The following is a 72089-nucleotide window of genomic DNA, read 5'->3' as shown; positions in this document are numbered from 1 at the left end:
AGTTCACGTGGCTTTGACGTGATACACGTGGGCCTGAAAAAGAGAGAGAGGTTCATGTAAAATTATTGAAAACATTTTATTTTGTGAATGTTTATTGTAATATAAGGAAATTACTTACCTGAGTGATATTGAACACAGATAAATATATATATTGTGTTGCGATCTCTGGCTTTTTAATAGGTCAGGTTTTTTGAATTCATCGGAAAGTTCCGTTGATGGCGAGCTACCCAATCGAACACTAGAAGAAGAGGAGAAGGAAGTTATCAAGAGGACACCAGAGACTGAAATCGGGTTGTTTTCATTCATTTCCTCGGGAAGGATGTTTTTTTTCTCTTTTTGAATGGAACTGTGAATTGACAGATGCATCGTTGGATTTGAGATAAGTGACTGAACGAAATCTGATATCAGTGACTGATTGAACTGAACTGTGATTAGCTTTCAAAGTGTCTTCTTTGAGAGAAGGGGTTTATCTTTTAAACAGTGAATCTGGTGTTATCTAGTGTATTAATTAATACACTGTGACAGTAACAGGTGACTGTAAATTTATTTTACATTGGAGAAATGTAATTTGTTTGTTTTTTATTTTCCTATTGTTGATTTAATTGTTTTTTCTTTCAAGAAGGTCTTCTTTTCATTGGGGAATATTATTCAAAGTAAAGTACTTACTCTATTATTGGCTCCTGTGTTCTTCAGTGAATATACACTATCTCCAGTAGCCGTTCCTGTGATTTTCTGATGTGCAATTGGTCCGTATATAAAATTTATGTCAGCCGCTACACCTGCACGTACTTGAATTTGCACCTGCTATGGTGATAGTATTTCTTCACCCCAGGTCGGGTTGTATTTCTAGGTCCCTACTAAATGTGCGGGTCATTTGTGCAGCAGGCCTTCTGTCCTCCACCTTTAATACCCCAGATCAGGAAAAACTTAATCAGTTACGCCCTGTCCGGGCTTTGGATGCGTATGTCCACAGAGCTGCTCAGTGGCGTATATCAGAACAATTATTTGTCTGCTTTGGGTCACCTAAGATAGATTGCCTGGCATCTAAACAGATGATGAGCAAGTGGTTAGTTGAGGCTATCTCACTTGCTTATGAAGCGGCCGGACAGCCTTCACCTATGGCTGTTCAGGCCCATTCTACAGGAGTATTGTCACAGGCCGGGGCGGGCCAATCGGGCTGCGCCCACCCCTCGAGACCCGTACCACCCTTGGGGAGTCGGACAGAGGCCAGGCAAGGAGGACAGACAGCGAGACTTCAAGGAAGACAGTATTTTATTGGATTTAAAATTAAATAAAATAACTAAAAGGTGAGTCTTCTGTGCAAGGTCATTCCGTTTAGCGGGAGGGCTTCAAGCTGGGGGGCTTCACTGTAAAGCAGACAGGTGAATTTTCAGGCACGTAATCCTCTTCTTCACAGGTGACAGAAAGAGCACTTACGGCTAGAGGGTTTCACTGCAAAGCAGACAGGTGAGTATTCAGGCACGTAATCCTCTTCTTCTCAGGTGACAGAGACCTTACGGCTGGAGGGTTTCACTGCAAAGCAGTCAGGTGAGCATACAGGCACGTAATCCTCTTCTTCTCAGGTGACAGAGACCTTACGGCTGGAGGGTTTCACTGCAAAGCAGTCAGGTGAGCATACAGGCACGTAATCCTCTTCTTCTCAGGTGACAGAGACCTTATGGCTGGAGGGTTTCACTGCAAAGCAGTCAGGTGAGCATACAGGCACGTAGTCCTCTTCTCCTCAGGTGACAGAGACCTTACGGCTGGAGGGTTCCACTGCAAAGCAGTCAGGTGAGGATCCAGACACATAATACTCTTGAGGGGCCGGCAGACACAGGGCTTACGGTGGGAGAGTTTCACTGCAACACAGACAGGTGAATATACAGACACGTAATCCTCTTCTTCAGCGAAGACAGACAGAGAACTTACGGCTGGAGGAGTTTCACTGCAAAGCAGTCAGTTAAGCAGTCACCTACGTGTCCCTCTTCCCAATGGGCTGTCAGATAATACACTCAAAGGTCTGGGGAGTACAACAGTGTTAGCCTCTTCTTATGTCTTTAGAACGTGATAGAAACTCAGGTAAGTAATGGACATCCAGCGGGTTTAAGTTCACACTTCACACATCAAAACAGTGCATCACATCACTCCATCTCAGCACTCAGTGGGAAGTACACATATAGAGGGCCGTCGCCCATTTTCTGACCTGGCATTCACATCAATGGGGCCATAGACACGAGAGAGGAGAATGGGAATTGATTGGACTGCTCACAATCTCTCACAAACGATCTTACTGTCCCGCGATTCCCTCCTTCTGGTTGAGTCAACACGCTCCATCTCCCAAACTCACAGTGCCGCGCCCGTTTGCCGGCCCCACTTCCTCTTCTCCAACGCTCACGCTTTCTCCAGGCTCACAGTCCCCACAAAGACAACCCTGCTCTCTGGTCTGTACTCTCTCCTTTTATCCTCCCCTAATGGCAACGTGTCCCAATCGCAGGGCTTCAATCCCCTCATGCACAGCTGCCGGCGATTTTAGTTAATCGCCCCATTTGCGGGGATTTTTGCGCTAACCCGGAACTAGCCCGGTGTTCCGTTGTTATGGGTCCGGTGGGAGGCAAATCTCGGCGAACATTAGTTCCGCCTTGCAAAAAATTAGAATTTCGTCACCTCGTGACAGTATGGCTGCCTCTAGGATTTAATTTCGGGTGTTCCCCTTCAGGACATTTGTAATGTGGCAGGCTGGTCCTCACCACATACATTGTCAGATTTTATGACTTACAGCTCTCCACTCCTGGGGCTAGGTTGCTTGCTTCTTAGTGTGCGCAAGGACTTCACACAGAACGGGCATTTGTCTTTATGGTGTAGTGGGTATGGGGTTCCCACCGCGTCTCAACGCAGTTCGAGTTCCCTTGAAAGGGAACGTCTCAGGTTACGTATGTAACCCTGGTTCCCTGAGAGGGAACGCGACGCTCCGTTCTCCTGCCATACTTCCTGCATGCCCTGATCGACTTGCTTCAGGCTTTTTCAGAAGCTGTCGCGGTCTGTTTTCAGGTGTGCTTTATAGCTTCCTGGTCTATGACGTCACCCGCCTATGACGTCTCGCTCTTCCATTGGACTGATTATACACGTGCTTCATGACGCAATCACGCAGAGCGTTCCCACCGCGTCTCAACGCAGCGTCTCGTTCCCTCTCAGGGAACCAGGGTTACATACGTAACCTGAGACGTTCCCTTTCAAGGGAACTCGAACTGCGTTGAGACGCGGTGGGAACCCCATACCCACTACACCATAAAGACAAATGCCATAAAGACAAATGCCCTGGTGTTTTTCTTGACAAGAAAAACACCAGTGCATCCTCGCTCCTCGCTCCTCATTCCTCAGTCTGGCTTTTAGCAATGATTATATATAATAATAATTTTGTAAGATTTAGATATTAAGTATCAGTCTGGTGGCATAGTGAAAATACTGTTACCAAGATTATAAAATCACCAAATTTTGCATGGTGTTTTCTTAGGGTCTATAGTGTAATTTTGGCCTGGAAGCCCTCAGAAAAAAAAACTTTGTAACATGTCATATTCATTATCAATGAAATATGCTTAAAATAACAGTGATTTTCAAGTTCCTGCACAAGATAAAGTGTTCAAATGAATCCCAAAGTGATGTTTCATGTTTATTTATGTTTATTAACTTTTACATATCTAAAGCTTCAATGCATGTCAAAGTATTAGCAATATGATCTTTATTGGCCCTGTAATTGATAATTATGAGTCGTTACAGTTGCATTTGCAAAGAGGTGAGCAGTCTAGACATGCTTGGCCACATTTGCAGGTGGAACAATCCTCCTTACAGCAACATTTGATAAGCTCTCTGCAAGTAGAAATGTCATCCAAACTGGTTCCCAAGGCCATGATTCCTTGGTCCATCCATAGTCCCTTGGAGAAGGAATACCTTGCTGTGAGAGTGTGGTAATGTCTTGCATCGAGTTTGCTTGAAGATTTGCAACAAATTCCTCTTGATTGGATCAGGGATGGATTGGCTGTGCTCAGTAAGCACCTTTGTGATAAACTGTTGATATTGTTTCTTGCCTGTGTTTTCTAAGATGAACACTGTTTTAGCCACCGATTTATCTGCACAGTTACAGCTGTCAAGAGTGACTAGATCTTTAAAATCATCCAAGAAAGGGTTGCCCATTCTTTTAATAGTTTCAGACAGGTTGGCTACATGTCTTTGAAATGTCTTCTGTGTGGAAAGACACTGTTCATGATGCAGGAAGTTCTTAGGATTATCTATGTCAGTGGTTTTCAAACTTTTTCAAGAGGGGCCCTTTTTTTTCCTTTTTTCTTTTTTACGCGACCCATAGGCTTGTGCGCAGAAAAAAAATCAGCTCAGCACTTTTTTTAACCACTTTTGATGATGCACGTGCACTTGCTGATCCTTGACGCGACTGCAACGCAAAGTCGATTCTGAAATAATTTGATCAATCTATCGGCCTACAAACAGGAATTTTATTAAATTAATATTAATTAATAGCCTATCGTTTGCTGCATGCTTAAAAAAATACACAAAACATATTCAACAACAAACTCTTTAAATGTAATATTCAGAACAGAACAAGAATTTTAAAAAATAATAACTAAACAAGCCAAAATGAAATAATTTAAAGCGAAAGTAAAAGTAAGGGGCATTATGTTCACGTAACTCTCTCATTAGAATCAAAATGTTTCAACATTCGCGATGTATTTGATGGTAAACTATTCTTTATTATAGGCTTTGTTGCAACTTCACTCACGTTGCAATATCGACAGGAAAAAATCATCCTTTTCACATACACAAAAATGTGCTTGGCAAGATCACAGTCGATTGCCGCTTAAGGTGAATTGTACGAATTGTATTACTGCTATTTAAACAGAGCATTGTGATTTTATATTAGGTTGACTATTTTATTATCATATTTTATTTCGGCAGCCTGGAATGGTGTATTTGTGTGTGTGTCAGGCACGGCACTGGAAACAAAAGCATACTCCGTCACTTTGTTCATACATAACATCATTCAAACTGCAAAGTGTTTATTTATATATGTGTACACTCGCAATAAAACACAACATTGTGCTTTTGTCAAACTGTAAACTCTTGTCAAACTTAACCTACAACTGTCACCCAACCAAAATCACACACAGTTTAAAAGCAAACATATTTATAATTCAAATGAGAATAAAGTTAGTGTTAATTACAATTTTAAGGAAAACAAATACATTGATCTGAAATGTGTGTGTTGCTGCCAATGGAGCGAACGAGAGTGTGTTGCGGAAGGAACGACGAGTGTTTGTGTGTTGCTGCCGATGGAGGGAATGTGTTTGTTGCGGATGGAGCGAACGAGTGCGTGCTTTGTGTATATATATATATATATATATATATATTAATGAGAAGGGTGGGCCTGCTTATTCTGCATAATCTGGTCCCAAGCCGTTTCGCAGGACGAGAGGGCAACACACATGTCAGGAGAAGCATTCCGTTCCGTTTGTGCTGCCTAGGGCTACGAGTAGGTCGGTCCGCCGGTCAGGTGACATGTGGATTATTTATTTTGCATGAATTTGAATGGGTTTTTAGTGTAATTGTAATCAAAGCTATTATTATTAATATTAATATTATTAGAAAACGGAATTTAATTTTTTTTATAAATCACTGGCGACCCATTTTTTAATTCTCGCGACCCAGGGTTTGAAAAACACTGATCTATGTCATTTTCAGGAAGAAAGTCCTCTTCAAATTTTTTTAGCAATCTTCCCAACTCTGGTCCAGAGATCATCCATCGTCTGAAAGCATTTGGGTTCCCTTTCGTTGTCACTCCGAGTTACGTCGGATGACGACGAATGGGGTTTCGCTTAGAAAGCCTATCAACTTCGAGTATTACAAAACGAGCCAATGGCAAAGAAATGCCATGGGTCTGCGGAATTTGCATGGCGTAACTCCGCCCCACCTCGTGGGTATAAAAGGAGGAAGCCGGCAGCAAGCAGATATGTTTTCGCTTCGGAGCCAAGTGTATTCTTCTCTCCACAAGCCATCTCTGAATTGTCAGCTTTACAAACGAGTACCTCGAGTGTTGGTGTGACGGCGATCTACGGCGAGAGCGTGCTTCCTGCTGATCTGTTGCAGTGGTCTGCCAGTCGGTGCGTTTCTCCCCGGGTGCTTCAACACTTGAGTTTTCTCTCACTAAAAGAGCTTACACGTGGCACGTCTTTTTAAAGATGTCTCGCCCGTGTACTTCTGGTTGCGGCAGATTGGTATCGGACTCTGATGGGCACGAGCGTTGCATAGTATGTTTGGGCATTGATCATGCTAGAGCAGCGCTCGTGGATGACTCATGTTCTCTCTGTGGGAACATGACCATCGCGTCATTACGGTCGAGACTCCGTGAACTCGCAAGAGTGAGAGTCCCCTCATCCACCCCCCGTCCTGCGGCTGGTGGCCAGGGTGATCTGAGGGTTACGGTCTGGAACAAGGCGCCGACTATGTGTCCGCGACCCCAGCCCCCCTCTTCAATGACGGTGCCCGCTAGTGAACTGCTGATTCCCGCGGGTCTACCTTCTGGTGGCCCGCGGGCTTCAGTTGAAGCTACAGAGGAAGATGCCATGTCTGTTGCAGCATCACTAGGCGGGTTTGACTCTTCTGGAAGTGAGGGCTCGTCACAGCTGCCACCTTCCGGTGTGCATACGGCTGTGCTCGAGTCTGATCCGGAGATGACGGCCATGCTTTCCCGGGCAGCCGCGAGCATCGGACTTGAGTGGAGGCCTCCACCCTGTCCTGAGCGCTCGCGGCTGGACGATTGGTTTTTGGGTAAGGCCGCCGACCCTCGTCCTCGGCAAACCCCAATACCTTTCTTCCCGGATGTGCATGATGAGATCTCGAAGTCCTGGAAGACCCCCCTGTCTTCTCGGGACCGCTCGCTGGTCTCATCCGCCTTTCCTCCCCTCGATGAGGCAGCTGCCCGTGGGTACACTGGGCTTCCCCCGGTTGAACGCTCTGTTGCCATGCAACTATGTCCTCAGAGTGCTTCTTCTCGGGGCGAGCCTAAGCACCCATCCAAAGCCTGTAGATTTTCGTCGACCCTGGTGGCGAAGTCTTACAGAGCGGCGGGACAGGCGGCTGCTTCACTGCATGCTATGGCCACTCTGCAGGTCTACCAGGCCCAGATGCTCAGAGACATGCACGAGGGTAGGACAAACCCAGGGCTCTTTGATGAGCTGCGCGCCGCGACCGACCTTGCTCTCCGGGCGACGAAGGTTACCGCGCGCTCCCTGGGTTTGGTGATGTCCACAGCTGTGGTCCAGGAGCGACATCTGTGGCTGAACCTGGCTGACATGCGGGACGCTGAGCGGACCCGTCTGCTTAACGCCCCCTTGTCCCAGGCCGGCCTCTTCGGCGGTGCAGTTGAAGACTTTGCCCAACAGTTTTCAACTGCCCAGAAACAGACCGAGGCCATCAAACACATTCTGCCCCGCCGGCCCGCTGCTGCCTCCACCTTGCCGGCCGGGCAGACGCCTCGACCTGTTTCCCGCCGAGGGCGCCCTCCTGCGGCTCCCGCCCCTCCCGCCCGGACCACGCAGCAGCCTCCACCCAGGGCCGGTCGCGGAGGAAGCCGTAAGAAGGCGCCACAGCCCTCTCCTGCCCCGCCCCCCGCTAAACGCCGGGCCAAGCGGCGCTCCTGAGACGGGCTGCTCAGGGATGATGATTGTTTCTCAGGAGGTGGTAGCAGGACCACTCCTTCCCCCGGTGGAGGGCCGGGGGAGAATCTTTTGTTCTCCACTCCCCGCTGCTCACCCACGGGTGGGCAGCACCCTAATGTGGTTAAAGACAGAAACAATCCCCTCTTCCCTGAGCTCACAGAGTTCTCGGGCGACACAGAGCGCCGCCCACAAGCCGTGCTCTCCTCGCCCCCCTCTGTCCCAGAGGCGGTTGACACGGCGTGCCGTCCACGGACCGCTTCGCCCCTGTCCCCCTCTGTCGCCAGACCCCTGGCAGAGCAGGCCCCCGCGGGACGACCAGCCTGGTCCTCCCCTGGCCCCCTCTGCCAGGGTGCGGTTGCTAACTGTGCCCCCTCTCCGGGCCGCTATGCCGTCCACTTCTGGGCCAGTTACTCCGCCTCGCTGCCCCTCCGGGGGGACGCCTGTGGCTCGCATGATCCCGTTGGTTCAGTTCCTGGGAGCCTGGCTAGAGCTTCCCCGTCTGTCCCACTGGATCGCGCGTACCGTCAGGCTCGGCTATGCGATTCAGTTCGCACGGTCTCCTCCCCGCTTCAGGGGAGTCCGCTCCACTTTGGTCGGTGGCAATGCCCCTATCATGAGAGCAGAGATTGCCACCCTGCTGGCGAAGGGTGCTATCGAGACTGTCCCTCCAGCCGAGATGAGGTCCGGCTTCTACAGCCCCTACTTCATTGTCCCCAAGAAAACCGGTGGGTTACGGCCAATCCTGGACTTGCGCGTGCTGAACCGCTCCCTTCACCGGATGCCGTTCAAGATGCTCACCGCCAAACGCGTTTTCGAATGCATACGGCCCCAGGATTGGTTTGCAGCGATCGACCTGAAGGACGCCTACTTTCATGTCTCCATTCTTCCTCGACACAGACCGTTCCTCCGGTTTGCTTTCGAGGGGCAGGCATACCAGTACGCGGTTCTCCCTTTCGGGCTAGCCCTGTCTCCTCGCATCTTCACGAAGGTCGTCGAGGCGGCCCTTGTTCCCCTTCGAGAGCAAGGGGTTCGCATCCTGAGTTATATCGACGACTGGCTGATCCTAGCTCACTCTCGAGATCAGGTTTGCGAACACAGGGACCTAGTGCTCCGGCACCTAGCCCGTCTGGGCCTTCGGGTCAACTGGGAGAAGACCCCAGCGGCTGTGGCATGTCAATTGCCTCGAGTTGTTGGCAGTACGCCTTGCCCTGCACCGCTTCCGGGCGTTGCTCAGGGGTCAACACGTACTAGTCCGCTCAGACAATACCGCCACTGTAGCGTACATCAACCATCAAGGTGGTCTACGCTCCCGCCGTATGTCACAACTCGCTCGCCACCTCCTCCTATGGAGTCAGAAGCATCTGAGGTCGCTTCGAGCCATCTTCATTCCCGGAGCGCTGAACTGTGCAGCCGACGAGCTCTCACGGCTTCAGCCCCTCCCTGGAGAATGGCGACTCCATCCCCAGTCGGTTCAGCTGATTTGGGACCAGTTCGGGGACGCGCAGATAGATCTGTTTGCCTCTCACGACTCGACCCATTGCGCCCAGTTCTATTCCCTGACCGAGGGCACGCTCGGCACGGATGCTCTGGCGCACAGCTGGCCGCAGGGCCGCAAGTATGCGTTTCCCCCAGTGAGCCTTCTTGCGCACACTTTGCGCAAGGTCAGGGAGGACGAGGAGCAGGTCATTCTGGTTGCCCCTTACTGGCCCAACCGGACCTGGTTCCCCGAACTAGTACTCCTCGCGACAGCACCTCCCTGGCCGATCCCTCTGAGGAAGAACCTTCTTTCTCAGGGACGGGGCACCCTATGGCACCCTCGTCCCGATCTTTGGAACCTCCACGTGTGGCTCCTGGATGGGACGAGGCAGGTTTGAGTACCCTACCACCAGCGGTGGTGGCTACCATCACTTCCGCTAGAGCGTCGTCCACGAGACACGTCTATGCGTTGAAGTGGAACCTCTTCGTCAACTGGTGCTCTTCTCTCCGAGAAGACCCCCGGAGATGCTCGATCAGTGTTTTGCTTTCCTTCCTTCAACAGGGGCTGGAGCGAAGGCTGTCTCCCTCCACCCTGAAGGTCTATGTTGCCGCCATTGCCGCACATCATGACCTCATCGAAGGTAAGTCGGTGGGGAAGCACGACCTGATCATCAGGTTCCTGAGAGGAGCGAGGAGACTGAATCCTCCTCGTCCTCCTCTCGTTCCCTCTTGGGACCTCTCAGTGGTTCTAACTGCCCTGAAGAGTGCTCCCTTTGAGCCCCTACAATCAGTTGAGCTTAAGTTCCTGTCTATGAAGACAGCGCTCCTGGTTGCACTGGCCTCCATCAAGAGGGTTGGGGACCTGCACGCATTCTCCGTTGACGAAGCGTGCCTGGAATTTGGGCCGGCTTACTCTCACGTGATCCTGAGACCCCGGCCTGGATATGTGCCCAAGGTTCCTACCACTCCCTTCCGGGACCAGGTGGTGAACCTGCAAGCGCTGCCCTCGGAGGAGGCAGACCCAGCCTTGGCACTGCTCTGTCCAGTACGCGCTCTCCGCGCCTATGTAGACAGAACGCAGTGTTTCAGGACCTCAGACCAGCTCTTTGTCTGTTATGGTGGGAAGCTGAAGGGAAAGGCTCTCTCCAAGCTAAGGTTGTCTCACTGGATAGTGGACACCATTGCCTTGGCTTACCAGCAGCAAGGTCGACCGTGCCCCCTTGGTGTGACTGCCCACTCCACCCGGAGTGTGGCGTCCTCTTGGGCTCTAGCGCATGGCGCCTCGCTAACAGACATCTGCAGAGCTGCAGGCTGGGCGACACCTAACACATTCGCCAGATTCTATAATCTCCGAGTGGAGCCTGTGTCCTCTCGTGTACTCGCTTCAACCAGCTAGTACCGGACCCGCTCAGGTGTCTTCGCTTGCTCGCCATTCCACTCCACGGACTGGATACGTGCGATATTTTTCTCAGGTGAGCTTCTCCGAAAGCCCTGAGCTCCTCCAGCACTCCTGACGTCGGCGCCAGTGTCTATTGCCTGTGCGTCGGCTAGGTGCCTCCCGTGTGCATGGTCCCTCCTCTGAGCGACCCCCACATGTGTATTTCCACTGTAAGCCTCTCTGAGCGTGTGTCTTTCCCTTGGCAAGCCACCTTGCCACCCCTGGGGTTGAAATATTCCACCTGCGGCTGGACACCCCAGTGTTTCCCATATGCTTCCTTCGGGTCATATGTGTATTCTCTAAGTCCCCCCCCTCCGGGCTGGCATTAATTGCATACTTCCCCTAGCTTGGGATATGCTTCCCAGTGTACCTTGGTATTCCTGTGTTTTATGGAGTCCTTTGTCCAGGCTGACAGGGATCTCGATTTACGCAGGGCACTGGAAGACAGCTGAGAAGGTGGCGTGATTAGACTGGTAACCCCATTCGTCGTCATCCGACGTAACTCGGAGTGACAACGAAAGGGAACGTCTACGGTTACGTATGTAACCCTCGTTCCCTGAGTAGGGAACGGAGACGTTACGTCTGCCTGCCACTTTCCGCTGTACCGCGGGGATCGCCTGAGCTCAGTCTTGGCTCCTCAGCGAAGAAACATATCTGCTTGCTGCCGGCTTCCTCCTTTTATACCCACGAGGTGGGGCGGAGTTACGCCATGCAAATTCCGCAGACCCATGGCATTTCTTTGCCATTGGCTCGTTTTGTAATACTCGAAGTTGATAGGCTTTCTAAGCGAAACCCCATTCGTCGTCATCCGACGTAACGTCTCCGTTCCCTACTCAGGGAACGAGGGTTACATACGTAACCGTAGACGTTTTCTGTGAGACCAACTGCACCACTGCAACCTTTCACAATCTTATTCTCTTGTTCATGAGCTTGGTCGAAAGGTATCGCAGATAACTTGTTGTATGTCTTTGAGAGAACCCAGTGTGAATACTTTTCAAACTCATCCTTGATGATGCTGGGCAAATACTTCATGTCCCTGATGTGGACAGACACCCATTCGTATGGTCCAAGGCAAAAAATAGAGGGATGAGTTCATGTCATTTCTCCAAATGATAAAAGTATTTTCATCTTTGGGCCAAAAACCCTAAAAGCTTCCTGCTGTAGATTGTGAAGTGACAGTAGAGTGACTTGGTGGGCATGCCTGGTGCGAGTTAGGTGTGCTGATTTCAGAAATGAGTCAGCCTTTCCTTAAGATGCTACTTCTGATTCAGTGAGTGCCAGAGCACTTTAAGAGGTCTCCAAGTGTATTCCAGAGGGCCATTTCTGTGTGTAATCCACCTAGCATAACTAGACTAACTCTTTCACCATGTGTGTCTGGCCATTTCCATTGCACTAACTTTGCCAGAGAGAAAAGAGACTGATCAAATGTAGTGACTGAGATTTATCCAGGATTAAGAAATTGACTAGCTTGTCTAAGAACATTCATACCATGTTTAATCATGGCTGGAGTGGCAGATTTCTCATAAAACAGCGGAAGGAGTGCACAGTTTGCACAGGTCTTCCACCAATGGTTGCATAGAAGCATGATATTGCAGTTGCATTGCATCATCACTGGCCAGTTCTGCCTTCTCTAGAAGTGGCAGTGCATGATTTACCCAGTTTCCTCTTCTCTTGCAAAATCCAAATAGCCCATAGCTGTAACTACATTACACTCTGGCCCTGAAACAGAAGTATTTTTCAGAGCTAAAGTGGGGACAGTGGCAAAAGTGTCAGGAAGAGCTTTATTTTTATTTACAGAAGATGGTATCATAATGGGTGGTCTCTGTACATCACAGTCATTCTTACTGTAACTGAAACATCCCTGATTCCAGTACCATAAAAGGAGCCTACAGAAGTGGTTGAACTTGGGTCATAGTCAAGGTTAAGGTTCTACTGTGAAGAGCACTTTCCGGAGACAAGCTGAAACCACAACACCATCAACTTCAAAAGCGTTCACATGTGGCTTTAGCAAGCCAGTCTTCAATTTGAATAACCCTGGAAAGCATCCAAGCATATGATTTTTCAATCTGGTTTTGTTGACTTGCTTCCTGATACCCAGTTGCTGAAGTTGATTTACATACAAAGAGTGGAGCTCAGATGGCATAAAGAGAAGGACTCCAGAATCAACACATTTTTCAACATAGTCCTTAAGTTCAATGAAAGTGCGAGACTCATTCATTTTTTTCATCCGTTTTCTGGACATTGGTCGCTCTTACTAGCGAGTCCACGGTAGCTATTTCTCAGCTTTACATGGTAAATTATATTTTGCCTCAATTGCAATTAAATCTCCTCCAATTATCCTTGTCATAAGCCTTGTGTCCTTAAGTTCAATGACGATGGTTCGGATATTCCTGTCCAGTATCAAATGTTGATACTTCATGGAGAGCACCTTGATCTATGTCACCCTCACAGAAGAAGCTCTTTCAAACATCCAGTCGTTGGGGTTTCATTGGCTTTCCCCCTACAGATTGAACAGCATTCCGCACGTTCTTCTTTGTCACTTTTATAAGCTTTGAATTGTTAAACTTTAGGTAGCAGGATGTGAAGCAAAATTGCTAGCAGTTTCATCATTCCCAAAATAGTATAGTTGGAAGATTGTCAATCGCCCTGAAATGCTCGACATTAGCAAGAAATGATCTATAGGCATCAGATTTATCACCACTTGTCCCAGGTGTCTGCAAGGGACATCTCAGGGGTTCAGAGGGGTTTTTCTGGCAAATAATACAAAGAGCTCAGTTCAGCTCCATGTTGAAGTTTCAGAAACCAATGTTATATAAGCATAAACGAACAAATGAATCTAATATAAAACTATTGACCAAACTATGAACTCAGGAGATAGCTATATGAATGACCTAGTTGAATTGAAAAATAAAAGAGAAAACCAAGATCTCTTAACATTTAAGCATTTTTTGCTGCCTTTTTTAATAATTCCGCCTATATTATGCAGGGCTTTTTGAGTTTTTTGAGGTATAAGGTGTCTTGGCACTCTATTTTACACTTATAATTTGGAAGATCTACTGGCCTGAGCACAAATTAACAAAAGGAAGCTTATTCAGTGGCCTTAAAAGGTCATTACCCTGAAAGTTTTACTTGAGAGAAAAAAAAAAAAACTTTTTCATGAATATTGTTTATTAAGATATTTGACATTAAATGTCAATATTTCAGCTGGGCTCCTAGGCTGAAATTATTCAGGAGGCCCTAAAGAAGGTGCTTTTATCACTTCGGTAATGGTATTATTTAATATGTGCACTACCCAACTGGACTAATACCCTTAATCACACCTGCTAGTTTAGCAATTGTTATTAAGAGCTTAGTTCAAATGAATATAAATGTATAAAAGGTAATTGTTGAGGAAATTATTTATTTAATAGTGAGACTGTAACTAAGCAAATCACTCAGGAAATGCCTTTAAGTATTTTATTCTTGCACAAATGGTCGTTCACATACAGACAGAGTTATTCTGCAGAGAACGACAGCCTCGCTTTATATACAGCACTCCCTCCTCACCCTGCTGTCTCTGTTACCGTTAATTACCTGAAGATCTTTACCATATAAGCACATTTCATTGTCTTATTCTCTTGGCCCAAAGTAAGAGGTACTGTTTCTAAGGTTGCAAAGACATCTTTAGCACATGTGAGCTGACATTTGGACATTCATTTTCCACTAAGCTATTCTGTTGTCATGCAAGCTCATATACAGTATTACATGAAGTAAAATGAACTGGCATCAAAGTAATATAAATATGCTTTAGAATCAATAGATAAAGCTATAGAAATGACTAAATGTGATCTTAAATGTTCAATTATCTCTACCTACATCAATTATATAAACTAACTTCATAACTTTTACTTGCACTGATATAGCAATTTTTATTTTATTTTAGTTGTCCTCTTTCACAGACAATTCTTCTTGCTGAGTAAATTTGTTTCAATTCTTAATATTTTTAAATCTCCTAATATTCTGCAGAAGAGAGAAGTAAATCAAGCTGCTTTTCTCATGAGAACTCAATCGCAGTTTCACTCTTTCTCAACACGTGATTGGCTGTTCGCTAAACTCAGGATAAAGCCTGAGTTGACAGATAAAGTTGATGATCAGCATCATTGTACCAACAAAGCCTGGTTGGATTGGTTTGGTTCTGACTCTAAACTAATCCTGTAACCCTGAGTTTGTTCATCCACCATGATGTACAGGCCCCTGGTGTGATCGACACTACACAGTCTAAGGAAAGCAGTTTTTGTTTCCACTCTGCAAGACCACATGGTTAATGAATGTGGCCACGATCTCATTTGATAAACCACTGTCTGCAACAGATGTGACTGGCACAGTACACTGAGAGAGAGCAGTCCAGGTAATCGCTGATAATAACTGTGTGTGTGTGTGTGTGTGTGTGTGTGTGTGTGTGTGTGTGTGTGTGTGTGTGTGTGTGTGTGTGTGTGTGTGTGTGTGTGTGTGTGTGTGTGTGTGTGTGTGTGTGTGTGTGTGTGTGTGTGTGTGTGTGTGTGTGTGTGCGCGCGTATTTGGTTCTCAACAAATTATGCTTACTATCTATTATGGACTCTGAGCTGATTTAGTTCTGTTTACTGAAGTTTTGCCTGTTGAAAAAGTGAACTGGCCTTTCACAATCTGTGACATACAAGGCTTTATTAATTTTATGGACTAAAGTGCTTTTTAGAGAATTTTAAACTGATTCTGAAAACGACTGAACAACTACACTGCCAACAAATACGATTTTTTCTGACTATGCTGCCCTTAATAGGACAATTGCTATAAATGGTAACATGTAAGTAGGTCTACTGAAGCTTGTGGTTATAGGTATGAATAATGGACTCTCTGCACACTTGCTTCTGCATTTAGCCTCATTACCATTCTCCGGTGAAGAGCAGTGCACGGAAGTTAAGAAAACGAAGCTCAGAATTAAATGTTGAGGAAGTATCACACAACTGGACACCACAATATTGATGTTATACACCTTCATGCTAAAGGTAATTAAAGCTTTCATATACTTGATTACTAAAATGTCATGTTTTAATGCAACATAGGGTAAAACGGGGGTAAAGGCACATCTTGTGCTTTTCACTCCTCCCATAGTGTATGACTGCAGAAAAACTATATGTCTGTACTGAACATTGATAGAGCAACGTATTTTTTTGTGTGTGAAAATAAATCATAAATGTCGTTTGTTCGTTTGTTTAAAAATATATCATATTAACCATCTGAATCTTACCATGTCTTGTCAACAATTGAAAAAGTCATCCAGATATTTATTATAAATTATTGTCTTTTGTCCCAATAGCAGGTGCGCCCCCCCCCCCCCCCCCCAAAAAAAAATACCACACTTTTACATATTCTTCCATTATTGAAAATCTTTAACAAAATCATTAACAAGGCCTTTGTCTCAAAATAAAATCAATTTTAAAACAACTTTAAACATTATATCAAATTAGAGCAGAACCAAGCTTGCGTTGCTGTCTATGATCAGACACATTTCCCTGATCATCATCAAAAGCGCTTATTTAGAAAAGTGCTGAGTTTGTGCCATCTAGTGGTCTAAAAGAGAATAAACTCAATAGCGCCTTTAGCCCTGTTGTACACTACTAAAATGTTAGGATCTATTTGCAGCTTTTAATCAAGGCAGAAAGGAAATTAAGGAAAACCAGAAGAATACAATCCAAGGGGAATAACAATCCTACCAGCTGCTTGTGAAAATCACGCTTAAACATCTGCAATAGTACTGCATTACAATAATGGCAAATCACTCAATAATGGAATTGACAAAAACAACAACACTAAGATGCCCAGATGCAGTGTGACCAACCAGAACCGGCTCTTGTCCAGAACCGTTCGTGTTTTTGAAAAATACCGGAACGAAGTGTGGGCGAATTGCTGGAAGCTTATCCTTTAATAGAATATGAATATTAAAATAGTAATGAATGCAGTTGTCGATATGAGAGAGAGAGAGAGAGCGTGTCGTCAATATGAAACAGATTTACTTTCAGTCTTTTCAACCACACAGTCTGGATATTTCTGTGTTACAAATATTCAAATGATCACAGAAGTACATGTATTCTGCAGAGATAAGTTCATAGTTCGAGTATAAACACTGATGTCTACGGTAGCAACCAAAATAGAGTAAATCACCTTTTGAAAGTTACTTCAAATAACAAGTGTATCAATTACATAGATGCGTCAAAACATTCATACAGACGACAGTCCGTAACTTTTTTATGTTCAGAATTCACTCCCGCACACTATCGTAACTTGCAATTTAAAATGAATGTTTATTAACACACAACGTTTCGGTCACACGACCTTCATCAGGAGTATACAAATGTTCAAAATCATCTCTTTTCAGATAAAAAACATGACCAATTACCAGAACTCCATCTGTAAACAATTAAGCTCATTGGAAGTACATAATTAGCACCACATCACAAACAATTACAAATTGTAATAGTTACAACAATCAATAAAGATCACCCTGTAGGTTAACAAGATCATCCAAAACACATAATCAACACGTCATCATCAAACAGCATCAAATTGTAATTCTAAACAGTTGCAACAGTCAGGCTCCTTAGCCACTCAAACTCATTGTAAATACCTAGTAGAAACAACATAAGAGACTTATTGACCCTCCAGGTCGTCCGATTGTGGCACAGACTAATTCCCTCTTATCTCCTTTATCTCAGTATGTTGATTATTTTATAAAACCTTTTGTTTATTCGTTACCATCTTACATTCGAGATTCTACTGATTTCATCAATAAGATCTCTGAGTTACATGATTTACCGGACATTTCTGTATTATTAACTTTGGACATAACAAGTTTATATACTAACATTTCACATGAAAAAGGACTTATTGCCCTCAGACATTATCTTTCGTTACGCGAGGACTTTAGTCCACCTTCAGACCTTATCATCGAGATGGCTTCCTACCTTTTGAAATATAATTATTTTAGTTTTGATAATGAATTTTTTCTTCAGATAAGTGGGACAGCAATGGGCTCGAACTTTGCCCCCAACTATGCCAATCTATTCATGGTTTTTTTTTTAAGAGAGTTATGTATTGAATAAGAGAATAACCCTTTCTATTCACAGATCATCAAATGGTACAGATACATTGACGATATATTTTGTATTTTTTTGGGTGATCACGATGATGCTCGAGAATTTGTTACATTTTTGAATAACTTGGTTGATGATTTACCTCTGAAATTAATTCGGTTAAAGTACATTTCCTCGATATGTGGGTACAGAAAAACGAAGGTAGTTTAACTACAACTTTGTTTACAAAAGAGACTAATCGTAACACACTTTTACTCGCTACCAGTTTTCATCCTATTTTTTAAAAAAGGACTGCCTAAGAGTCAGTTCTACAGATTGAGGAGGATTTGTCATTCTGATTCCGACTTTTTTGAGAAATCTAAAATCATGAAAAATAAATTTTTGAACAGAGGTTACCCTTTAGATTGGGTTGATGAAGCATTTAATACAGCTTTTAAAAAGACACGGTCTGATCTGTTAAAAAAGAAGACAAAAAAATCAAGAAAGTATTCTTTTTCTTGTATTACAACACATTCACCTAAGTCTTACATGATAAAATCAATTTTTAAAAAACACTGGCATTTGTTGTCTTCTGATCCGGAGTTGAGCGATATTTTTAGACATCCTCCTTTGATTGTATACAAACGCGCTAGAAATTTAAAAGACAGCTTGGTACATGCGCGTTTTCAGAGTGCTAGTCCTCGTACATCTCAGAGCTTACTTAGTCCTACACAGAAGGGCAACTATCGTTGTGGGAATTGCGCTCAGTGTAATAATACTTTTAAAACAAAATTTTTCTGTCACCCTAGAACTGGCAAAAAATATTGTATTAAATCTGTGATTACTTGTGTTTCCACTCATGTGGTTTATTTGATTCGTTGTCCTTGTGGTATTGGCTACGTGGGAAAAACGTCACGTCAATTAAAACAAAGAATTAGTGAACATAAGAGTTCGATCAGAAGAAAAGATATGAATTATCCAGTTGCGGACCATTTTGTAACTTTGAATCACGATGTTACCTCTTTACGGTTATGTGGGATTGAGAAAGTGACTTTGCCACCTAGAGGTGGCGACATTGAATTACTCCTACAGAGACGTGAATTGTTTTGGATTTACACTCTTCAAACTTTATCACCTAGGGGTATGAATGACGAAGCATTATTTAATGTAATGTTATAGTGATTTTGTAGTGTTTTGAATGACATGTTGTTTCTACTAGGTATTTACAATGAGTTTGAGTGGCTAAGGAGCCTGACTGTTTCAACTGTTTAGAATTACAATTTGATGCTGTTTGATGATGACGTGTTGATTATGTGTTTTGGATGATCTTGTTAACCTACAGGGTGATCTTTATTGATTGTTGTAACTATTACAATTTGTAATTGTTTGTGATGTGGTGCTAATTATTTACTTCCAATGAGCTTAATTGTTTACAGATGGAGTTCTGGTAATTGGTCATGTTTTTTATCTGAAAAGAGATGATTTTGAACATTTGTATACTCCTGATGAAGGTCGTGTGACCGAAACGTTGTGTGTTAATAAACATTCATTTTAAATTGCAAGTTACGATAGTGTGCGGGAGTAAATTATTCTGCTAAAACGACTAACTTGCACCTATCACCTGCATGTGTGCGATGGAGTTTGTTCACTAAATGTTCATAATTTACAAAATTGATATAATAAGCGAGTACATCTTTATGAAACGTCTTTATGAATCAATCATTCAAACCGATTTTAAAAGCTAGGAGAGGTCTCAAAGTATCCTAGAGCATCGGTTCCCAACAGGGGGGTCTCGGGCCACAAGGGGGCGTCAGAGAGATCTTTGGGGGGGTCGCGTCATATTTTGAAAAGTGTTGAACAGTTAGCATTAAAGCAGCAGTCCGTAACTTTTTTGTGTTCAAAATTTACTAAATTTATATAATGAGCGAGTAAATCATGAATCCATTTTTCAAACCGTGTTTTTGTCTTATCCTGAGTCACTATGGTACACCTTTAATAAGTGTTTATATTGGGACTATTTTACACTGGTTCGGGTCGCACCGCTGCGGTGTAGCCCAGTGCCCGCGTGACTCCTCATAGACATTAACAGAGAGAAGTAGCTCCGGCTACAATGTTCTTCCGCAAGACGCATTATTCTGTTAATAAACGCCTGTTTATTAAATCGCTAGAGCGCCACACAATCATATCACATTAGCTAATTTTATAGGATTACGTTTTTAAATTACAAATGGCCAACTGATGTCTTTGTTATAGTATTTTTTTTACTATACGCTATTATTTGTGCATAAACATATCTGGTTACAGTAATAAACACTATTTATTTGAAAACAAAACATTTTGTCATCCTTGCTGCAAGCTTACAAGAGCGACAATATCATTAAATATGAAGGGGGGCCTAAAATATTTTCTTGGGAAAAGGGGGTCTCAGACATAAAAACGTTGGGAACCACTGTCCTGGAGAATGCAGAAATGTTTAATTTCCATCAGAAAAATGTATTATTTTTGCATAAATTGCTAAATAATATGTTGAATCTGTTGACATTACCAGTCTGTTAAACTCATTTGACAAGTATAAGAAATAAACACATAAAGGATTGTGTATTTGTCCCTTACTAGGTGTTACAGCGAGTCAGGAACGAGACGGGGAACGAATCCAATCGCAAGCACATTTAATAAACAGGAAATCCAGGGAACTCAGAAACAAGGAACAGAAGTAACATAAACAACAACCGACAGCCAACAACTGAAACACAGGGGTTTAAATACACAGACAAACAAGCTAAACAAGATAACAAGGGGGCGTGGTTAATGAGAAACACCTGGGGAGACTAATAAACATGGACGAGGAACACCTGTGGACACTGAGCAACAACAAACAAAAGACAAGACACATGGCAGGATCACATGACAAACAAGGGATCACGTGATATACAAGACACAACAAAAACCCACACGTAACATAGCCCCCCCCCCCCCTATGGGCGGCTCCCGACGCCCCTTGAAACAAAAACACTAAAGTTTAGGAGGGTGGTGAAGTGGAGGCGGTCTTGGGGGAGGGACGGAGGGCCAGGTTCGTGCAGGGGACCAGGGCAGAGATGAACCCTCAGGCGGCCGTGGCGACGAAGACAGTCCATCGGGCGGCCAGGGCGGAGAAGACAGTCCATCGAGCGGCCAGGGCGGAGACGACCCCTCGGGCGGCCAGGGCGGAGACGACCCCTCGGGCGGCCATGGCGGCGAAGACCCCTCGGGCGGCCAGGGCGGCGAAGACTCCTCGGGCGGCCAGGGCGGCGGAGACACCGGCTCAGGAACAGCAGACACCGGCTCAGGAAGAGCAGAGACCGGCTCAGGAACAGCAGACACCGGCTCAGGAACAGCAGGAACAGCAGGAACAGCAGACACCGGCTCAGGAACAGCAGACACCGGCTCGGGAACAGACGACACACTCACTGGCTCGGGAACAGACGACACACACACTGGCTCGGGAACAGACGACACAGACACTGGCTCGGGAACAGACGACACACACAATGGCTCGGGAACGGAAGACACACACACTGGCTCGGGAACGGAAGACACACACACTGGCTCGGGAACAGACAACACACACACTGGCTCGGGAACAGACAACACAGACTCTGGCTCGGGAAAAGGCAACACAGACTCTGGCTCGGGAACACAGACTCTGGCTCGGGAACAGGCAACACACACACTGGCTCGGGAAAAGGAACAGGCTCTGGCCCGGGAACAGGAACAGGCTCTAGCCCGGGAACAGGAACAGGCTCTAGCCCGGGAACAGGAACAGGCTCTAGCCCGGGAACAGGAACAGGCTCTAGCCCGGGAACAGGAACAGGCACTGGCTCCGGCTCAGGAACAGACACTGGCTCCGGCTCAGGAACAGACACTGGCTCCGGCTCAGGAACAGACACTGGCTCCGGCTCAGGAACAGACACTGGCTCCGGCTCAGGAACAGACACTGGCTCCGGCTCAGGAACAGACACTTGCTCCGGCTCAGGAACAGACACCAGAACAGAAACAGCCATAAGGACAAACGTAAACACTGAAACAAACATAGAGCGATCAGGTTCAGGCGTGACTTGAACAGTCTCTGGATCGGCAAACGTGACTTGAACATCCTCTGGATCGGCAGACGTGACTTGAACAGCCTCTGGATCGGCAGACGTGACTTGAACAGCCTCTGGATCGGCAGACGTGACTTGAACATCCTCTGGATCGGCAGACGTGACTTGAACAGTCTCTGGATCGGCAGACGTGACTTGAACAGTCTCTGGATCGGCAGACGTGACTTGAACAGTCTCTGGATCGGCAGACGTGACTTGAACAGTCTCTGGATCAGCAGACGTGACTTGAACAGTCTCTGGATCTGCAGACGTGACTTGAACAGTCTCTGGATCGGCAGACGTGACTAGAACAGTCTCTGGATCGGCAGACGTGACTTGAACAGTCTCTGGATCGGACGGGACCAGCGGCGAGGACTCTGGGCTGACAGGAAGTACAGGAAGGACTTCCAGGCATTGCGGGACGCGGGAAGTCCTCTTCCTCCGTCTCCGAGAGCGAGAGGGCGCTGTGCTGGACGGGACCAGCGGTGAGGGCGCTGTGCTGGACGGGACCAGCGGTGAGGGCGCTGGGCTGGACGGGACCAGCGGTGAAGGCTCTGTGCTGGCTTGGACCAGCGGTGAGGGCGCTGTGCTGGACGGGACCAGCGGTGAGGGCGCTGTGCTGGACGGGACCAGCGGTGAAGGCTCTGTGCTGGACGGGACCAGCGGTGAAGGCTCTGTGCTGGACGGGACCAGCGGTGAAGGCTCTGTGCTGGACGGGACCAGCGGTGAAGGCTCTGTGCTGGACGGGACCAGCGGTGAAGGCTCTGTGCTGGACGGGACTAGCGGTGAAGGCTCTGTGCTGAACGGGACCAGCGGTGAAGGCTCTGTGCTGGACGGGACCAGCGGTGAAGGCTCTGGCTGGACGCGGCTGACGTGAAGCTCTGGCTGGATGCGGCTGACGTGAAGCTCTGGCTGGACGCGGCTTACGTGAAGCTTTGGCTGGACGCGGCTGAGGTGAAGCTCTGGCTGGACGCGGCTGACGTGAAGCTCTGGCTGGACGCGGCTGACGTGAAGCTCTGGCTGGACGCGGCTGACGTGAAGCTCTGGCTGGACGCGGCTGATGGGAAGATCTAGCTGGACGTGGCTGACGGAAAGCTCTGGCTGGACGTGGCTGACGTGAAGCTCTGGCTGGACGTGGCTGACGTGATGAGGATTGGGCTGGACGCAGAGATGTTGACGCTGAGAAATTTGTCTGGACCCATATCCTCCCCTGTGACCTCCACGGAACCCCCGGAAAATCGCTTTGCGGGTTCCCACAAAGGCCTGTTTGTCGAACTCCATGCTCATGCTGGGAAGATCAGGCGAGATTCGTACTGCTGGATTCATTTGTGGTCGGTTGTTCTGTTACAGCGAGTCAGGAACGAGACGGAGAACGAATCCAATCGCAAGCACATTTAATAAACAGGAAATCCAGGGAACTCAGAAACAAGGAACAGAAGTAACATAAACAACAACCGACAGCCAACAACTGAAACACAGGGGTTTAAATACACAGACAAACAAGCTAAACAAGATAACAAGGGGGCGTGGTTAATGAGAAACACCTGGGGAGACTAATAAACATGGACGAGGAACACCTGTGGACACTGAGCAACAACTAACAAAAGACAAGACACATGGCAGGATCACATGACAAACAAGGGATCACGTGATATACAAGACACAACAAAAACCCACACATAACACTAGGGGAGACCGGGGACAATTGCAACACTTTTTACATTTGGCTGTGTTACTCAGAGACGGTTTGGATTAGACAAACCAATTGTTTATTGGGGACAGTTGCAACATGTTACAAATACAATATATTACAATATATGTCAGTGTTAGCAAAATGATTATCATCATGTAAGTTATAATAATATTATGGCGCTTTTCCCATGCATGGTACGGTACGGTACGGCTCGCTTTAAATAAGTAGGCTTTTAGTGACATAGGAAGAATGGAACAATTTGTGAGGCAATTAACTTTTATTTAGCCTATTGTCATGTTTAGCTTGGAAGTATTGGGAAGTATTGAGAAGGGAAATAAAATGCCTCGTCCTGTTACCATACTTCAGGCATATCTGTGCGTCTTCCTTTAGACAATCTGGAGCTGATAAAGTGTTGTTCAGGCGCACTTTTTTTAGCCTTTAAGTAAGTGCGTCTGTGACTTCATCCAACACATTACTTGTGTTACCCGGTTAATGGTTTCCATGCAAACCTGAACAAAGGGTGATTTCAATAAGCAGATATTTAGGAGTTATCAGTGCATCATTGTTCATGTAAACATGCTTAAAATACATTTCTGGGAAATTAATTTACAGTTAACAAATTAACCTATAAACCTGTTAGCCAATATTATTTTACTGTAGCAATTTTTCAGTGCTTTTCTATAAAAATTGCATAGATGTTATTTTGTTTTACAGTGCAGAAGTACAATGAGGTTGTTACTTTAGTGTGTGGGGTGGTGGGGAGTTCTGAGATTATTTTTCATGCCCTTGTGGTGTATAAAGCAGGTGTACCAATTATCAAATTTCAGTGACTGTCCAGTGATCCTATCACTAAGCCTTTTCACAATTGGATTCTTAAGAAACAGTTTAGAAAATGCTAAATCTGATACTAGAGGGGGGAAGCGTTCTTGAGCACAGAACAGAAAAATAAAAATCATAATCAAATGCAAAATCAGCCACAAATGCAGAACAAAAGCAGATATGAAGGGGTGAGACCTAACACATGCGAGCACAAACACTTTCGCATTCACACGCACACGCACACAAACCTCTTTGTTTCTGCTTATTGCTACTGGTTGTTCTTTTGGTTTCAATTGGGTTTATTGAAATAAATAATTTGTGAATACAATATGACTCTTTATTTGTTTGTGGCATTTTAGTTATATTTTTACAACTTTACGTGGCATTACTACAGAAAACAGAAAACACCTCAAACAACAAAAAAATTCTAACATTTCACAAAAATAAATATTTTAAATCATTTTATAATGTGTTTAAACTGAGCAAAATTATAAACGCAACACTTTTTTGCCCCCATTTTTCATGAACTTAAAGATCTAAAACTTTTTTATGTGCACAAAAGGCCTATTTCTCTCAAATATTGTTCACAAATCTGTCTAAATCTGTGTTAGTGAGCACTTCTCCTTTGCCGAGCTTCCAGGAATTGTGTACAGATCCTCCAACATGGGGCTGAGCATTATCATGCTGCAACATAAGGTGATGGCCGTGGATGAATGGCACAACCATGGGCCTCAGAATCTCTGTGCATTCAAAATGCCATTTCAATAAAATGCAACTGTGTTCGTTGTCCATAACATACGCCTGCCTATACCATAACCCCACCGCCACCATGGGTCACTCGATCCACAACATTGACATCAGCAAACCGCTCACCCACACGACGCCATACACGCTGTCTGCCATCTGCCCTGTACAGTGAAAACCAGGATTCATCCATGAAGAGAACACCTCTCCAAAGTGCCAGACGCCATTGAATGTGAGCATTTGCCCACTCAAGTCGGTTACCCCGTCCTTAGGTCGAGACCCCGATGAGGACGACGAGCATGCAGATAAGCTTGCCTGAGATGGTTTTTGACAGTTTGTGCAGAAACTCTTTGATTATGCAAACCGATTGTTGCAGCAGCTGTCTGGGTGGCTAGTCTCTGACGATCTTGGAGGTGAAATGCTGGAAATGCTGAAATGCACCTGGGCTGGTGTGGTTACACGTGGTCTGCAGTTGTGAGGCCGGTTGGATGTACTGCCAAATTCTCTGAAACACCTTTGGAGACTTCTTATGGTAGAGAAATGAATATTCAATTCACGGGCAACAGCTCTGGTGGACATTCCTGCAGTCAGCATGCCAATTGCACGCTCCCTCAAAACTTGCAACATCTGTGGCATTGTGCTGTGTGATAAAACTACACATTTTAGAGTGGACTTTTATTGTGGCCAGCCTAAGGCACACCTGTGCAATAATCATGCTGTCTAATCAGCATCTTGATATGCCACACCTGTGAGGTGGATGGATTATCTTGGTAAAGGAGAAGTTCTCACTAACACAGATTTAGACAGATTTGTGAACAATATTTGAGTGAAATAGGCTTTTTGTATACATAGAAAAAGTCTTAGATATTTGAGTTCAGCTCATGAAAAATGGGGGCAAAAACAAAAGTGTTGCGTTTATTATTTTTGTTCAGTGTATGTTGTGTAATATATATATACTACACACAACACACAGGAGAATAACCTGGAGAAAAACAAAAACGAAAGACAAGTAACAGACAGAAACTCACCCGCACACACCAAATAAAAAGAAACAACAATTAAATAGGTATTGTAGCAAATTAGCTCTACAGAAATATTAATAATCAATCATAACTCGTTATAATTGATTATGAATATTTGGATCAGTTAATAGAATTAACATGTAAATTAATATTACAATCAATTAATCTTGTCCCGTGAACACTCAGTGTTAATTTTTTATTAATTCTCAGAAATGTACATTTCCGGGGCATGGCAAATGTCTTTCTTACTGTACAGTACTACTAAGCGCAAGTAGTCAAGATCTATGATTAGCGACTCCAGTATATGAGCTTGAGACATTTACATTTACATTTTACATTTATTCATTTAGCAGATGCTTTTATCCAAAGCGACTTACAAATGAGAACAATAGAAGCAGTTAAACTAACAGTAGGACAACAGTACGTAAGTGCCATAACCCCTCTCAGTTTAATTTAAGTGCAGTTTTTAAAAAAAAAAAATTTTTAAATAGAATAGAAGAGAAGAGAAAGTGTTAGTATTACTGAATCAAGTGCTGCCGAAAAAGATACGTCTTCAGCAGTTTCTTGAAAGTGGCTACTGACTCAGAAGCTCTGGTTGAGTTAGGCAGATCATTCCACCAACAGGGAACAGTCATGGTAAAGGTCCAAAAAAGAGATTTTGTGCCTCTTTGAGATGGTACCACAAGACGACATTCGCTAGCAGAGCGCAAGTTTCTGGATGGCACGTAAGTCTGAAGTAATGAGTTTAGGTAAGAGGGAGCAGTGCCACTGGTTGTTCTGTAGGCAAACGTCAGTGTCTTGAATTTAATGCGAGCGGCAACTGGGAACCAGTGCAATTTTGTGAGTAGAGGAGTAACGTGTGCTCTCTTTGGCTCATTAAAGACTACTCTGGCTGCAGCATTCTGGATCAATTGTTGAGGTTTGACAGAGCAAGCTGGAAGACCAGCCAGTAGAGCATTACAATAGTCCAGTCTGGATGGAACAAGTACTTGGACAAGGGGTTGTGTAGCATGCTCTGTAAGGAAGGGCCTGATCCTCCTAATGTTGTGCAAGGCAAATCTGCAGGACCGGGCAGTTCTAGCAATGTGGTCTGTGAATTTCAACTGATCATCAATTACAACCCCAAGGTTCCTAGCTGACCTTGATGGAGTTATGGATGACGAGCCTAGCTGAATGGAGAAGTTGTGATGAAGTGTTGGGTTGGCCGGGACCACAAGTAGCTCTGTCTTCGCAAGGTTTAGTTGAAGGTGGTGGTCCTTCATCCAGCCAGAAATGTCTGTCAGGCAGGCTGAGATACGAGCAGCGACCCTCGGATCGTCAGGCTGGAATGAGAGGTAGAGTTGCGTGTCATCAGTGTAGCAATGATAGGAAAAGCCCTGTTTCTGAATAACAGATCCTAGTGATGTCATGTAGATGGAGAAGAGGAGTGGTCCAAGCACTGAGCCCTGAGGCAACCCAGTAGCTGGATGTTGGGTCTTAGATGCCACACCTCTCCACGACACCCTAAAGGACCTACCTGAGAGGTAAGACTCGAACCATTGGAGTGCAGTTCCCGAGATGCCCTTCATCTTTAGGATTGACAGGAGGATCTGGTGGTTAACTGTGTCAAAAGCAGCAGACAGATCCAGCAGGATGAGAACTGAGGATTTTGAAGCTGCTCTTGCCAGTCTCAGAGCTTCAATTACTGAGAGCAGGGCAGTCTCAGTTGAGTGTCCGCTTTTGAATTGTTGTCCAAGAGGTTTTTCTGTGTAAGAAAGGAGGAGATCTGGTTGAAAACAACTCGTTCAAGTGTTTTCGTGACAAATGGAAGAAGAGATACCGGTCTGTAACTTGTTAGATGTGCTGGATTTAGATAGGGTTTCTTAAGCAGTGGGGTTACTCGAGCCTGCTTAAAAGCTGTGGGAAAGGTACCAGTGTGAAGAGAGGTGTTTATGATGTGCGTGAGTGTAGGTACAACTGAGGAAGACATAGCTTAGTAGAGGGGATTAGTTTAGTGAAGTAGATTAGTGGGGATAGGATCAAGCGGAAAGGTGGTAGGGCGATTGGAAAGGAGTTTAGAGACTTCCGCCTCTGAAAGTAGAGAGAAGGAGGGTAGAATGTGTGCGTTTGCTGGTAAAATGTTTGTCAGTTTGTGGATTGGTAAATTGGCCGCTGATGGTGGTTGTTTTATCTATGAAGAATGTGGCAAAATCGTCAGCTGTTAGGGTTGATGAAGGAGGAGGAGGAGGAGGAGGAGGGTTGAAAAGAGAGGAGAAGGTTTTGAAAAGCATGCGAGAGTCAGAAGAATTGATAATTTTGTTGTGATAGTAAGCCATTTTAGCAGTAGAGATATTAGCAGAGAAGGAAGAGAGGAGGGATTGATAAAGACCCAGGTCTGTCGGATCTTTCGATTTGTGCCACTTCCTCTCTGCACCCCCTGAGTTTAGTACGATGTTCGCAGAGAATATCAGATAACCAGGGGGCAGAGGGTGTGGCGTGGGCTGGCCTGGAGGAAAGGGGACAGAAGTTGTCCAAGCAGGATGTTTAAGTGGAGAAAAGAGTATTAGTTGCACTGTTAGTATCTATTGTTTAGAGCTGATCAGGTGGAGGAAGTGTGGATGAGACCAAAGAGGATAGGCGAGAGGGTGAGCGTAGGTTCCGTCGAAAGGTGACCTGTGGAGGAGTGTGTGTTGTGTTCTGAGGCAGGTTGAGGTTGAGAGTGAGGAGGATGTGATCTGAGGTGTGCAGTGGAGTGACCAGTGTATTGTCCGTGGAGCAGTAGCGCGTGGTCCAATTGGTTACCTGATTTGTGAGTGGCCACAGTAGATACTCGTTTGAGGTCGAATGAGGCAAGCAGGGTGTGGAAATCGGCAGCCTGAGGTTTTTCTAGGTGGATGTTGAAGTCTCCAAGAATTACGAGAGGTGTACCATCTTCAGGGAAGGATGAGAGTAGTACATCAAGCTCCTCCAAGAAACTGCCAAGTTGACCTGGGGGACGATATACAACTACAAAATGGATTTTAATAGGACTAGTGATGGTAATTGAATGTGATTCAAATGAGCTGTTGTCAAAAAGAGGTGCTAAAGGATAAAATTTCCAGTCATTCGAGATGAGCAGACCAGTACCACCACCCCTTCCGGTCAGACGGGGGGTGTGTGAAAAAGTGAAGTTATTGGAGAGGGCAGCAGGTGTGACAGTGTCCTCTGGTCTGATCCAGGTCTCAGTCAGGGCCAATAGACTGATACCTGAATGACTTGAAAATGATGTAATGGAATCAGCTTTGTTAACAGCGGACTGGCAGTTCCAGAGACCAATAGGAAAAGAGAATAAAGTATTAGAAGACACCGGAAGGGTACGGAGATTGTTAGGATTGTACCGCCTCCGACGAGTGAACTTGATTTACGTATGTTAATATTAAATGCTAATACAGCTTTAAAACTATAGCAAATCAGAGCAACATGAAAAGGCAACAGTAGGTTATCGTTAGCTACATGATATTAACTAACAGCATACGTAAACCATCCGAATAAAGTACCGTATCCAGAAATAATATTTTAAACTAACCATTTGGAGATGTCCTGCTGGAGCCGCTGAGTTGCAAATTCTTCGTCCGTTGCTTCTCAATCCGGATCAGACTGCGTGTCTGCGTGCCATTGCAATATATCCAATGTAAACATGCATTGTACCGTTGCCGCAAGCTGGTCAAGGCCTACACCTTGCCCCGCCTTTCTCCTCCTCATTAGCATTTAAAGCTACAGACACCGAAAACAGCACGTCTGAAGGAAAGCTCATTGTGGGACTGGCTTGTAGTGGCTATAATTCTGTACCAAGGCTGAATTTTGGGAAAAGGATTTCAGATACAGTACTAGGGACCACTAAGGCCTATATCAAAGCCTACAAAAAGTAGCATGTCATGGGACCTTTAACCTATAGATAAAGCTATACATTAACTTTCGCAAAGTTGCTTGTTTAGTGTTAATTTGAGCTGTGACAAACATTTCACTCGCACAAGTCCATCTTGCTTGCATTAAAAGCACACGACAAGCATCATTGTAGGCCACCTGCAGCCTGGCTTTTTTATAGTTAGTCTAAAGATAGGCTGTGTATAGAGATGTACAATATGTCTTAAACAGAGTCATCTTAACATCGTCTGTACAGTGTCCAAACTTCTGTGCGAGAGTATTAGCCTGGGCGTACAAAGTTCTACATAGTCTAAAAATGTCTTGAAAATATGCCCAAGATACTTGATTTTCCTTGTGACCTCAAGAACAACATTTGACAGAAAGAATTCCGGAAATTTCATAAACTTGTCTTGCTTGGTCCTACAGATCATGACCACACTCTTAGTTGCATTATTCAGTATGTTGTGTTCGGTAACACTTTATTTTAAGGTGCTTGTAATAGGCAGTAATTAACAGTTAATAAGACACTTATAAGACCTTATAGGATGCTTATAAACATAAATAAGTTAATATAAGTGTTAATTAAAGCATAATTAACACATTTATAAGGGTGTAAATTGTTTTCCTATTGTTTTCCTGAGGATAAATTTGTTTTCCTTAGGATAAATTTTGTTTTATTTTTCTAACGACTATTCGGGCACTTTTGGGGCCCTTAACGAATGCTTTAGATGCGTCTAAGAAACTCATAAAAATGGAGGAGCTCTGGTTTTTATATTTAGCAATTATCTCTTTAAGAGCATATATACACGTCTGTGCCAGCATAGCCTTAAAACCAAACGGGTTATCTGTAGATTTAACAGTTCAGTTCAGTTCAAGTTTATTTATATAGCACGTTTAAGAACAACCATGATTGACCAAAGTGATTAACAAAATTCAAGATAAAAAATAAAATAAAATAAAAATACACAAACAATACACATTATACAATACAAATAAGCAACAATAGGTCAAGATATCAAAGCTCAACTTGAATTGAAAGCCAAGGCATAATAATGGGTCTTAAGCAAATAACAATTAACAAATTCTGAAATCCTGTCCAGCAGGATTGTTTCCATATTTTTTGACACTATGCTGGCCAATGCTATTGGTCTGTAATTGTCAAAACTGGAACTAACAAGACAGTTAACATTGAGTCATGTAAAAAAAAAACATGTACAAGAAAAGCTGTAAAACAGATAGAAAGCAGTGGAGCCAACCTCGCACCTGCAAACCTTAAATGCTCATCAGCAACACCATCCAACCCTCTAGCTTTATTATTAGACAATTTGCAAATTGCTTCAAAAACTTCATGTGACAGAATTATATCTGTGCTGTCAACATTACTCACAGTATAGGACTCACTCTTAACACAATTAAACAAACTACTGTAGTGTCAAAGTTCTAAGATATTATCAGTACCTGACATGTCATCAACCACACATGGTAGTGACTGGCAGTCATCATTTTCACATCCTTCCAGAAGTCATACACGTGGTTACAAAAGTTTCCTGGCCACTGAATCAGCCCTCATATCTCTCTCATTTTTACTAATAAAACGTACTTATATTGGGCATTGGTGACCCTTTTTTGCTCAAAAACAGGACCCATATCTTGTGAGAGATCACTTGAATCAACCAGTGCTATAACTATATCATCATACATAAACAAATTTCTGATCCGTGTCTCGAGTTTTTAGTTATAAATTATTATAAAGTAAGAAATACTACTTTCATTTTCGAAACTTTGTGTCAAAGATAAAAATTCATAGTTTATTTGTTTCTCTAATGGAATATGATCAGCAGTTGAAAACTCATATATAATTTACATGTCTGTTAATGAGGCGTAGCAAAAATGTATTTACTGTCTGTTATATCTGAATTCATATCACCAACAACAAACACATTAGATCATTTCTTGTCCTGTATAAATGAATTTCTAAAAGCAAGTCTATTAAGATATTCAGTTTAATTAAGTTGACACTCATACAGGGTGTCCACAGTCAAGATAACATATTATCTGCCATTTTGTTTTAAGTGTATAGCTATACACCAGTTAATTTCAAGTCTAATTATGTTAATGCAAGAGTCAAGTCTCTTATCCCGGAGATTCCATCACTAATATCCACACTGGACTCCCCAGCCCCATGGAAGTTATCATTATTGTGCTTAATCCATTTAGATCTTGTTTTATCAGAAATGTCTCTTGTAAACACAGCACATCACACTGATCCAGGAGCTGGTCTATAACAACACGGCGTGCTCGGTCTTCTTCTTGTACGATATTACTTTTAGATTCATTTGTTCAGTGTTAAGCCTCAGTGGCATGGGCAGACGAGGCCTCAGTCACTGCCAGACCAGCACGGTTTGCTCCAGCAACACCAGATCTGCTGGGTTGCTCATAAAGGCGGCATACATAAGCGCCCACCAGCTATATCTCTGGTTTATTAATCTTCACCACATCATTGCATTCTGCCGAAACTTTAAAGGATGCTAATCTTTTATTAACAGTGGTTATTTTCTGGCACGTAACCTGACCCAGCTGATCCCGTGTGAGTCAGTTAATGTCTGCACATCTAGATCAGGCGAGAATTTAGAGGCAAAAACATTCACCAGTTTTGTGGTCATCGACTTAATGTGGCTTGCTGCTCCTGTGAAGTGTTGTGCAAGTTACTTCCAGACTGTAATACATTATAGATCACTTATTACCTTTATTTAAAAGTAATTATTTACCTTACAATATAATTGTCTCAGAATTATAATGCGTTACATTACTCCTGAATTACTTTTGAGTAACTTTCACCAAAATAACCACAGAAGTAGAACTTAACATTCTAAAATTACAAAATGTACTACAGAGCATTTTACATCCAGTGGAAGGCGATATGATGTAGAATAATAACTGTGGGCTATTCAGGCTACTAACAACATGGCATATCATTGGCAAAGTGAAGGCTCAAGACAATGCAAGACAGGATGACAGACAGAATCACACAATCCAAGTCTGTTAAAACTATGGTTTTAAGAAGTAAAGTGATTATCTGGCAAAATCTGGGAATAGCTTGGGTAGGGATGGGCGTTTCAAGCAAAAATAATATTCGAAGATCGCTGGGTATTATTCGATGATTATTCGAAAATCGCACCCCTCCCCCACATGCACGCACACATGCATGTATAGGCTACACACCAGACCATGTGAGCAAAGCGGAGCGGTGTGACGCTTAAAAAAAAAGTTTAAAAATCTTAAACATACATTTCATATTTATCTTTAAATAATAAAATGTAATTTTTTTTATTTCATCTATGTTGATTATATGAAAAGGGAACCGCATGAGATTAGTAAGTTAGGATCATAAGATGCCCAATATATCGGAAAACATTTGGAATGGGTCAGACATTTTGACCACTTATTAAGTTTTGCTTTGTAGAAAGCCTTTCTTTAAAGTGAATTTCGTTTTGTATAAATTGTATCTTCATTTTAATCAATGTTTCATAAAAAATTGCCTGGATTAATAATAAGAAGCAAATATAGTAGACAATATAATCAGGACACGGAGGCGCTGGCGCATGAACTGGAGCTTGTCTCATAAATGAACCGAAACTCAGCGTGTAAGATACTTGCCTCACAGACCTGAGAAGTATATCTATAGAAAGCTTGAAATGTCTACTTTTAAACAAAACAATTAAAAACTTTAAGAAATTGGCTACTCTCTGCTTATGTAGGCTAATTCGTATGAAGTGTGCATTTCTCTCTATAGGCGCGTTCACTACTTCAAAGATGGTGAGTCAGCATCGTCAACTTTATCTTTGCAGCCGACGCTGACACAGAAAACACTAGTTTATTAATAAACAATTCAAATGTTTCATGCATAATCATTACTTTTACTGGTTCTTTGTGGCAAGCTTTATGCATGCGTTAAGATGCGGAATAGGCAATATATTACGATAACGCTCATTATGGTTTAGCATTCTCTCCCATATATATTTAAGTAATTAAATCAATATAAATATGTGATTAGACTAATGGCTTAAATTAACTACTACTAGTCGACTACAAAAAAAATTTAGTCGTGCACGGGCAGCCCTACTTATTTCACATATTTTCTGTCACAAAGGGCGTTCGGCGCTGAGTGGACTGAGTGAGTGGCGCATAATCTTCGGAAATATTACCACTCCGCTCACATGCTCTGGTGAGTCAATGTGTATCTTTTTCTGTTGTCTGAGAGTTGATTGACAGCTTTTAGATGCATTATTGGCATTGCCACCCTCTGGTTACATGAACATGTCACCGCATCAGAACCAAAAACGGGGATTTTTTAAAGACAATAATCACACAACCTATTCGATATTCTATAATAAAATCAACTAATTGAATATTCGAAAATCGTGAGTCAACCCTGAGCTTGGGTCTATTCATATAAGACACAACAGAACTGTACATAAACTCTAATGCCATAACAAGATGCACATATGTTCTTTTCTTATTGTTTCTATTATTTTTATTCTCTTTGAATTGTGCGCCTAATGAACATAGCTTATGCTTTCTCGGGAAGTATAAAGTGCACTTGGAGGACCAAGCCTCAGCCTCAGTCATTTTAGTCCATAGAAATTAACATATAGGCTAAACATAGCCTAACTGCTTAGAAAGAAAACACAGAAAAAATAGAGACCCTTCGGCCAAACTCGAAGTAATGCGCATACGTCCATCTGGCGAATGTACAGTCTTCTTCTGCCATCGTCACCCATGCTTTTCCACTGGCCAGCGCGAGCACAGAGGCCGACATCATGCCTTGCGACACTCCTGTAAAACCCGCTCTTAAACACGTCTTCACTGTCACATAATACAAAGGTACACCAGCAAGAGGGAGATGAATGAAATAAATCGCTATACATCTATATATCAGAAGCTGTAATTTAGTCTTTATTTACAAACTTGGACACCACACGTGGCTATTGACTGACCATTAACAGGCAATAACTTGCTTGCATTTTTCATTCGCGGTCTTGCTGGTTTAGTTTCTTTTTCCTTTTTTTTTTTGAACAAATAAATTTTGGGCTAAAAGTGTGTTGTAACGCAAGCGTTACTGAACATGTACCGAGTAAAATATTATTGAAAATTGATTATTAATTGCTTACACTACTGCGTTACAGCTAAAAGTAATACGTTTCTGTAATGCATTAATTTTGTAACGCGTTACTGCCAACACTGCTCCTTTGCCCACAATTGCCATGTTTTTACCCTGTTTCTTGATACCAGGTGTAGCAAAGAGTCCTCCCGTGTTGGTAGTTTCTTTCTGTTGCTTTCCTCTTTTGGCAACAGTACTCTTGGGGTACTTGGGGTACACTTTGGGGAAGCAGTCGAATGTGTAACACACACGTCCTGGACACCATCCCAAGCCACGTCCGCGGCGCACTCCAGGCTACACATCCAGCAGTTCACATTGCGATCGCACGGATGTCCGTACACACATCTGCACCATTTTCTTAAACAGGCTGCATATCCATATTTGAGAATGTCACTGGGGGTAAATCTACCAAGTAATGCGATACAAAACGTGGGCCATTTTCCCCGCATTCATTGAGGACTTTCAGACAACTCTCTATGTTGTTTGTGTCCTTTTGTGCTCCTTTGTGTGGTTTGGTTGGGTTAGAACGTCACAATGCTAGAGCAGCTGTTGCACAGGCTGCGCACTGTCCGCCATTATCCAGAGAAGGCAGAGAACAGAGGAGAACCAATTCGCATACTTTCCGCCCTACAAAGTATTCGAAAAATAGAATTAGTACGTCCCAAATCGTAGTATGATGAAATGAGTATTCAAAGATACCTGGATGGTCTACTTTTTTCAGATCCGTGAACACTAATGCAGGGATCCTGGAGGGCCACTGTCCTGCAGAGTTTAGCTGCAACCCTGACAAAAACTCTTTTCTAGTAATCCTGAAAACATTGATTAGCTTGGTCAGATGTGTTTAATTAGGGTTTGGGCTAAACTCTGCAGGACAGTGGACCTCCAGGACCGAATTTGCCCATCACTGCTCTCATGGCTAATATTGCCCATCACGCATTGGACAAGGATTCTATTGGAACTACAAACACAAGTGAAAAGTGTTAAAAAACTACAGACATGAAGGAGGTGCGAGTCTGGCGGTTATGTAGAGAGGTTTAGTTAAAGGGGTTTGAGTGATTAATCATCAGTATCTAACCTGATGAAAAAAAAATGTATTCAATGTTGTCTACATTATATTGCATCTGCAGCAGCATTGTAAACTTTTGTAAAGATACATTTAGCCATTAACTTTTAAATGCATCATTATATTCAAATTGCAAACACATGAGGAGAGTACGAAAGACCCACGACTGGCAGATCAACGTGCTCTCTGAAATGGTTGGAATTAAATTAGATTGAATGGAGGATTTTAACTTTGACAAGTTGATTGACAGGGCAGTTTAAGGTGACAGGATGGCCAACGTCCATTTAAAAACAGACATTTTCAAATTCCAAAGCTTGTAGGAGGTTCTTATTGGCAACAGTGACTTAGCCTACATCTTTCCTGTAGCCTTGAGTAAATTAACTTGTCTAAGAAAATGATCATTAAAACATATAAATATCAGCTGCGCCTATGTTTACTTTCTTCACTGACACAGACGAAAATCAAAAGAATATCAGTCAAAGTTCAGCTTTAGGAGGGGAAGAAATAGGGCAGGATAAGGAGACTGAGAGAAAAAGAAAGATGAAGATGAAGAGAGAGCAGGTATTGACAAATAATCTAATGACAAGGTATTAAAGCTATTTCTTATACATTTTTATAAGATATGGCCTTCAAAAGTCCTAAATTACACATAATAGGTCAGAGAAATTAGGGGGTGAGGGGGTGGTGGGGTGGTGGGGCTGTGGTGGGGTGGTAATGTGACAGTTGCTGTTCTAGCCAGAGCAAGTTAATGTTGCAGTGGAGTTAAAAGTCGAAAGTGAAGTAAGCTAATGTCAAATTTCCATATTTGTGATTGATTGATTTCTGTTGTAGTTGTCTTCAGCCATTTTGGTATGTTAAATTTGAGTCAGTTTTGGACTTCCTATTTTTATGTTTAAATTTACATTGTGAAAAACAAGGTTATGTTCCATATTGTGGTGTTCAGCATTTTTAACATAGTCTCATCATCATATCAGTCTAGATGTAAATGGACCAAAATTAAACCATTAAAATATCAAGTAAATAAGTATTGTGATACTTGGAGCCACAGTGACTCTCTTGTCCCAAAAAGTATTGCTATAGAGTAATAGAGTTCTCTTTCATGTCTTCTTGTGCTTGAATGTTCTGCTTTGCTGGTCCCATCGTGGTCTCCATCTCCGCCGGCTCTGCCATGGTCGCTTGATTCTCTGTGGTTTCCTGCTACACCAGTGGTCTCTTACTCCGCCAGTTTCCCTGTGGACCCATGTTTCATCATCTCCACCTTGGTCCCCTGCTCAGTCTGGTCCACTGTGGCAGTTTCCTGATTTGCCGTGGTCCTCGAGTTCTCTTGCTCCGCCAAAGCCCACCGGCTCTGCCCAAGTATTCCCATTCCTTGGCTCTACCTTGGTCCTCTGATCTTCATGCTCTACATCGCTTTGTTGTTCTGTGTTTCCTTGTGTGGCTCTGATTATCTCCTGCAATCTTAGTTATGCCCAAGTTAAGTGTTCTCATTGATTTATCTGTCAGTCCGTTTTTAACCTGTTTCCATCGTACCACCGACCTTCAATACATGGCTGCGATTGGGTTCACTATCATCGTGTGTCAGTGTATATTTGACAATTGCTTCCTGTTTCCTGCTTCCCTGTTTCCTGTGTCCTTTTGCAAAGAGGCTAAATATCTATATGACATTTTATCAACTTTATGTATAAATTAATATGGATGTTTTTTTTCTAGGAGTGAATAACAAAGTATCACCACACCCATTGCAGCCAAACAGGAAGAGTAACCCTCTTTCCCATTAGACTTACCATGATGAGAAAAATCCTCTAGGCAGCCATGTGAAAAGTGTGTGTGTGTGTGTGTGTGTGTGTGTGTGTGTGTGTGTGTGTGTGTGTGTGTGTGTGTGTTTGTGTGTGTGTCTGTGTGTGTCTGTGTGTGTGTGTGTGTGCATAACTGTTCATGTATTTGTGTACATACTTAGCAAAAGTTTAGGCACAGAAATGTCCCCAGCAGTGAGCTAAAGCTTCCCATGGGTGATATCCGAGGATGTCCTCACTTGGGGAAACAAACAAAGAAAATAAAACAAATACAGCATATCATTTTAATAAATATATTATTGACATGTCAAAAGTCTTTAGGGGTACAGCTAGAATGGGTATTAGCCTGTAGTACTAGTTATATGAAACCAATTGAAGTATATGATATATCTACAGACAAAAAGTATCACTCACTCACTCTCTCTCTCTCTCTCTCTCTCTCTCTCTCTCTCTCTCTCTCCGTGTATGTGTGTGTGGCTAAAAGAGCAGACACACTTCACTGTGGATACAGCTTGCCTAAGACATTTATTAATTCCTCTTTGAGTTTTGCTTGCAAGTCTCCAAAACTCTTCTCCAAAACCATTTTCCTGGTGAGTGTTTGTTCTTGCATACATATATTCTACATTTTTGAGTGTCTGTGTCTGTTTCCCCAATTCCCCCAAATGAATTTTAGTGCATCAAAATGATTGTCATTATAAGAATAATGATATACATTGGCTTTGTTATTTGTTATTTCTGTGTATTTCTTCTGTTTGCATGTCATAGAAATGGGGTTTAAATAGAATTAAACATAACAGGAGATCCTTTGAAAAGTTCAGGGAAAATTGTTGGTGTATTTTGCCGCGTTTCCACTGTAGGAACTTTTTCCCAGGAACTAGGGACTTTGGGTTTGGACACAAGCACTTGATGTGTTTCCAGCGCAGGAACTAGGGTCTAAAGTTCCGGATAAATATTTCCCCCTCCGAAGGTCCCTGCTTGCGTGGTAGTTCTTTTTCAAAGTTCAGGAACTTTCAGGGGTGGGACTTGGGCGCTGAACATGCTGATTGGTTAAGTTCATGTCGCATTTTGATTGGTTGACTCCACGCAGCATTTTATTTCAACCACCATTTTATAAAATCTGTTGCGGTGCGTGCAGTAACAGTTGTTTGCTATTCGAATCAACAATGGAGTTTGAAAAATGCATGTTGGCCATATTTGCGGTCCCGTGGACCGACAACGAGGTTCAGGCTTTATTAAGCTTAAATTCAGAGGATGAAATCCAATGGGAACTGTGAAGTAGCGCGCGTACTAGTCTAATAGTCGAATAGTCTTCACAGTACTTTAGACCGCGGTGGAAATGCAGACAGCAACAGGTCGGGGGCGGGGGGGGTGGGGGGGGGGTCAAATTCCTGGGACAAATTGTTCCGGGTAATTTCGGTGGAAACGCGGCTTTAGTGTGTCTCATCATAACTCATGAATTCCCCCAGTGATCATGAATATTTACACAGTTATATTGGTAAAGTTTGCTATTTATGGCAGGAAGTGGATATTACTTGACTTTTCCAATAATGCGTTCAGCTCTTTTGACGTTTTTCCCTCCAGGCATCAAGATGAACGTGAGTCAAGTGAACACTTCACTCAACTGCGAGCGGAACACTAGAGTAATGTCCATACTCTTCCCTTGTCTGTACACTGCTCTTTTCCTGGCTGCTTTTGTGTTGAACACTCTGGCCGCCTGGATCTTCTTCCAAATCCGCAGCAGCTCAACATTCGTTGTGTACCTGAAGAATGTAGTCATGGCTGATCTATTGATGACCCTTACCCTGCCTGTAAAGGCATTGACCGATGCAGGGTTTGGTTCCTGGCACCTCCGGGCTTTTCATTGCCGGTACTCAGCTGTACTCTTCTATACCACTATGTACATCAGCATCCTTCTTCTCGGATTCATTAGCTTGGACCGATACCTAAAGATTGTGCATCCGTTCGGGAAATGTGCTTTTCAGAGGGTCGGGGTGGGTCGGATCCTGTGTGCAGTTATCTGGGTGGTTATGCTGTCATTGGCTCTGCCCAATGCCATCCTGAGTAACCAAACACCACTGATCTCCGCTGGTGGAAGGCTGCGATGCACCAAGATGAAGGGGATGATGGGACTCATGTGGCATGAAGGTTTTAACTACTTCTGCCAGGTTGTTTTTTGGGGTACATTGGCACTCATGGTTGTCTGCTACACCTTCATCAGCAGGAAAGTGTTTGAATCGTACCGTGCATCACAAAGCAGCAGTGACGCAGCCAGTAAACAGACCACATCGAAGGTAAAGTGCACTTTCTTCAACTTCCCTTATGCAACCCCGAGAGTGTAGACACTGAAGTTTTGTGAAGATGCAGCTAGAAGGATATTCAGGGCAGTGTTTCCCAATCCTGTTCCTGGAGGCACTCCAACAGTGCACATTTTGGATGTCTACCATATCTGACCCATCCATTTCAGTCTTGAACTCTCTGAGCCCTATCTTGCACCCGGCGCAAATGACTTTGTACACTGACGCATGTATCATTCCTATTTTACACCCGCGCAAAGCGGACTTTTCCCTCCACAGACACACGTCGGCAAACTAAGAAATACACTTGCGCTCCCCGGGGCAGTTCAGCGCAAAGAGGAGGCGTGTTCCGGTGCAAACTTTCCCTCATGCTATTTTGCAGTTCTATAAAACAATTGCGCCACTGACCAGAAAAAACCTAGTCTAAAGTCAGTGGCGCGTTGCGCGTACATTCAGATGCTATTTTAAGCGCGCATGCTTGGCCATAAAACAGAGTGTGAACAACACGCATACACTGTAGATGATTCTCTCATCCACACAGATGCATTTAACTTTTTGCAAATGATACATTATTATAAGGAAAAATATTAAAACACGAGGGAAATCATTGTTGTATCCATGACGATGGGGAAAATAGGCATAAAGCTTACACATTTACCCAAATTATTATATGCATGTTTAACCGAAGTTAATTTGGGTGGGTTTGTCCATTCCCCAATGTCACTTCTCTTTCTTTTACGGCCCTGATGAGAACATCGATCTCCTCGGCTGAGAACCGATTCTGAAGCACGCCTGGTAAATAGTATTGCGCGATGGGAAAAGCGCACCTCGTTCATCATGCTCTTAAAGGGAATGTGATATAAAGCTCTTATTGGTTTGTTTCCCTTTACGCCCAAACCACACCTATGAATAATGAAGCTACTTCAGACCAACCCCTTTTAGATTTGCGCCAGGCGCAAGAGGCATTTATCCCGCCGGGAAAATAGCAACAGCGCCGGGATCCGCCCACAAAGTTACTTGCGCTTTGCGCTTTGACACTTGCGTTTCAGATCGTTAAAATAGGGCCCTCTAAAATTGAGCTGATGAGTTGAATCAGTTGTGTTTGATTAGGAGGAGTTAGAAATTTGTACTGCCTGGTGTGCCTCCAGAATGAGGGATGGGAAACACAGTTTCAAAGAATTGGAAATGATATTGATTAATATAAACATAAGCTAAGTGTGAACTTGCATACTGTCTAGTACAGGGCTGGGCAACTCAGACCCTCAAGACCTACTTTCCTGCAAAGTTTAGCTCCAACCCTGATCAAACTTAACTGCCAATAACTTTCTAGTAATCCTGAATATCTTTATTAGCTTGTTCAGTTGTATTTGATTAGGGTTGGAGTTAATAGGCTTGTTCGACTTGAAGCGGCACTGCACAGTCCGATTTGTTTATGACATCAAAGTACCGTGAGAGTAATTCAAAAGCATACGGAGCCCTCTGCTCTCTAATCGCTCTCGCGGTACTTTGATGTCATAAACAAACTGGACTGTGTAGCACCAGTTCAAGTCGAACAAGCATATTAACTCTGCAGGAAAGTGTATATCAAGGACCAGAGTTGCCCAGCCCGGATCTAGTAGTTTGGGTGTGGGTTCATCTAAAGTGGATTTTACTGCAGTAATAGACCAGTGCCCATTGGTTTCTATGAATGGTCATACAGAATATACTTAACAATAGCCCAAAACATGTCACCCAAATTTCGGCCAGGCCAAAAATAAAAAGTACTGATTATCTCACAGATGTAATACCTGCTACAGACCCTGCAATTTCAGCAATCCTAAAAGATCATTACAAATCACACTGTACGACATGGATCTAATGGGGATGATGACAATGATGACACCTATTGAATCTTAAGTTAGTGTAGAAGAATATAATGTCATCAGCAAGTACCAGTGACAAACAAATTAATCAAAATGAATCGTACATTTCCAATTGTGTGCTGAAAAAAAGAGGAGGAATCGATATAGGAGAATATGGACGTGGTCGTTGCTAGAGAAAAGAGGCCAGCTTGTCATGCCAATTTTGTAAATAGAGCTTGAGGTAAGAAGTTTTATGTTTTAGCATCATGTCTCATTGATCAACGCGCCATTTCATATTGCAATTGTATTGACTAGTCTGTAGACATAGGTCGTAGCAGGAAACACTGTGAGATGATCATGCTAAATTCCTGACATTGTTAGAAAATTATCAGAGGCTATCTTTGGTCACAAGACCATCTTTGAAGCTCGCTCACTGTACGACGTAGGACCATTGTTTAGGAGGCACGGCCACAGAAATCGCCACGATTGGTCATCTTTCGTCTCGTCGTCTTTCATCGTATAATGTGTACCAGGCAACTCAGAAAACACTTTCCCCAAAATATATTCTATGAGTTTTTTTTCCTCAAATATTGGATGCCACCTACCTGGAAAACTTGGAGAATCCATGCACTGATAATGTATTACCTCACAAACACTCTGTATCAACCCTGGTACTGATTAAAGCTTGACATAACGAGAAAGTAGTTTCCAGTTTTGTGTGCAATTTGCATGGGACCATCAATAAGAAATGTGGGCTGTCTATGGCCTTGGTGTCTTATCTTGGTATGGGTGTGCTGTTACTTTGCTAAGTGATACGACAGGTGAAAAAATCCAATAGACACATTGAAGGAGGGACCCGAGCCAGAGAGACCAAAATGTCATTAGCTGGGTTTCAATCCAAATGGGTTTTAATCAAGCTTCAGTGTAGTTAGCAGTGTTTTATAAATAGTGTGTACTAACTGCTTTTTTCCCCAAAAGGAAGCTCACTGTAGTTGAATTCGATTTAATAATTTTTTTGACAAGCTCCAGTTTCTGGTGTACAGCATGCTAACCAGTGCTAAACCCTCCTCTGCTCCACAGGTGTTTGTGGTAGTGGGTGTTTTCTTTGTATGCTTTGCACCCTTCCACCTGGCCCGAATCCCTTACACCCTCAGTCAGACCCGGAATACTTCTGCCCAGTGCTGGGCCCAAAACCAGCTATACTTTGCCAAAGAGATCACACTCTGGATATCATCTACTAACGTGTGCCTGGACCCTCTCATCTACGTTTTTCTGTGCCGAGTCTTCCGCAAGAAGCTCACTGCCACACTGAGCCGCCGTCCGCACCCACACGGGTCTCTGACAGAGACCTCCACCAGAATGGAGATGCCAGTCAGAGGCCAGAGGCCATTGTGACACAAATACGGGTTTAGGTCGTCGTTGACATTCTTCATCCTGGGGCTGTTATGAAGTTCAAGGGTCCATGGAAATACACTGCAAAATAATTTTCTTAATCAGTATTTTTCTCCAGCACAAATATCTAAAAGTGTCTATAAACTTGTTTTAAAGATATAGATATTTTCATTGGAACAGTTTTTTTGCAGTGTATGGGGGAGCAGAAATAACAAAATAAAAAACACTCCCTTATCTTACCAGCACCACCTTGTCTTTCTTGCAATAAAACTGTTAAAAAGTAAAAAGAAAATTTGGTTACACTCTACATTAAGGTTCCATCAGTGGCGGTTCTAGACCATTTCAACTGGGGGGGCCAAGCTGGGGCCAGTTGTACTGTTTGAGGGGCCAGTTACATTTAGACCTTATTGTTGTCATATCATTTTCTGCACTGCACTGCAGCCATTAACAGGCAAAATACCATGTTTATAATCATTCAACAATGCATTTGCATTTCCATTATATTTTTACATTTGCATTACATATTCAGTATTAGTCACAGTAACTGTAATTGACATGATGTCCTTCTTTCTCTTCATTTTGGTGAGAACTATAGAGCAAAAGCAATGGGGACCAAGAAGCATATTAATTCATTTACTGAAAATAACGGACTTGCTAGGTAACTACTAACCGTTTACAGGGTTCATGCACACTTTTTAAAGTCAAATTTAAGGCTTTTTAAGACCTGAAGAAATCAAAATTCATACCGTACATTAGGGGTGTGCAATATTCACAAAAATATATCTCAATATTTTCAATGTTTTGTTGATAATTAGATGATATTTTACTGATTGTGTTTTTGTGCTGGTGCCATGGCTGGTTTAGGCCTGTTGTTGACAGCAGACTCCCAAAGATATTCATATTTTTTAATATTCTATGCAGTGGTCAGTTAACAGCAGGGACCGAAATTAATTTTTTAATTAATTTTTAATTAATTTAATTTGCCACCTTAAATTGATTTCGAGGGGCATTTTCACCTATATATGGACATTCTTTCTAAACTTATTTAGAGTTATGGATCACCTTTTATGTCAAATACTAACATTCAAATTATACAGTAATTATACTTATTTATACAATAATACTTAATTATACAATAATTATACAGTACCACTGTTACCAGTCAAATTAAATAATTTAATCAAAATCCATGTTTGCAGTGCAGTCTAGAGGTGACACAGAAGTGGCATTAATATATTTACACTCCATTTATAATTGCATAAATAAAGCTATGAGATTTTTTTTAAATCAATATTTAAATATGAAATGATTTCTAATTTTAATGTTTTAATTAAAGGGTGCTTTAAATATGAAACTAAAACCGCCAGTAGGCGGCGGCAAGTCACAGTCTTAATAAGTGAGTTGAGGGATTCATTTATTCAACTGATTCGTTTAAACGGCTGATTCATTCGGGAAAGGAGCAAGTGATTCCTTCAAAACACGGATTTCAGTCAATAAATCATCGCCGTCTGTTGCATTGAGACTCTGCTACGGTTTCATTTTGAAATTCTAGTCGGCGAAATAAAGGGAAAACAAACAATATTGACAATATTGTGTCTAAAAAGTAACGCCCAATGTTAACTTATTGTTAATTTAACTGTTGTATAACATCAATATCACAGTTGCAATTGTGCACGGGAAAACGGCACTATTGCTGATCTGATATTCTGATATAAGAACATAATATGATATAAATATAAGACATAAACTAATTTGGGGACATAGCCTACCTATGAACCGCACACAGCAGTGAAAGGACGAGAGACAAATGCGATGTCAGCTCACAGTGCCTCGTACATAGTTAAAACAATGATTACAATATTTGAATAGACAATACACATTGCACACCCAATACGCACATAAAGAATGAACTTGCAACTGACCAGCTTTCTCCTTCTCTCCTCTCTCGCGTGCAGGAGACAGACGTTATTCTGCCGCGATTCCCGCCAATGTGATGCGAATTGTCACGTGAACAAGCAAATCCACAAAGATAGAATAATAAAAAAAATAATACGCATACAACGATAACAACGATAGCAAAAAAACAGTTTTGTCAAAATTATTTCACACTCCACATTTAGGGGGGCCACAAGGGGGGCCAAGCTTGTTGTCGCAGGGGCACGGGCCCGGGCAATGTACAGATAGTTAACTAATGTTAACAAAGATTAACAAGTACAGTAACAAGTGTATTGCTCATGCAGGGGCGTAGCAAGTTTTTTTTTAAAGTGCGGGGGATGGATGTGGTTTGGCACAACATTATACAAACAACATATATATATATATATATATATATATATATGCAACCAACAACCAACTGACTAATGAACATATGACTAACTACCTCTCATTTACAGTTTTTTTCAATCGCTAACAAGCGCTTACCCATACTTCAGATACTTTTCCTAAACTCTTAACACAGACTCACACCTACAAAACACAATTGGCCAAATTGATAATTTTCTTCTCAAAAACACATTTTGGTAAATATATACTAACTCTTCATTTCAAAATAGAACACATCTTTCTCTGCACACACTAACTTTACCAAAACACTGGAAATCTGACTCAGAATGAAATTATTCTGTCAAAGCATAACACTTGTTTTCACTTCACAAGGTACATGCAGTCAATCAAAGTACACCAGGTTTCAAAATACTGGCTATTGTTGACATTACAAAAACTTCATAGACTTTTGTGTTTCAGATTTACAGGTATTTGCATGCAAAACATGCAATCCACCGTTTTTACACTAAATTTCTTGGTTAGGAACTGTATGTCGACATTTACAGTAATGTTCACATTCAAAAGCATTCCAGTAAAAAGCTTATCAGTTTTTTTCCTTTACTGTTTACCAGCCTCTCTTAGTGAAAGACTGTGGTTGATTACATGGTCAATGATTGTGGCACGAATTTCATCACTGACTACTGTTCTTGCAGCCCTTGGAATGCCACCACCACGCATTCTTACACCTCTACCTTGCCCTCTCTTTGGGCCTCTCACTGCACCTCTCACTGCAGCTCTCTCTGCACCTCTCACTGCACCTCGCACTGCACCTCTCACTGCACCTCTCACTGCATCTCTCACTGCACCTCTCACTGCACCTCTCACTGCACCTCTCACTGCACCTCTCACTGCACCTCTCACTGCATCTCTCACTGCATCTGTCACTGCATCTGTCACTGCACATCTCACTGCACCTCTCACTGCACCTCTCACTGCTCCTCTCACTGCACCTCTCACTGCATCTCTCACTGCATCTGTCACTGCATCTGTCACTGCACATCTCACTGCACCTCTCACTGCACCTCTCACTGCACCTCTCACTGCATCTCTCACTGCATCTGTCACTGCATCTGTCACTGCACATCTCACTGCACCTCTCACTGCACCTCTCACTGCTCCTCTCACTGCACCTCTCACTGCAGCTCTCACTGCATCTGTCACTGCACATCTCACTGCACCTCTCACTGCACCTCTCACTGCACCTCTCACTGCTCCTCTCACTGCACCTCTCACTGCAACTCTCTCTGCACCTCTCACTGCAGCTCTCACTGCTCCTCTCACTGCATCTCTCATTGCTCCTCTCACTGCACCTCTCACTGCTCCGCTCACTGCACCTCTCACTGCAGCTCTCACTGCAACCTCTCACTGCAGCTCTCACTGCAACTCTCACTGCAACTCTCACTGCAACTCTCTCTGCACCTCTCACTGCAGCTCTCACTGCTCCTCTCACTGCATCTCTCATTGCTCCTCTCACTGCACCTCTCACTGCTCCGCTCACTGCACCTCTCACTGCAGCTCTCACTGCACCTCTCACTGCAGCTCTCACTGCAACCTCTCACTGCAACTCTCTCTGCACCTCTCACTGCAGTTCTCACTGCACCTCTCTCTGCATCTCTCACTGCAGCTCTCACTGCACCTCTCATTGCACCTCTCACTGCAGCTCTCACTGCAGCTCTCACTGCATCTCTCACTGCACCTCTCTCTGGAGCTCTCACTGCACCTCTCACTGCACCTATCACTGCAGCTCTCACTGCACCTCTCACTGCACCTCTCACTGCACCTCTCACTGCAGCTCTCACTGCATCTCTCACTGCAGCTCTCACTGCACCTCTCACTGCAGCTCTCACTGCACCTCTCACTGCACCTCTCACCGCACCTCTCACTGCACCTCTCACTGCACCTCTCACTGCACCTCTCACTGCATCTCTCACTGCACCTCTCACTGCACCTCTCTCTGCACCTCTCACTGCACCTCTCATTGCACCTCTCACTGCAGCTCTCACTGCAGCTCTCACTGCATCTCTCACTGCACCTCTCTCTGGAGCTCTCACTGCACCTCTCACTGCACCTATCACTGCAGCTCTCACTGCACCTCTCACTGCACCTCTCACTGCACCTCTCACTGCAGCTCTCACTGCATCTCTCACTGCAGCTCTCACTGCACCTCTCTCTGCAGCTCTCACTGCACCTCTCAGTGCACCTCTCACTGGGCCCCTTGCTCTTACTCTTCCTCGTCCAGACATTACAGTGTTTTTCTTTTTCTGTTTCCAAAAACATCACTCCTCAAAGTCCTCCTTTTACTGTATAAGTGTCAATGTAATAGAAAAAAATAACCCCTGCCACTGAGTCTAAGCCAGACTGGAATCAGCTATGGTTGGCCCAATTTACCCAACATAAATCAGCTATGTGTCAATTATTCAATTGTTTGTTTATTATTAGCTGAGATATATTGTTTTTGAACTGATATCATTGAAGAAGCCGAGGTTTTTATACTGTATCTAAGGTTTGGAATATTGTTTTTGCTATTGTGGGATGGTGTGTGTTAACATTTGTAAATACTACAAAAATAATCCATAATTTTGTTGGGAGGTATAGCTTGTCTGTTAAGAAAATGTAAGCATTGTGGAAATGTGTTCACTGACTGCATATTGTGTGAAAACGACATGAAATGTGTGAATGGTATGGCCACAAAAGACCGATGCTGTGCTAATTGTGTTTAGAGTTTTGAAAATGTGACAACTGGTTGGACAAACGCTTGTTAGCGATTGAAAAAAACTGTAAGAAGGAGACAAACTGTTCAGCGATCTTTTTTCTGTTTACCCTGTCCAGCTTGTCTTTATGCACACAGCAACACTGTTGAGGCAGGTTTGGGTCATGGTCCCTCCTCCTCGTCAACTCCCTGCCTTCTTCATCACAGTTACTTTATTCATTGCTTGTAGGGCTGCAACTAACGATTATTTTAATAATCAATGAATCGTTGGATTATAATCGGATTTTAAAAAAGCATTAATTTCCAACCCTTTATTCAAAAACCGAACTGACAGTGCAAATTCACAGTCAAAAAAATCCAGTGCAAAAAAATGGACTAACACAAAAAACATACACATGTGTGCTTTACATCTGCCAAATATATAGGCTTTTTAAAAAATAAAGTTCACAAAAAGATGTACATTTTTATTTAAAGGGACCTGAGCTGTCAGAACAATAAATAATTTATAAAAAATAAAGAAAAAATCTGAAAACTTAACAGGATTTGTTTGAACGTCAGAACTTGTTTCTCTACACTACATTCGCACACACTCACACTCACAGATGCACACACTCACAAACTTGTGTTTTGTTTAGTTTTTTTGTCAAAGATGTTATAATCTTTAACAAAATGTTTGACATTATTTGACAAGCAAATGCTCACAAAAGACAAGTCTTGCGCATGGATAATAGGTAATAATAATAGCAATAATAATTATAACAGAAGATAATACCTCTAGTATACCCCTAATATTAATTATAATTACAATGTGTATAAAATATAAACAGGCTACGATATAAAATATGTTGGATTGACCACCTCCTATGGTGTGTAAGGTATTTTGCAGCTCATCCTTTCCGAGGATAGTGAAGTTTCTCTGAGTACATATGACTCTGAGTCATTTAGAGTAAAGATTGAAGAATTCAGTGCTGCAAATTGTGGAAAAAATATTCCCCTAGTAGTGGTAATTGGACAGACAAGAAAGTGTTTTCATCTTCTGTCTATCTGATTCAAATCAAAGCCTGCTAATTCAGTGGTAAGAATTTAATTGTTTTTATTTATAGGCCTATTGTTGTCCATTTATCGAACTTCCATGCCTCTTTTATAGTAATTATATATTACTATGTAGTATGTACCAAATTACTAATGCTCAGACACACTCGGTCTCTCTCGCGTGATCTCGGACACACTCTGTGTCTCTCTCGCGCTCGCAGAGTTCGCTTCGCTTTTGTCCAGTCCGGCGCCTCATAGATCTGCTCCGCTCCGCGCTCAACGCAACTTTTATTTATTTATATTTAAACATCTCTGCGAATTATTGACTGGCGTAATAATCGCGCGACACAACGAATCGAATGAAATTAATGAAATTCATTGCCAATTTAATAATCGATTTTTATCGATTCGTTGTTGCAGCCGCACATAACCGAATTTAGCTAGCTGCTGAACAATATCCCAATTAGCATTAGTCTAAAAAACGAAATATAATACAGAAAACACTCGACATGTCAACAAAACATAAACAGAACATCTTCCCAAACACATATCAAGCTTATTTAAAAACCTCGACAGCATAAACACTCATTCAAAAAGAGAGATGTAAATAACCATAACCATAAATTCCCACGTCCTCAGCACAGCTAACCGATAAATCTAACACACCAAGAGAGGCGGGACTTAAGGCAGAACAGCCAATCATCAGCCGGTCACACTCAAAGCCGGTGTCATGTCTGAGAGGAGGCGAGCAGCGAGTGCAGACACAGAGCGGCCAGAGACACGGAGGAGCGACTGTAGTAAGGCGTTTGTGCAAAACTGCAGAAAAAGTGCGGGTGTTGAACCCTCTCATCGGGAATCACATCCCCCACGGGTGCGACGCCCCTGTGGTCAGTTCATGTTAGTTAAAGCATTAACTAATGAACCTTATAGTAAAGTGTTACCGAATTAACTAACGTTACCTAATAAGATCTTATTTGAAACGGTCACTGAAAATGTTATAGTAACATAGATACATTTTTGTGATGTACCAACCTTGAACATCAGTTCATTGAAATTCAGTGTTAGATCTACATTGACAGGGTTATTTTCACTGACCTTAAGTGTTCTTTATTATCAGAAACAACAGCAGTTTTTGTTTCCCTTCCAGTTATCTTGCCCTCACTGTCTCCTCTTCCTGTGAAAAGCCTTTTGGACGATCAGTTTTAGTGGGAGGAAATAAAAAAATATCTAGAATTTTTAAGCAATGCATTATATCTATATAGGTAAAATATATTTAATATATATATGTAAGTAAAGTAAAATATGTTTTTGGTTAACTTTACTTGAATACAAATTAGGACTACCAGTAGAGTAGACTGAGCATTTTTTATTTGCTTTTGTTGAACAGAATAAACAAGTTTAGGCGATCAGTTGAGTATTTTTATGCTCTTTTCTCAGTGATGGCAAATACACATGGATCCACCATCAGTGCAGTAAATGATGAGATAGAAACAACAAAGGAGGATTAAAATGAAAACCCAACAAAGTCTTTCAAAAATATCTTTGCAGAAATGTGAACTACACGCTTTAAATTTTCCATGTAGTCAGAAGATGGTAATGTGAATGAGCACACAGATGATGGGTCCGTGTACTTTTTCGTTCATTCATTATTCTATTTCAGAATGAAAGATGAAATTTAAAAAGGGTGCAGCTTGGTTTTTTGTTTAAAAGAAAAAAAAACAGAAATGGCTGTATTTTGTTTCCCAAATGTATTGTTGTCATCAAATAATAGTACTGGAAATTTGAACGAAATTTCGGATCGTTTTTTAATTTGTAATATTTATTTGTACGTTTATTGTATTTCATTTGACGGATCCTATCTTTACCCAGAAGTAAATTACACCGTCGTGCGCATTCATATCCACGACAATATCATGGATCAGATTCATTACATGTTGTTTAAAGGGCTAAAACGGGTCAGCTGTTGGAACAATTTTCCAGGTAAGTTTAGAAATATGTTTTCTGTTGTTTAAAAAACTTTTTTTCTAGACCGCATTTGCTAATATTTGCTAACATGAATGCTAGCTAGCATCGCTCTCGTTCACAATTTGCATAGCACAATGTGGCTTTCCCTGCAGATATAATTGTAGGCAAGATGTTATCTTGATGTTCCCACATCTGCCAGCCCTCTCGGTTATTCATGCGCCACAAAGACACACAGGTATGTTGATGATAAGAAGAGCTCTGTTGTTAAGCAGCAGGTGGTTTAATGTGAATTTAGACCTATTAGTGACAGCGTTGTTGTGTGCGGCAAAAATGTAGCTCGTATCTCTTCAATGGTGTCAGGGTGCTGTGGGCAACATCTGTGGCGCTGTGGCCTTCCACGGCACCAAACACCAGTGGGCAGTGGCCTTGGCTAAACTCGGCCCAGGATGACTTTTTTTCGTTTTGCACAGTAGCCAACAAAGATGACATTATGAGCAGGGGCATTACAAAGCACCCAGCGTCAAACTATACATGTGGTCCCATACAAAAATGTAATATATGGCCATATATGTACTTATATTTTAAATAGCATGACATATATCTTTACATATATTTGACTTATCTGAGAACACAATATATGGCTGCAACATATATGAACATTTATGTGTCCAAACATGTGAAGAAAATATTTGAGTTCATCCATATATGATACCATATATCTGCATGTATTACAGTATAGTAGTGGTTTCTCGCATATATGGACAACATTAAGTAAAAATATGTGACATACATATTTGTTTCCCACATATTTAATACAAGTATGTAAACATACATGCATATGATACTGATGCATTGAAATAAGTACATATATGCGTCTTACATATATTTAACATTTATGTGCATATACTGGAAAATATATGGCACTTACATGAAAACGGCCATTTTTGCTATATTTTGAAATATATGTTTCATATATGTCTATGTGTTTTATATATATGAATTTTTGCATATATTCTCATATAGGCAGCAGACATACATGGACACTGACATTATATATGTAATTTACATATATTGACATAATGACGGGTGTGAACCCGTCACAGAAACCAGGGACACAAGTCGGCAGCACAACTTTCGAGCAAAATGAGAAAGAAGAGTTTTTTTTCAAAATTGGTGATTTTCAATTTTTTGGAGAATCTGTTAATTGAAATCACGAAGAAGCCTCTCCATGTTTGAGATAGCAGTATTGGTATATTTAAAAGCTTACATTTTGAGGTTGAAATCGGCTTGTTTTCGGAGATTCTAGTATGCAGTAGGGGCGTGGCGTGTCATTGTCTGTGTGTATATCCATACTGAATAACCCGGCGCTTTTGCCCCCGCCCTCCAAGTCAACCACATGGCTACTTATTATGCTGTGCTCTGGCCAGCTCTCTCTGATATCAAAATTCAATGAAGATGGATGCCGCAAAGATTGTCGCAGACGAGATGAACCGTCTGGCAGTTACACCGAAAATGTTTTCGCCGCACTTCGTGGGCTCGGGAAACTGAACCGGAGGTATGGGCGCAGCGCGCTCGCCCTCAGTGCTTCAATACGGCGGCTCGGCTCGCTGACAGCGGTGGCTGGCTGTTTCATATGTGACGGAGAATCGAAATAGAGGATGCAGTTAAGACATTTGCTGCTGCGATGAAGGCCTGCCGTGCGTGTTTCTGAAATGTAAGTTAAGCTTCATTTGCTCTTTAGTCGTTATTTAAGATGCTGAACCTGCTGATGATATAATGTGCTTGCGGACATTTCATTTGTGTGTGTATACGCACATAAGAAAGTGGTGTAAAGAGATTTGCAACAGTAATTTGAGGAGGTGAAATGTGATTATTTGGAAAATTGCAGAAATGACTGCTTAAAGAAAAATGCCAGCAGGCATTTGCCTCCTACATAAACTTTAATATTGTTGACATTTTGGGCACACGAGCGTTGCGTACTATTTGCGCTATATGTAGGCCTATGGCTTATTGGTCTTTGTTTGTTGTTGTTGGTTTTGCGTTATATGTATATGGCATATTGGTCTTTGTGTGTTGTTGCTGGTTTTGCGTTATACTGTATGTATATGGCATATTGGCCTTTGTGTGTTGTTGCTGGTTTTGCGTTATATGCAGGCTATATGGCATATTGGTCTTTGTGTGTTGTTGCTGGTTTTGCGTTATATGTATGTGGCATATTGGTCTTTATGTGTTGTTGCTGGTTTCGCGTTATATGCAGGCTATATGGCATTATTGGTCTTTGTGTGTTGTTGCTGGTACGTTGCAAATAGAGGGGCAGCACAATTGTTTTTCGCCTAGTGCGGCAGAAGTGCACTCATTCGAAGTGTAAAAAAAGCTGTAAAGCACATGGAGGAGCTTTACAGGGGGTATGGCTTATCTAAATGAGATGTAAATGAGCCCTATTGTCACCCCCAGCAGCAGAGACAGGTGAGAACTGCACAATCTTTTAGAGCTCGTTTTCTCCTCTTTGAGCTTTTTTAAGTGCCTACTTTAAAATGGCCACAACTTCTCCAAATATTATCAGATTTCCACATGTTACACATCGTTGGAAAGCTTGGATATTACACTCTCAGAATCTATGAATAACTCAAAATGCCCCAGAACCGACTTGTGTCCCTAGTTTCCGTGACTGGTCACATATATTAAATTTCTGTATGGGGTAGTTTAATGTCATTAAATGTTTGTTATTTTGTTTAACAAAATCATTACAATTATGGTAGAAAACCCAACAGGGAATTTGGGACACTATACTGAAGGTATTCTCTGGTGATGTTTATGTTTTATCATGTTTTAGGTGTCACCACCGATTGTGTTCCTAACAGATGCCTCCAACATGGCGGTGTTCCCCTCAGGCAATGAGTATTTTAGCACAATAGATTTGGCGCCCCCGAGGACAATATGAGGTGCATGGGGCAGCCTCTGAAGCCCTGCAACAATCACCCCATCCCCATCCCCATCCCCACCCCCAACCCCATCCCCATCACCAACCCCATCCCCAACCCTATCCCCATCCCCATCCCCAACCCCAACCCCATCCCCACCCCACCCCCATCCCCACCCCCACCCCCAACCCCATCCCCATCACCAACCCCATTCCCATCCCCATCCCAACCCCACCCCACCCCATCCCCAACCCCATCCCCAACTCCATCCCCAACCCCAACCCCAACCCCATCCCCATCCCCAACTCCAACCCCAACCCCAACCCCATCCCTATACCTATCCCCATCCCCAACCCCATCCCCATCCCTATACCTAACCCCATCCCCGACCCCATCCCTATACCCAACCCCATCCCCATCCCTATACCTAACCCCATCCCCAACCCCATCCCCATCCCTATACCTAACCCCATCCCCGACCCCATCCCTATACCTAACCCCATCCCCAACCCCATCCCCATCCCTATACCTAACCCCATCCCCGACCCCATCCCCATCCCTATACCTAACCCCATCCCCAACCCCATCCCTATACCTAACCCCATCCCCAACCCCATCCCCATCCCTATACCTAACCCCATCCCCGACCCCATGCTCGTCAAGGTGCCGGTGCCACCACTTCATCTGCAACAGCAGGCCTACCCCCAACGGCCACACAGTCAAAATCATATCAGAGGTATGTAGAGTTGCATTTGTTGGTTAGGTAAAACTGAATAATTTCATTGTTTTTTGGTGATATGTATTCTTATTTTTAAATTTGATGACAGCAACATGTCTCAGAAAAGTTGGGGGAGGAAAAATTGAGTAATGCTAACCACAACACCAGAAAGGACCTGTTGCACCTAATTATGGTAACTGGCGAAAGACAATTATATGCTAAAGAGCATTCATTCCTGTCCAATACAGGATTTTGACTGCCCTACAATACTGTGTTAATAATTTTCTGCTGTTCATGCACCAAATGTGAAAGAATATTGACTCCTAACTGGCCATTTTAGATGAATGATGAAGCCTTCCCTAAAATGTCCATGCTATGCACCCCCATAACATTTTATATGCAGACTTTTCAACTGAGCACTTACAGAAAGCTGGATGGTCCCAGAACACAAAAAGTTAATTATTTCCAAAAACTGACACATTTTGATTAAACAGTAAACAACTTCAGCACAGATAAGAATGCTGCAGCCTTGTATCATGCCTAAATGTCATTTGCATGGTATGGTTTTCATAGACAGGGATTATTCTATGCTTCTTAGAGTCAAGACAATGCTTTTCATTATAGAATTGGATCGTATTTTCTAAGCCTCAAAGATAGCAGAAATCCAATATTGCTGTGCAATAAATAAGTAATGAACAAATCCATATCTTTACTGATGATTAGATTATGCTCTTTTATGTACGAAATCATGTTGCCAGTTAACCTAATTGGCTGTGAAATTGTTCTCCATATGTTGTCTTTAGCATTAGTCCAATCTTACAGCCTTGAAGTAAATGGGTATCTACTAATACATCACCCCTTTGAATATATTCTAGATCTGTGTTCATGGCCGAATTTGTACATGGAAAACTTCAGCCCAGCAGAATGATCGTCATGAGGTTCATGGAGGGTGATGCCACTGTGGAGGGCATTCTGACAAAATTCCAAGATGACCTGGGAGCCTATGACCCCTTGGTCCTGACAGACGAACAGGGGAATGAGATACTCGATTCGGAGGGAACCAGAGTTTCAAAAAAAAAGTCTTTATCTTTGTAGTCTAGATCAGGGGTTCTTAAAGCTTTGCAAGCTGGGCGCCCCTTTCGAAGGTTTGAATATTGTGTTGCTTACATTGGTCCCTCCAAAAAGTACTGGGTCATTTCAATCATAGATAGTATAACTTCTATTTTTCATCTCTGTAATATTGTGGATGTTTTTCTTGCCTGACTGCCTAGGCATCCATAGATCTATTTATCTGAAATACTATTGTTTCCTCTCTATAGGCTCTATCTATTGGAAGCATAATGCTAGAAAAATCCTTGCAGTGCCAGAGCACCAGTTTGCTGATATGAAGAGTGGGTAAAGAAGGAGATCAACGTAAGTACCCTAAACAAATGAACTGTCAATATAATTAGTCTAATGTATTTTTTAGCAGAAAAGATGACAAATCAATGAACCTTCCTGAGGTTTATGATAAAATAGAAGAGGTCGTGAGGGCTGCCCATTGCTCCATGATGTGACTCAAGTTATAAAAAACCTGTCTGAGCTGGCCATCGAGTCAAGAAAGACTTACGTCTTGATGGAGACACAAGCTGAGCATGTTCTTGTGGCATTCAGCTGTTCTGTGTGCAAGGGTATGTTGACTGTCAAACTTTCAAACAAGCTACTTCCCCTAAAAGTTGACGTGTTCCTTAAAGCAAACAGATGTTTTTTGTTTTGTTTTTCAATACAAAATGCCACTTTTAATCACTACTGCAGGATCAACATTATTCAAACCTTTTATGACATTAGCTATGTCTTTTGTACTAAGAAGAGCACTCTTTTACTGTTATGGCCTACTGGAAATGTTAGCCATACACCAGGGCTTAGTCTTGTTCCTGAGAAATAGTCATCCATTTCTCATGTAAAAAGACCATGAGGGGTTGACTGTATTACATCAGGGTTTCTATGGGTTATAGGTTTTCTTAAATCTTTCAAAATATTTGAATAGATGTATCCTCTCCCTCACATGCCACTGATTTCCAGTGCTAGAGGGAGCAAAACAGCCCTAGTGCATGACGCTTTGCTTTTAACACATTGCACTTCTTCATTAGTTTTTCATCCTCCAGACTAGGGCTGTCGCGGTGAAGGAATTTCCCTTGCGGTAATTTTGAGTGGCTCAACAGCGCGTGTGATGAGGGGGGCGTGGTTTTGCGGAGTCTGCAGCGAGAAAGTGAGGGAGGAGCCGAGCGGTAAGTAAGTGGGTCAAGTGCAAAATGACGAACAACTGTCTCTGATTGCAGTAATTGGGGTGGGGAGACCGCATATAAGCTGGCTGGTGCAAGAGAGCGAGAGAGAGAAGGACTGGGGGACTCGTACGAACACTCACGACCTGCTGGCTGACAAAAGGACTTGGAGTTGCACATCGGAAAGAGTTTTTATGAATGGACTGAGTTTACACATCGAGAAGAGTTTTATAAAAGTGAACTGAGAGCTGAGTCCAGTGGGAAAGAGTGTCTTTGTATTGTGCTGTAGTTTTACTATGAACCTTCGTTACACTGGTGCCGAAACCCGGGATGGAAGAAGAAGCCGCCGCCAGACAGCCTCCGTCCCCATTTGCGGATGTCATCCACGCGCTCGCGGGTCTACACCAAGAACAACATCGTGCCCTGCTGGCCGTGAAGGAGGAACAGGAGCGCCGGTTCGAGGCGCTCCTCCGAGCCCAGCAGGAGGACCGCGAGCTGTTCCGGAGCTGGATGGACCGGGAGGAACGGGCCAGACCATCAACACCAGTGTAACGAAGGTTCGTAGTAAAACTACAGCACAATACAAAGACACTCTTTCCCAATTTCAAAGCCAATTTCAGGTATAAAAGTATCGGGCACTGAACATCGCATTGTAATGTATGCTGATGACACTCTTATTTCTAACAGACCTGGGTAATTCAATTCTTAATCTGACTAATCTAATTGATACATTTCGAAAATGTTCAGGCTTTAAAGTAAACAAAACAAAATCCTCTATTATGTTGTTGAATAAGCGGGAGCGAATAAATCCGGTAAAAAAACACCCTTTCAATAATGCGGTAAATGGATTTAAATATCTCGGTATCACCATTACCCCAACCATTAAAGATTTAGTATCCTGTAACTATGATCCTTTAATTTCTATAGTAACTGAATCCATGAATAGCTGGTCATCAATGCCAATCTCTCTTTTAGGATGTATAAATATAATTAAGATGAATATACTACCAAAGTTTTTATACCTATTTCAATCCATCCATTTACCCCCGCCGACACAGTTCTTCTCCAAAATGAAGCAACTATTTACTAAGTTTATTTGGAATAACAGGAGGCCAAGGTTGAGGCTGTCACTTCTTTATCTGCCTTATGAGAGGGGAGGGTTACAAGTACCCAATCTACAATGGTACTTTTGGGCTGCTCAAATTAGAGCTGCAATGTACTGGTTTTCGCCTGAACCTTACTTACAATGGGTGCAAATTGAAAGTATCTGCACTAAGGGCCAGCGCCTTCACACTTATCTATACTCTGCATCTGTCAAAAAACTGAAGCGGCTCACTGTTAACCCCTTTGTGAGAAACACAATTATTGTCTGGCACAATGTACAGTCACTTATTGGTGAATCTACTTTGTTTTCAGGCTTTTCCCCAATATGGGGGAATGATAACTTCTCTCCTGGGAAAAAGGTTCAAGGTTTTAAAATGTGGGCAACAAAGGGCATCTGTAAAGTTATGGATCTATATAAAGAAAGTAAACTAGCTTCATTTGAGGAACTTAGAAATGAATATGATATACCTCGGACACACTTATTTAAATATTTACAGTTAAGGAGTTTTGTTTTTGCCCGGACACATTCCTATATACAACCCCACTTGTCCATGTTAGAAAATCTAGCAGTGAATAATTGTACTGGCAAGGGTCAGATGTTTTTACTCTATAACATTCTGGTTAAAAACCCTAAAGACTCTACTGAGCATAAGAAAATTCAATGGATAAATGACTTACAAACAGATATTTATGAAGAGGAATGGAGAGAGGTGTGCTCTAGAGCACAACTCCTAACAATAAATACCCATCTCAAACTGATTCAATATAATTGGATTATGAGGATTTATGTTACTCCGGAAAGACTGAATAAGATGAATCCAAATATTCCTGATATATGTGTTAAATGTAATGTCGAAAAAGGCACCTTATTTCATTGTCTGTGGGATTGCCCTGAGATACGAAAGTTCTGGAATGAAGTTATAAAATGTATTTCTAAGATGTCCTTAAATCCAGTGCCTGACAATCCTGCACTTTGCATTCTTAATTTGTATCCAAAGGACTGCATGTTAAACCGTAAAGAGAGGGAAATTACAGACTTATGTTTAGTACAAGCTAGACGCTTGATCTCTCTCTGTTGGAAAGATGTCAAGAGCCCTTCTTTTGGTCGCTGGCTGAAAGAACTATCAGCATTCCTTATCCTTGAAAAGTTAACATACACATTGAGAAAGAAATCGGCCAAATTCAAAGAGATCTGGAACCTCTGCATAGAGGTCAGCTGCTTCAGGCCCGTGAGGTAGTAGCCCCTCTGGGACTTTTTTCAGACACCCATCTCTTGCTAGTTGATTGGGTATTCCTTTTCCTGTAATTAAATTGTTACAACAAAATACAATGCAACTGAGGAAAGTTTGTTTAGTAGACAACAGTTCAGACAGTTGTCTAATCAGGTTAGACACACAGTATCTGCTGATTTTGCAGTCCCTGTCCAGGAGTTCTTGGTCGGTAAGGTGAATAAGGGCCTCTTTCAGTGGGTAATGGACCCTGCTATTAACCTCAGGCCACATCCGCTCTACTTTATGATTCTATAGAACAAACAAATATAAATATGTGTTTATGGAGCATAGTAAGGGGTGAAAATATTTTTGAGACCTTTTGGAGTAAGTAAAATGTAGCTTTAATTGTACACTTTTTACACCAAGGCTTTTGTTGAATTGTAGCTTGAATATTAGTTCTCGGTTGTAAGTTGATTGGATAAAAGCGTCAATTAAATTACTAAATGTAACCAAGGTGCAGTCCTCAACAACTACATGTGTGAATGTTTCTGAAATGTCTGCATACTCCTTTCTTTCTTTTTTTTTTTGGTAGTATGGTGGCTTGTCCTGACAATGTCTGTGGGACGCAATAATTTCCTGAATGAAGAGTGTCAAGTAGAATTCCTTGCCGTGGTCAACACGCACCTGATCCCACATTCCATAGTTTACCACAGCAGACCTTGAATTGTAAAGACATGAAAGAGATCAGAGTTGAGCTGTATTTACAGTAAAACATCCTTGGGGATAAGGTCATATAGGTAGCTACGTTTTACATAGGTTTATTGATTGTAAGTAGGTTTAAAACTACAGCCAATATTACCGTGGAATATGGTGGAAATGCAAAGTGTGGGTAGAGGACATGTATAATTTTTTTAGCGCTATTTAGGGTTGCGAATTAGTATAGGCTACATTTGAGGAAAACTGCATTACATTAACAAATGTGAATGGAACAAATTGCCTACCTGTAAACGTCCTCATAAATAATGAGGTTATTCTTTACAGGCAATGTTGCATGTGACACTACTTTGCTAGAGTATCCATCTATGGCAATCACATGTGTCACTCCAAACATTGCGAGTTTCTCGTTTTGGTCTAAAAGGAGTTTATGCCCCATATAGGCAGCATAGTATGGCACTGGATTGAAGCTCCGCAGGCCCTGTAATATGAAATGAATGACAAGTGTTAAATGGATTTGCCTATACAGGATACAATACAGCTCTAAGTAGTTCAAGTTCAAGTTTTACTATAACCATTTCAACAGCAGTTGATTGAAATTTGTCTTGGTGTGCTCACACATATCACACATGACATTAACACACCAACATAGACAACATACATGCATACAACACAAAATGTATACATGTTGTGCACCAGTCCATAAAGTGTTTTGGTGCAGAAGGCACAAGCCAGAGTGCAGTAGGAAGTTCATAGTGCAATTGCAAATGCTTATTTCTTTCTTAGCTTATTTCATGCAAAACTTTCGACCAAATGTTGGCCCAGTCTTCAAATTTGAAGATGATTAAGAAACTTGTTCAAATAAAGAACATCATCCGAGTTTGGCTTAAAAAACCCTTACCTCTTCAATTGCTGATGAAACGGCAATATCCAACTGTGCATCAGATACTACTCGCTTGAGGTTGTGAACATTAAAAAATCGTCGAACACTCATCACAGAGCAGCCACGTCCTCCGCCAAAGTCCGTAAGGTGCTGTGCAATGTCTTCGTAACATGTCACAAATTGTCTCGGAATATGCCTCCAAAGACACCATGTCATCCCGATGACAATATCAAAACAAAACCATCCAAAGCAATTCCCAACCCGCCCAAAGAGTACTACTTCCAGGTCAACCAAAACATGGATCAAAAATTCAGAATGGCTTTTTTTTAAATTATTTTTTCTTTTGTTCAATGGTTCAGTATTTTATTTTCAATCCCTAAAACAGATGAAAACATGACATTCACTTTCATTCAACAAGTGATACAGAAGTGTAAAATATCACTTATTTTACGTTTCCCATGTGACCTCCTAAATGGAATAATGAATAAACGAAAAAGTACACAGACCATGATGACAGCCCCCCGCTGAATATTCGATTTCTACACGTGGGCGGGAATGAAACGCCCCTTTCCTCTGATTTGTCAGCCGAAGATCAAACTGTTCTGTCATCCGTTCTTCCTCGGCTCCACACAGCAGAATAAGAGTCCTCCGCTGCTGCTGGCGATGTGCGGATTCTTAACTCGTTTATTGCAACTACATTTCATCTTTTTCTCATCAAACAACCAGACTAACGAATGGCTCGAAACAACCCATACCGGGGAAGAGCCTATATGTGTAGATATATCTATCAGCTTGGTATTGCAGGGTAAAAAAAAAAAATTTAAGATATAAATCAATATAATTAATTGTAAATTAAATATTTTAAACACATACAAAAAAGGAAAGAATAATACATCGAAATCTAGCCTATATAATAGGCCTAACGTTCATGCATGAACTGTCATTCTGACTGACTAACAACCGGAGAACAGAGAACAACAAAATACATAGGCTACTCTTCTAAATTTTATGATGTAGACCTTGTGTTTTATTAAAATGTATCAGCCTATAATTTATATCTAAAGGATGCGCGCTTGTGTGCGGCACACCGGGTCATGTTGAGAGTAAAACACACGCGTGCAACATCGTTGTAAAAACCGCATTTTATTATTAGCCTATTCAGAAATATTGTAAAAGACCGGTAAATAAAATACAAAATAAACAGTATAAACACTATTAATAACGTATAGGCTATGCATATTTTACTTCCCCCATGTCAAATCCTTAAATGAATGGTAGCCTACTCAGAAAACAACAAAAATTAAAAAAGAAGCTACCACGTATAATAAAAATATACAAAGCCTATAAAAAAATAGCCTATTGTGCCCTTAATTATACATATCATCAGGATCATATGTGCTTTTTTTTGGAAGATGGCGCCATTGTATGTGGCTTGCCGTCTATTGCCCTCTTTCTCACTCCTAAAATTCGTGTTTTTATGTTTGTTTTTATGTTTGTTGATACTGACTTGTCGATACTGACAACTGTAATGTTGAAGAGTGCTGCCGATCTCCCCCACCTGTGTACCAGCATTTTCTTGTGCAACAACATTGGTATTCTGCTGACCCTCCCTGGAGACGACGGCGTCGGAGAAAGTGTGGAAAGCGGGGTGGAGTTGCTGCTCGTTTGAAGTTTCTGGTGCGGTCTTCGGCTGTGTGTTGGTCCTGTGCTAACCAGTGAGCGCCGTCTCGCTGGGGCTTTTGCATGGTCCTTCCCCTCTTATCGGTAGCTTCGACCCGCTGTTGGATGTCTTTCGCCCAACCCTTCGTGCATCATTCCCCCCAGCTTTCGGCTTTCGACGTCGTGGAGTGAATCATCATAATCTTCGCTTGCTAACTCGAGCAACACAGCTGGAGGTAGCTGCACCATCTCTTAAAGTGGCCTTGATCAACGCCCGGTCAGTGGTAAATAAGACATTTTTAATAAACAATTTCTTCACAACGCAGGATCTTGATATCTTATTTATCACTGAGACATGGATTAAAACGGATGAGCTAAGTCCTTTTACTGAATTAGTTCCACAGGACTGCGCTTTCCTAAATTCACCGCGGCTATCTGGCCGTGGAGGGGGACTAGCGTCATGAATTTGCTGAGTTTATGGGGGATTTGGTTACTAGATTTGACAAAATTCTAATCATGGGTGATTTTAATATTCATGTGTGCTGTGATACTAAGCCACTTTCTAAAGAGTTTCGGAATCTCATTGTCTCTTTTGACCTGGATCAATGGGTGTCTGGTCACACTCATATCCAGGGACATACTCTAGATTTAATCCTATCACGTGGTTTACAGGTATCAGATATTAGAATCAGTAATGCTGGTACGTCGGATCACTTTCCGATACTGTTTTCTCTGCCTACTAATGACACCAGACATAAACTCCATACTTGCACACGGACAACTCGAATTTTTAATGATTGTGCTAAGGAGGATTTTGTGGCATTATACCCAGGTTTAGCTGTGGAACAAGCCACTGTTCCTTCACTGAGTTCCTTGGATGCTGAAGATCACTTAAATCGTTTTAACTCCGTCTGCTCTAATGTTCTAAATGCTGTTGCTCCAATCAGGGTAAAGAAAAAGAAACTTAATCATGTTTCAAAACCATGGCTTAATGATAATGTTCGTTCACTCAGACGGATCTGTAGAAGGGCTGAACGCAGGTGGAGTAAGGACAGACTACATGTTTCTTATGAAATTTTAAAGAATTCCTTTGCTGCGTTTCAGCAAGCTGCTAAAGCTGCTAAAAATCACTACTTTTCTGAGCTGATTAGAATCAACAGTAACAGGCCCAATGTTTTATTTTCAATAATTTACTCTGCTCTGCTCCTATAAGTTCTTCTACATGGTCTGTCTTTGAACCTGTTTCCCTTGACTTTTTGGTTGAGATTGTCTCAACTCTAAAAACTACTAGCTGTTTTCAAGATGTGATTCCTCCTAAATTTTTTAAGCAGGTTCTATGTGCTATCGGTTCGGATTTGTTCTCTTTTATCAACAAATGTCTCTGTACTGGGGTTGTTCCAAACAGCCTGAAACATGCCTCAGTCTTGCCGAAACTTAAGAACCTAGTTTGGATCCATCAATTCTAAGCAACTATCGCCCAATTTCAAATTTGCCCTTTATTTCAAAAATTTTAGAAAAAGTGGTTCTGAGCCAACTCCACTCTTTTTTAACTGATAGTCAGATTTACGAGAAATTTCAGTCTGGTTTTAAACTACGTCATAGTACAGAATCTGCACTTTTACGAGTCATGGATGACATTTTGCTCAGTACTGACACAGGGCAATCTGTGGCTCTGGTCCTGTTGACCATGATATTTTAATCTCTCGCCTTGAAGCTTCTACAGGTTTTAGGGGCATGGTGTTGGAATGGTTCCGCTCATATTTGTTTAACAGAAGCTATTCTGTTCGCATCGGGAAACAGTGCTCATCTAAAATGAAACTTGGGTCCGGTGTTCCGCAGGGCTCTATCCTTGGGCCAGAACTATTTAATCTGTATATGTTACCTCTGGGTTCTATTTTAACTAAACATGGGGTTTCTTTTCACCTGTATGCCGATGATACCAAAATTTACTTGCCCCTAAAACGTGATGACAAGTCTGCCTTAAAGCCACTACTGGACTGTATTGATGAACTAAAACTGTGGCTTACTTATAACTTTTTGAGTCTGAACGAAAACAAGACGGAAATTATCCTGTTTGGCCCCAGTGATCGTAGTACACATGCTTGTGACCTTCAAACGTTGTCACCTTTCAGTACCACCTGTATTCGGAATCTGGGGGTCTGGATTGATAACAACATTAACCTTGAAAAGCAGATAAGTGCTGTGGTAAAATCCTGCTTCTTTCACCTTCGTCTCTTAATTAAGGTTAAGCCATTTTTGTCTAGTAAACACTTTGAGATAGCTATGCATGCATTTGTAACATCCAGATTGGACTATTGTAATTCTTTACATATTGGAGTTCCTCAGAAACACATCAACCGTCTACAAATAGTCCAAAATGCAGCTGCACGCCTCCTCAAAGGAAAACGTAAATTTGAACATATTACTCCGGTTCTGATCTCGCTTCACTGGCTACCGATTAAATTTCGAATAGATTTTAAAGTTTTGCGTTTTGTTTTTAAATCTTTACAGAATTTAGCTCCCCAGTACCTATCTGAACTGCTTCACCCAGATCATAAGTCAAGATCACTTAGATCAGGGGATTTGCACTTACTTTCTGTCCCCAGGACAAGATTAAAAAATAGGGGTGACCATGCTTTCGCAGCCTATGGACCCAAGCTATGGAATAGCCTACCTTTAAATATCAGATCTGCCCAAACTCTGACACTTTTTAAAACCTCTCTGAAAACGCACCTTTTTTCATTAGCTTTTAATGTACCTTGATGTGTCCATCTTCTCTCTTTGACGTGTACTTGTTGGTTTCGTGCATGTATTGTCTATCTTTCTACTGCTTTGTTAAGCACTTTGGTCAACGTCAGTTGTTTTTAAATGTGCTATACAAATAAAATTGTATTGTATTGTATTGTATTAATTACAAACAACATTTAGCCTATTTTGAACGCCAAGCCTAAACAAATTTATTTGAATCGAAAGTGAAACTGCACCGACGTTGGGTTCGTTCTTCTCTCATTCGGTCCAACGTTTCCATATTTGCAACATTTGGATGCAAACTATTAATGTAAAGAAGGCTTCATACTTCAGTCGAGTCCTAATATAGAAGGCTAAACTAAATCAGCATCTTCAATGGAAATGAGTTTGGATTAACAGCAAGTTATGACTGACCAGCACAGCCTTTATATTGTACAAAAGACTGCCTAAAGAAATTAAGCAGAATAACTTGTTGTTTGGTTGACTGTTTTATTTACAGGCTGCGATGTCAATTCAGCAATACCAGAACCAGAAGTGAACTGATGATGTGTTGGCTATAAGCGCTAATACTCCTTTAATAGGCTACTCTGTCATTCAAAACAGTAAAATGTATTTTTTTTTTTGTGTACTTTCAAAATGACTAGGCTACAAAATGTCATGCATTTGAAAAATAAAGAAAACAACATGATGCGCTGCTGAGGGGTTCTAGCAGACCAATCACAGCGCTTTCGTCAGCGTAGAATTGACGCGTTGTTACATTTTTGGATAGGTGCACGTCAGGGTACGCCGAAGGGTACGCGCGCTACGCACAGCCTACGACGTAGCTACGGCGTGAGTTCGACGCAGAAGTATACATTGGGTTTTACTCTCAACATGACCCGGTGCGCCGCGCACAAGCGCGCATCCTTTAGATATAAATTATAGGCTGATACATTTGAATAAAACACAAGGTCTACATCATAAAATTTAGAAGAGTAGCCTATGTAGCCTATTTTGTTGTTCTCTGTTCTCCGGTTGTTAGTCAGCCAGAATGACAGTTCATGCAAGAACGTTAGGCCTATAGACTTCGACTTCCTAAGTCTGTTTTAATTATTCTGATTTCTTTTGATTATTTTAATTTCTTCTATGTAAAGCACTTTGAATTACCATTGTGTATGAAATGTGCTATATAAATAAACTTGCCTTGCCTTGCCTTGCCTATAGACCACATTCTTTCCTTTTTTGTATGTGTTTAAAATATTTAATTTACAATTAATTACATTGATTTATATCTTATTGTTTTATAATTTTTTTACCCTGCAATACCAAGCTGATGGAAAGCGTAGGTGAATTTATATCTACACAGAAGAAAGCCCTCTATAGGCTCTTCCCCGGTACGGGTTGTGTCGAGCCATTCGTTAGTCTGGTTGTTTGATGAGAAAAAGATGAAATGTAGTTGCAATAAACGAGTTAAGAATCCGCATATCATCAGCAGCAGCGGAGGACTCTTATTCTGCTGTGTGGAGCCGAGGAAGAACTGATGACAGAACAGTTTGATCTTCAGCTGACAAATCAGAGGAAAGGGGCGTTTCATTCCCGCCCACGTGTAGAAATCGAATATTCAAGCTGTGTATTCATTTTTCTATCTCAGAACGAAAAACGAAAAATCAAGCTGAATTCGTGTTTTTCGGGTTTTTTGGAAAAAATTAAAAAACGAAAAAGAAACTGTTTTCTCATTTTCTACCCGTTTCTGAAAGGAAAATCCAATGACCAAAAGATACACGGAAATCTGTGTATCATTCGTTCAGTCGTGTTTTGATTTAATATTAAAAGTAGAAAAATGAGAAAAGCATTTCCACCACATACGCTGCTACAGCTTTCTTCACCTGTCCAGAAGTGACCTTCCCTCTCGATCCTGAACAAAAATCCAATTTAGCTTGCTTAGATGAGGTTGCACCGCTCTCGTCTCGGGCATGGTGGGTAACGTTATCCTCCTTGGCGACAAGTTTTGTCGAAGAATGTATTCTGTTCAAGTGGTTCAACAAATAACTGGTCGAGTTAATTGCGGTAGGAAGTTCTTTAGAAATTACGTATAGTTTGCATTTAACAGTTATATTTTTGTTTTTTACGCTCAATGAAATCAAAATATTGTTTATATTTCCACTTAAAGAAACAACCACCACGCTCGTCTGCGTCCATTTTAGCAGCACGCGTTCTCCGGTAATTCATAAAAGCCCATGCTCATTCATCCTTCTAAAGGAACTAATTATTTGGATCAGTATTGTAAAGTGAAAAACATAACTATATAGTAATTACTGCAGTCATTTGTACGCTTTAGAGGTTTTTGTATGGTTTTGGATAGTAATGGCTTCTGACGGATTTGGTAACACTTTAGTCATTACTAGTGTGTTCCTATGATCTTCACTTTAGAATACTGATCCAAATAATTATTAATTCCTTGAAGGATCTAGTACCACTTCAAACCATTACTATCCAAAACCTTACAAAAAAACTTAACTATCTAGTAATGACTGAAGTCATTGTACACTTATGTTTTTCACTTTAGAATACTGATCCAAATAATTAGTACTTCCTTCTGAAGAAATGGTAATTATTGAGTCATTAGTAGTAGGATATCATGACCTTCACTTTAGAATTAGTTTAACACAATCTGAAGCTTTGCATAAATGGAGTGAACTTTTAACCATGTGTTTGTTAAACTTTTGAAGGTCCACGCAGTAGTTCTTTGTATTGTTTGGGCTAATATGGCAATTATTTTGGACTGGCACTTGCTCTTAAGTCATGTATGCAGCATAATGTAAAATCAATAGCTCAGTTACTGCTGCCATTGCAGAAAGGAGCCGTTCTCAAATGGCCATGGTTTATTCCATCAGTCCTTCCAGAAAAATGCGGAGTTTTTTTGTGATTGTTGCTGGGAAAAATCCTTGATTATGCAGCACGTTTTCATAAAAAATGCGATGGAATATGCGGGATATTTATGCAATTTTATGCAATGAAATTGCGGGAACTTGCAAAAACTGCGGGAACTTGCAAAAAAAAAAGTGATTCCCCAACACCCTATTCTCACTAGGCTACTACCTTAATGTAAGGGTCATGTCTTATTACCTCCTATGATAAGCAAGCATACTACATCACAGAAAGTGCTGGGAATATTTAAGTTCTCATCTTTTTTTATTTCAGACCTTAATAAACACATGGTGTTAAACACAAACTTAAAAAAACATTGAGTCAAACAAGTTTTGTAGCTTTACAAAATGAATATGCTACATCTTCTGTAAAAATGAATAAATAAAACATAAAAAAATATATATATAAAAAAATAAAATGTGTGCTTCCTGTTTTACAGAGGTAGCTATACAAAACAGACATCTTCTGTTAAAATAAGTGCTTCCCATGCACAAAGTGCAATCTCTTACTGTAACGTAAATTTACATACTGCTAATATACTTACAACTGTAAGGTTTTTGCAGCTTTTCGATGATGTTCACGTCGCTTAATTACGTCACTTCATAACGTTCCCATGGCAACAGGGGGAAATGACTGCTCTTGTGTGAAGTAAACACAACATCTTTTAACTTTCTGCTAAGATATGTGTCTTTTTTGCAACGAAAATGCCGGGATTATGAAATCATGCAAGCCCTGCATATTTTGCTCGGAAATCGCCAATTTATGAGGCGAAAATGCGGTGTATTTGAAAAAATGCAGCCCCCGCATGAATATGCGGACTTTGGCTGATTATGCACTTAATCATGCGATCGCATAATTGCGTTTTTCTGGAGGGACTGATTCCATGAAATTGGATGTTACAATTAAAAGTTAAATAAAAGCGATGAAAAAGTTAATGGCAACTTTTCTGTTGTGACTTAAGTCTTTATATGAAGAAAGTGTAGCCGCATGAATTAACCTTTTAATGAGAAGGGAAAAACTGCTACTTTTAACCAGACAAATAGACTAAGACAAACTTAATTTATTGAATCTCTATTTCACAGGAACCCTACAGGAGCCAATGTTTGCAGTCTGTTGCCGGAGCATTGTGGGATGCAAAGTGTGTGTGCTGCAATGGCACGAAACTTCTATGCAGTGTCTTAAATGTAGACAAGAGTGTGCCAATGTCTATGAAGTCACAGGCCTGTATGATGCATTGTCTGTTCTGAGAGACATAGTTTCTGCTGACTAAACTCCAAACAAATTTGTTAATGTCTCTGCTTTTTGTTACTTACGGTTCATGTTGTGTATTTTCTGGTTGTGTTGATAAGATCCAGCAGAGCTTGTTTGAAGTACAAGAAATCACTGTTCATGGTATGACTGTAACATATAGAAATATTGGGGTGCGACTTCCGGTTTGACGAACCAGGAGATGCCAGCTTAGAGAACGTGCTCCCGACAATTTCGGACAAAGTAACCCACTACAACCCGAATATTTAGAAACAAACTTAGTTTAAAGTGTGATTTAAGACAGTGGGTTTTGAGAATGCCCAGAGGGAAAAATAAAAAGTCAAAGCAGACGGAGTTACTCGACGTCGAAGGGGCTAGCCAAACTTCATCACCTAGCAGCGTAATGGACGACGAGGATGATATGCATACGTTTTTATTTAAATTCACCCCGGCGGAGGTTAACTTTGACATCGGTAATCGAGAACTCTTGGCTATCAAACTCGCCTTGGAGGAATGGCGACATTGGTTGGAAGGTGCTAAAGAGAAGTTCACCGTTCTCACTGACCATAAAAATCGTCAATACCTCCGTGAAGCAAAACGTCTTAATCCCAGACAGGCAAGATGGGCATTGTTTTTCACCAGATTCAACTTCACCATCTCCTATCGTCCTGGCAGAGAAAATGTCAAAGCTGATGCTCTGTCCCATCTCTACAGTCCTGAGGAAAATATTGAAGATCCTGAACCGATCTTACCCCAACAGATCCTTCTGAGTCCCATAAAATGGTCCATCGATCAACAGCTCTCTTCCTCCAATGTCTCAGAACCTTTTCCGCCGGGGTGTCCCCCAGGTCACCTTTTTGTTCCCCGATCACAACGCAACAACCTTTTGCACTCTGCACTTTCCTCACTGGGCATCCAGGGGCCAACCGTACCCTCTCACTGCTACAAGTTTGCTACTGGTGGCCGAACATGGCAAGGGATGTGAGAAGGTTCGTTCAGGGATGTCCCGACTGTGCCATGTCCAAAAGCCCACGTCACCTACCCGCCGGCAAACTTCTCCCGTTACCTATTCCTCAACGCCCCTGGTCACACCTAGGAGTAGACTTCGCCACTGATCTGCCTCCTTCCGATGGTAATACCTGTATTCTAGTCATAGTAGACAGATTCTCCAAGTCATGCCGTTTGATTCCACTAAGAGGACTACCTAATACATTGACCACAGCGGAACTCCTCTTCAATCATTTTTTCTGTTACTATGGTATCCCAGAGGACATAGTGTCGGACAGAGGCCCTCAATTCGTTTCCCAGGTCTGGAGAGCCTTCTTCAGACTCCTAGGTGTGACCGTCAGTTTGTCGTCTGGCTACCATCCTCAAACCAATGGACAAACGGAAAAGAAGATCCAGGAAATCGGACGTTTTTTACGAACCTTCTGCCACGGCCACCAGAAGTCTTGGAACCAGTTTCTAGGCTGGGCTGAGTACGCACAGAATTCTCTCCGTCAACCTGCCACTGGACTCACTCCCTTCCAGTGTGTACTCGGTTACGAACCTCCCCTGTTCCCGTGGTCAGGGGAACCCTCCGATGTCCCCTCTGTTGACTATTGGACAGAGTGAGAGAGAGTATATCCGAGAGAGTGAGAGGGTCTGGGACGAAACTCACCATCATCTTCAGCGGGCAGTGCGCAGACACAAGATTCAAGCTGACTCACGAAGAGCACATCCACCCACCTTTCAACCTGGACAAAAGGTTTGGCATTGCCACTCGAGACATCAAGCTGCGCCTGCCCTGCAAGAAACTGAGTCGCAGATTTGTTGGCCCCTTCACCATCCTTCGACAGATAAACCCGGTCACCTACCAACTAAGACTACCCTCACACTACAGAATCTATTCCACATTTCATGTATCACTTCTTAAACCTTATCATCCACCTGTTTCTGTTCCCTCCACAGAGCCTGTTCCGACAGAGGAACCCGCTGGTGGTCTAAGATCTACACCGTCCGTGAAATCCTGGACTCCAGACGCTGCGGTGGACGGCTTGAGTATCTAGTTGACTGGGAGGGCTATGGACCTGAGGAACGCTCATGGACCCCCAGGGAAGATATTCTAGACCCAACTTTACTTACCACTTTCCATGGTGCTCACC

The 72089-nt window shown here is 42.3% G+C and overlaps 1 protein-coding gene and 1 long non-coding RNA gene across 4 annotated transcripts; both read left to right on the top strand.

The window, feature by feature from the left end:
* Positions 1-14939: 14939 nt before the first annotated feature.
* p2ry13 (purinergic receptor P2Y13) lies at positions 14940-43787 on the top strand. 2 transcript variants are annotated; one of them, XM_077197334.1, is made up of 5 exons: positions 14940-15022; positions 15529-15656; positions 38505-38605; positions 39597-40306; positions 43231-43787. In XM_077197334.1, exons 4-5 carry the CDS (start codon positions 39605-39607, stop codon positions 43543-43545), a joined length of 1017 nt encoding a protein of 338 aa, XP_077053449.1. In that variant the 5' UTR covers positions 14940-15022; positions 15529-15656; positions 38505-38605; positions 39597-39604; the 3' UTR covers positions 43546-43787. The 2 variants fall into 2 exon arrangements, with proteins under 2 accessions (XP_077053449.1, XP_077053450.1); XM_077197335.1 differs by having other exon boundaries at positions 38500-38605.
* Positions 43788-55144: 11357 nt separating this feature from the next.
* LOC143703928 (uncharacterized) lies at positions 55145-56887 on the top strand. Of its 2 annotated transcripts, none has more exons than XR_013191483.1 (3): positions 55145-55228; positions 56086-56623; positions 56682-56887. It is a non-coding gene; the product is annotated as an uncharacterized LOC143703928 (long non-coding RNA). The 2 variants fall into 2 exon arrangements; XR_013191482.1 differs by having other exon boundaries at positions 56679-56887.
* Positions 56888-72089: the final 15202 nt, after the last annotated feature.

Source organism: Siphateles boraxobius, unplaced genomic scaffold (genome assembly GCF_051911475.1).
Source record: "Siphateles boraxobius isolate OS27281-9 unplaced genomic scaffold, OSU_SipBor_1 39, whole genome shotgun sequence".
In the NCBI taxonomy this organism is placed as follows: Eukaryota; Metazoa; Chordata; class Actinopteri; order Cypriniformes; family Leuciscidae; genus Siphateles; species Siphateles boraxobius.
This window is presented reverse-complemented; position numbering and strand designations above follow the sequence as displayed.

Excerpts from the sequence above, each read along its gene's own strand:
- p2ry13 (XM_077197334.1), top strand. The coding sequence starts at position 39,605 with ATGAACGTGAGTCAAGTGAACACTTCACTCAACTGCGAGCGGAACACT. Across the intron at positions 40,307-43,230 it reads GTAAACAGACCACATCGAAG|GTGTTTGTGGTAGTGGGTGT; the intron begins GTAAAGTGCACT and ends TCTGCTCCACAG.